This window comes from Lytechinus variegatus, chromosome 11 (assembly GCF_018143015.1).
Source record: "Lytechinus variegatus isolate NC3 chromosome 11, Lvar_3.0, whole genome shotgun sequence".
In the NCBI taxonomy this organism is placed as follows: domain Eukaryota; kingdom Metazoa; phylum Echinodermata; class Echinoidea; order Temnopleuroida; family Toxopneustidae; genus Lytechinus; species Lytechinus variegatus.
Window position 1 is genome coordinate 22,591,441 of NC_054750.1, and position 72,089 is coordinate 22,663,529.

General features: G+C 36.7%; 4 protein-coding genes across 6 annotated transcripts in view; 3 read left to right on the top strand and 1 right to left on the bottom strand.

Annotated features, from left to right (window-relative positions):
• Positions 1 to 10,746: 10,746 nt before the first annotated feature.
• On the top strand, positions 10,747 to 28,096 carry LOC121423811 (alpha-N-acetylgalactosaminide alpha-2,6-sialyltransferase 3-like). 3 transcript variants are annotated; one of them, XM_041619307.1, is made up of 6 exons: positions 10,747 to 10,806; positions 19,322 to 19,618; positions 23,099 to 23,270; positions 24,865 to 25,120; positions 26,261 to 26,368; positions 27,161 to 28,096. In XM_041619307.1, exons 1-6 carry the CDS (start codon positions 10,747 to 10,749, stop codon positions 27,798 to 27,800), a joined length of 1,533 nt encoding a protein of 510 aa, XP_041475241.1. In that variant the 3' UTR covers positions 27,801 to 28,096. The 3 variants fall into 3 exon arrangements, with proteins under 3 accessions (XP_041475241.1, XP_041475242.1, XP_041475243.1); XM_041619308.1 differs by lacking the exon at positions 10,747 to 10,806 and adding an exon at positions 13,940 to 14,081; XM_041619309.1 differs by lacking the exon at positions 10,747 to 10,806 and adding an exon at positions 19,119 to 19,226.
• Positions 28,097 to 37,362: 9,266 nt separating this feature from the next.
• LOC121424028 (growth arrest and DNA damage-inducible proteins-interacting protein 1-like) lies at positions 37,363 to 44,330 on the top strand. Its single transcript, XM_041619602.1, has 2 exons — positions 37,363 to 37,849; positions 40,304 to 44,330. The coding sequence occupies exons 1-2, from the start codon at positions 37,392 to 37,394 to the stop codon at positions 40,554 to 40,556; spliced, it is 711 nt and encodes a 236-aa protein (XP_041475536.1). The 5' UTR covers positions 37,363 to 37,391; the 3' UTR covers positions 40,557 to 44,330.
• Positions 44,331 to 46,631: 2,301 nt separating this feature from the next.
• On the bottom strand, positions 46,632 to 61,908 carry LOC121424030 (transmembrane protein 59-like). The gene is made up of 6 exons (XM_041619603.1): positions 61,674 to 61,908; positions 53,810 to 53,924; positions 51,289 to 51,383; positions 49,665 to 49,872; positions 48,590 to 48,837; positions 46,632 to 47,538 (listed from the first exon to the last, which is right to left on the bottom strand). The coding sequence occupies exons 1-6, from the start codon at positions 61,830 to 61,832 to the stop codon at positions 47,362 to 47,364; spliced, it is 1,002 nt and encodes a 333-aa protein (XP_041475537.1). The 5' UTR covers positions 61,833 to 61,908; the 3' UTR covers positions 46,632 to 47,361.
• A 2,581-nt stretch (positions 61,909 to 64,489) lies between these two features.
• Positions 64,490 to 72,089, top strand: part of LOC121424286 (coiled-coil domain-containing protein 152-like) — a 9,067-nt gene continuing 1,467 nt past the window's right edge. The window contains exons 1-7 of the mRNA XM_041619915.1: positions 64,490 to 64,713; positions 65,900 to 66,005; positions 66,821 to 66,889; positions 67,770 to 67,834; positions 68,493 to 68,595; positions 69,649 to 69,776; positions 71,912 to 72,007. Coding sequence (XP_041475849.1) covers positions 64,492 to 64,713; positions 65,900 to 66,005; positions 66,821 to 66,889; positions 67,770 to 67,834; positions 68,493 to 68,595; positions 69,649 to 69,776; positions 71,912 to 72,007 — 789 coding nt within the window. The 5' untranslated portion in view covers positions 64,490 to 64,491. The remainder of the gene's footprint in view (positions 64,714 to 65,899; positions 66,006 to 66,820; positions 66,890 to 67,769; positions 67,835 to 68,492; positions 68,596 to 69,648; positions 69,777 to 71,911; positions 72,008 to 72,089) is intronic.

The window sequence follows — 72,089 nt, forward strand, 5'->3', positions numbered from 1 at the left end:
TGCCTTCGTCGTCCTTCTCTTCCTTTTCTCCTCTCTTTTCCTCCCTTTTCCTTCTTTCTTTCCTTTTTTTTTCTTTTTTTGCTCCGCCAAGAGGGGGGAGGGGGAGCTCGGCCCCCTGGATCCGCCTATGGGGACAAGGGGCGGGAAAATATGACAAGCAAAAAAAAAAGTTATCATCGCCAAAGTAAGGTCATCTCGTCCCAAAATACATGTTTTATTTCGATTTAGAATGATGTATTTCTATGATTATCAAAGACCAAAATAGTAGGGGGACATTTGATATTGTGCCCCCCCTACTATTTTGAGTAGGTGGGACACGTCCCCCCGTCCCCCCTGGGATTTCCGCCCATGATGTAATATCAATTGGAGCGCGAAGCACGAGTGATTTTGGGGGGTTTCAATTTGGTTTAACTTCTCACCAGAGTAGGCCCTACTAGAATATTGTGAACGGGAGCTGTAGTTTCTGTACTGTTGTTTTAGTATACCCTTCAATATTATTAATAATAACCTCTAGGAAATATGCAATCTCGACTAATTATCCTCATCAGTGGCGTATTAATTCAACATGGGTGCAGGGGGGGGGGCGAGGGCACCAAGAAAAAAATAAATGAAATGGTGGGGGGTAGACGTTAAAGAAAATCTGAGATTTTATTCTTGAAAAATACATTGAGGTATCTCACAAGGCCTAAATAAATAATGAGAACGCGAAGCGTGATCTTATTTTTATTCTTTTTTAGAATTTTCCTGTATTTTATCCTGAAAGCCTAAGTCAGGGGTGGACCCAGCTTCCGCCAATAGGGGAGGGGCCATTTATTTCACCCATATTTTCCCCGATCGGCCGCTCAAAGTTGATTTGTCCAAGTGCTGTAATGAGCCAACAATTTCGAGGGGCTCGATATGGCGTATCGCATGAAATTAATAAGAAGTTGGCAGTGAGCGAAGCGAGCAAGCAATATGTTGACACTTTTATTACAAAAATACAAGGTTGTGATAGATTTTGACATAATATATGGAAAATAATAGTATATTACATCCTAATCCCTTTCCCTTTCTCTCTATTTTTTCTTAGCCTTGATTCTCTCTTTTTTGTTGGGGGGGGGGCAAACGCCCATGTCCTGACAGTCATTTCCTAGATTTACTTTATAATCAACATAAATGTGTTAAAATCTCATAAGCCATATGCAAGCTAAAAATTAAATTTCATGTATGTTGTCCTGAAAATTTAACATTCTGGGCAATGTTTGTGAACCTGAACAGGACGCGTATGTAACTAGATAATTACCACGAGCGCGAAGCGCGAGAAGAAATGTTAAATATTATGGACTGGTCGAAAAGTTAGTCATTAAGACGATACATATTTCAACGATTAAACTGAAAATTTTTGATATTCCAACCTAAAAAGATGAGATTTCAATTCCCCTAATGGGACATTCGACATTCATTTCCATCTTTCTTTTTCTTATCTTTCTTCCCATCTTTCTCTCTTTTTAATATTATTCTCTTCCTATTTTTTCTTCTTCTTTCCTTTCTTTTCTTTTCTTTCTCTTCCCTCTTCCTCTTTTTTTTCTCTTTTCCCCATTACTTATCCCTCTTTTTTTTTCTTTCCTTTCCCTTTTTTCTCTTTTATTTTTTTTTCTTCTCGCCCTCCCCCTTCCACTCTCTCTCTTTTTATTCTCTTCTTTTCCCCTCTTCCTCTATCTCTCTTTTTTCTTATCTTTCTTCCCATCTTCCTCTCTATTTAAATATTCTTCTCTTCCTTCCTCTTTTTTTCCTTCTTCTTTTCCTCATTTTCCTTTCTCCTAGCTTTCTTTTCTTCTCTTCCTTTTCCCCTCCTCTCTTTTTTTCTCTATTTTCCCTGTTCTTTCTCCCTTTTTCTTTGTCTTTCTTTCCCCCTCTTATACTCTCTTTTCTATTATCTTCTTTTCCCATCTTCCTCTCTCTTTTTATTCGGGGGGGGGTGGGTGAGGCAGTTCCCCCTCGCCTTCCAGGGATCCGCACCTGATAGAACCCCATGGTCTCGTATCATTTGACCTTTGGACCTGTCGATGACATAAGATATATCTGATCATAATTTTACACGCACTGCAGTCTAACGGACCCGCGGTCTATCGGTCCCGCGGTCTAACGGACCCGCGGTCTATCGGACCCGCGGTCTAACGGACCCGCGGTCTATCGGACCCGCGGTCTATCGGACCCGCGGTCTAACGGACCCGCGGTCTATCGGACCCGCGGACTATCGGACCCGCGGTCTATCGGGATGTCCCCCACTGAACATCTTGTGCGAGTTATAGTTTTCAAAGTCAGCACTGCTGCTATATTAAATCGCGTGATGCAGGTGAGACCGCCAGAGGCATTCCACTTATTAATGTACCTTCAATATATCAATAGATATTACACACCCGTTCCTCAAAAATAAACACAAATAAGTCATCACGAACCATTACAAAATTAATTCATGCGTTTTATAATTTACAAAATATTGGGCAGCTGCTCGTCTATGAAAATCAAAAACTTAAAATTCTAATAAATGTCTTAACCCTTTGCGCGATGATGTTGCAAAATTTGCACATTCATACAATTAAATTCAACAATCGTAATAATAAGTTTCCTCCCCTACCTTCATTTAAGAGAAACTAAAAAATGGCAGGAGTTCTTGGATAACATCTGTATGACAATTATAAGTATCAATGGTGCATATGGAAATCTTGTCTTAAAGAAAGTAACACAGAAAGAGCGCTCATTATTATCCTCCAAAAATAAATTCAGCATGCAAGAGTTAATCTTTCCTCAAACCTTCATTAATAACTGTTTTCTGCTATTTTTACAATAAACTTTTTTTCTGGGTTAAGTTCTCTTGAAACTCTTGTTTGTTGGAATGCTCCCCGGGGAGTGGAGAAAGTTATACATTGTGTGCGGTCGTGCCAGGATCCGAACACCGGGATAATGATAATTACAATGTAAAGCGCTTGAAAACACAAGGTATAAGCGCTACTGTGTATTAGAAGGATGCTACCATGCATCCTGGGTGATATAAAAGTTTTTCGTAAAGTTACGCACTACTTTACGGACGACTGGAACCTGTTCCTATGCACTAAATCAGTTGCATAGGGATATCATAGAACAAGCATATTATGGAACAAGAAATGGTCACCAGTCGTGCGTTAAGTCATTCGTAATAACTTACGAACAGCCTTATGAAACGGGCCCCAGATGCTGTCTTCTGAATTGAATGTCAGGAATTCTGAATTAGAACATGGGGAAGAAATGAGGTTTGATTTACCTCTTCTGAATTTATATTGAAAGACTACTGTAATATTATCAATAAAGTGTTTTGACTTTTATATCTCGTACCATTCCACCTTATCTCCTGCGAAAGATAAATTATTTTTAATTTCAGATTCCGTCACAATGATATCATGATACGCTGCGCTCTTTGTCATGATATCTGATGTTAAACAAATCGTAACAATCTGGAGAACATTTGCAGTATAGAGATATGGTATGCTGTCCGTGCGTGGTACAGGAAGCCTGCGGGCGTGCACTGCAGAAATACCGGTGTTGATTAAACACCATCCCGGTATCTATAACCGAAAACACCAGGGAAGTGTTGAAACAGTACCAGTTAAGAATCAAATCGATATTGGTTGAACACTGATTAGTGATGTCTAAATGCCTGTCTGGTTTTAGCCTAAAGCCGAAGTGGTGCTGTTTAAACGCCTCTCTGGTTTTTCCGATATACAGTGCGTATCAAAAAAAAGTTTACACTTTGAAAAAGCCCTGGGAATTTAAAAATATACAACATATGGGTATTTTTCCACATACAATCCTGAGTTTGGGTCTCATGTATCCAATGAAAGTAAAAGTTTTGACAGAATGTTACACTTGAGTGAGCACTGTCCATTTTTGTAAAGCTCGCAGAAATCTGTTTGCGCAGAAATGCCCGTTTGTACGCTGTGTCAAGGGGAAAGGGTGAAATCAAACTTACTCTGCGAAACATTTCTCATACATTTCCCTTGCACTTTTAGTCAATTGAAATAAAACGGATACATTCAAACATTGTCTAACAATCCTGCCACCCAAATTGAAATCTTAACACTTAGTATACACAAGTTTTACCCTTTTTGTGCCTGCTGGATCTGAGGACATAATTGAATCTGAACCAAAGTTTATATCAGACATCTCTAGCATTTTTTCACTAAGTTTTTATCATTTAAAGTGGGTTTGCATTTCATTTTTTATTTAATACTTGTTTCTCCACACTTTTCCCTAGCTTGACAGTGATAAACAAAATGAAAATCAAGCCTAAGCCATTTCATGTAAATCACAGCTCAGTGTAAAGCAAATGTCGTCCCGATGGCCTCGGTGTGTAGGGGAGTGGGGTGGGGCGCAATGCACTCCTCGAAGTGGTTTGGGCAGACAAACAAGTTAAATAGGTAAAAGATATCTTCAAATCAATTTTACTAGCTAAATTCCACGTAGTATTCATGATTAAGGTCTACTTTCATTCGCATAAATATTTCAAAGTTCTGCGCAAATCATTTTTCAATAAATTTTCATAAGTGGTGCTCACTCAAGCGGAAATATTTTTCGACAGTTTTATCGTCATTTGCTTAAATGGACCTGTACCAGTGTTAAAATGTGGAAAAATCTTCAGGATATTACAAATGTATAATTTTACAGGATTTTTTCTAAGTGTAAACTTTTTTTTGATACGCACTGTATAGAGCTGGTGTTAAATCAACACCGGTATTTTTGCAGTGTGGGTAGGACAACAAATAGTGGCTCAACTAATGAACTACGGATCCTAAAGAAAATGGCAACAAACATTCATTTTTTATTGCTTGATCTAATTCACACTTTCAGCAAACTGTTTTTTATATACTGTATATTTTAAAGGAACTTCATTCAGAATCCAAAATAACCTTTGTATGGGACTCTTACACCGAACGCTGGGATCTTAAAATAAACACCATTTTGTATCGATTTAACAAGAATTTAAACGGTAAACAACAATGTGTAACTCTTTAAAGATGGATTTCATTAAGGTTTCAAACACTTATTTATGGTGTTAAACAACTGTGAAGTTCATTTAGTAAATAGCGTTGTAAAAAAATCATACACTGTTTTTACGGTATGCAGGGATGATTAATCATTGGTTTAATTAATCATTAATAAGTGTTAGACCTGTCGTGATAAAGATAACATTGTCTATATTATCAACGGTTACTAATACACAGGGGTATAGAATCTTATATTGTGGTAGAACCGTGATTCTTGCTAAGATGAAACAAGATTTCCGTATGTCATATATGCATTTCATCATACAACAAATAAGCATTGTCTCGTTTTGAAAAAAAAAGTTGACATGAAATCAAACAAAAGAACAAGAACATGTCGACATCACCCTTGAAAACATTAGTGCCAGAAATTGTATAAAGGTATGTTGCCAATTCGTTTGTTTCGTCCACTCATCATATGGTCTGTGTATGCCTTCATTTTAGTCTAATGCCATTCCGTCCATCAACATTTTGTCTGACAACCATTTGGTCCAATAATCCCTTTGTTTAATCACCAGTTCATCTATAAACATTTCGTCTCAGCTTGTCCATTAGCCATTTTTTTCTCACTCCGCCCAATGAACACTCAGATTAGACCAAATGGTATATGGTCTAAATGGATATTGGACAAACTGGTTATTACAGGAAATGGTGAGTGGACGAAATGGCATATAGACCCTGTAGATAGTGGACGAACTGATGGTAGACCAAATGAAAGACGAAAGGGTAATTGGGCATATTGGCATTAGACCAATTAAAATATGACGTAAACCCCGACATCATCATTGACGAGCGTATGCAGCCCTTCGGATTTGTTTATAGTCATATCAAATCCACAATGATTCGGGGTATACCGATAACGCAAAGTAACAAACTAAACATATCAATCCCTTTTTATTTGTTAATTTTCTTCAATTTCCAGTGTCCCTTTTGTGGCTTTTTTGACACAACCCCGTATATCGCGCCGCAAGCAGCAAAACCTACCCTTTTTTTTCTTGTAATGCGTCTTTCTGTGCATGGCTCGTGTGAACAGTGGTGTGATTGATCGCCCCATTTTCATTTAACAAAAGAAGAAAAATCAAAATGCAATTTAAAAATGATTATAAGGTGAGCACTTAGAGAAAACAATTGTTTGTTTAGGTACGCTTTTGTTCCGGGAGAAATATTTGTGCATATTTACACGACAGATTTCGTCTTTATTTGCATTTCTAACTAGGGCAAATTTACGCAAGTCAAGTGGTCTCCGCGTTAGCAGGAATGAACCCTCCCAATTACAATGGACCAAGTTGAACTTGACAAAAAGCAGGTCGAAAATCGGAAAATGAGGGCAACTTGCATCACGATCCAGATATCGCAAAAATCAACCTTATCAAAATATTGATTTACAAAATTGCAACCCTTTAAATTCTTTCCAAAAAAATAAGCTTTTAAGTAACCACACCCTCTTTAAAAAAGAATGACCATTCTAATACAAAATCGCCCTTCCTACGATGTCTCTGTAATCCTTCTCCATTAAATAAAATGTGAAAAGGAGAAAATTAATAGAAAGTTAATAGAAAATAATTTGCAACCAATTGCAAATATCATGTTGCAATTTTACATGTTATAGATCAATATCAGTCGTAAAAAGTCAGATTACACTCTTGTCTAAAAACTAATCAGTTAAAAAAATGAATATTTAATAGGGTCAGCTGAGTGCAGTTGTTATTCTAGTCATTGTTGACTATTTTCTAGTCGTATTTTACTAGAAAGCAGTTATTTCTGACTAGAATATATGTCAGAAATGTGGTTGTCAGTGATTGCCATATTAGTTGCACCCAGCTGACTACTTGTCTAGTCACTTTGACCCTTTTTCAAGAAGCAGATTCACAATCAATCACAATTTGCAATTAGTTGCAAGACATGTGATTGATTTCGTGACCGAAAATAGACTTGTAATTGATCGCAAGTTTCTTGCAACACACCCAGTAGTCATGTTAGTGTGAAATTTGGACTTCATCTGTTCATGAAATATGGCACCAAGACCCTAACGATGCATTTTGCCCGCTTACAGGTTGCGAATACAGTAGTACTGCTTTGTGATAACATACAAGCATTCTAAACCATTCTTAAAGGGTTATATTCCGGTATTTTATATCTAAATAAATAGAGTAAAATTCACAAAGCAAAATGCTGAAATATCATCATAATTGGACATCAAACAACAAAGTTATTAAAATTCAAATTTCATCCATATTTTGTGAAAACAGTTGTAATTGTGCATATCGTCATGCAGGGGCGGAAATCTTTCTCAAAAGGTAAGGGGGACAAGGGTCTGGAAAATTTGACAAGCAAAAAAAAGGTCCTCTCGTCCCAAAACGTACGTTTTATTTCCATTTTTATTCCCAAAGACCCAAAATAGTATAGGGGGACATTTGTATTGTGTCCCCTACTATTCAGTAGGGGGCACGTCCCCCCTGTCCTCCCTGGGATTTCCGCCCATGTCGTCATGAATGTTCATTAGACATGCCTAGAACCGAATAATGCGAATCTTTAAAATTCAATAACTTCACTCTTTGTGCGCACAAGAATTCTGCACCATAGTTCCGTCTAAACGTGCGCGGCACTAGGAAAACACGTGCACCTGTTTGAATATTCTCATCTGTTCATTTATCAATATTCGACCAGACTGCTAACAAATACTTGCCAATAACCCACCTCCAAATTATATATGCATCTACAGATCATTCAGTTGTTAGAAATGTCACGAGCTCTGAAAATTAACGAGGACCTTGGGCAAATTGATTCGCCCCTGTTGTTTGTGTTAGCTGTACAAGTAGTTGCAAAAGATACATTTTGCCGCGCTTATAAAATGTTGGGTCTCAAGTTTCTTTTCTCATAGGCATATTTAATAAATAATGCATAACTTATTATTACTTTCGAAAAAACAACATTCCTAAACATGGTGCTTGTGTCATTGATCTGTGTATGTTCTTGACATCAAAACGAACATTTTTGCTAAGGCCACCACACTAGACGACTGGTTCACATCCGATTTTGGAACAAATCACATTTTGCTCATTTTCTGAAAATATGAATTGAAAGCATATCTTTATTTATCGTAGCCAATCGTACGATTGCTATGACGTCATTGCGACTAGATATCAAATCACTTTCATTCTAATTAGGATTATAGCATACACATGATACAGTAAATTGTCACAGATTTGAACATGGGTATCCGGGCGAGGATTTAGAACACTGCATAATGCAGTGAAATATTCCATATCTCAACATTAGCACCAAATTCTACGATATTTTATTCAAAAATCGGGTCTCAGACCAATCAATGGTAAGACATACACTGTAAAAACTGTGGTGTTAAAACTTACACCTATTGGTGTTAATAGAGGAACACACCCTGAGGTGTTAAAATTACACCCTAAAGATTGAACATAACACCAAAGAGTGTGAATGTAACGACCAGAGGTGCTGTAATAACACCTAAAGGTGTAAATATAACACCGCCAATTTAACACCGGTGTAAATTAACTGGTGTGGTCCGCTTTTTTGCTGTGTAGTGTGCGGTGGCCTTTCGTGAACGACCAGCAGACCAGGGGACATACAGCTCCGGGGACTCTGATACAGTATGTGGAACACGATTGGCGTATAATCTTACAATGTCAAAGAGTGGGCGGAATAATATTTAGATGTATTAAAATTCATGTGAAGTTGACGTGTTGGCGGGTGATTATCTAAAATATAAAAGAACACACTCAAAGAAGACGGCGTGCATCCATGCACCAATTAACTTTGATCAACAACATATATTCATTGTAGGTCCATGATAGAATAGAATATATATAGGTATATATGATTCGATGGTCTATATAGCTAGCTGCCTGTCCAGACTGGCCCCGAAATTGCGAAACCTCGATAATGGACCAATGAATATTTTAATGCGTATTCAAACATCAAAGTGGTATTGAACCCGATATCCTTGGCTTCGTGACACGAAAAATTAAGGTAACACAACTCGTACATCACCATTACTATCATTATTATTATTTTTATTTTATTTTATTATTTTTTTTTTTTTTGGGGGTCCTTCGAATGTCTGAAGATCAGACGTGCTAACAAATTACAGCATTTATTATAGGCATATTTGAGCTTGTGGATTATGGCCCTCTGTTTGCATATTAGAGATTGACCTTCGAGATTGAAGGTCGCCGTCTTTCATCATCGTGCAATCATCCAAACGCAAATGGTGAAGGTCTTGGAGTAGTGGTAAACTCACTTGACTCTGAAACCAAGGGTCGAGGGTCTGAATCCCAATCGGCGCCACTGTCGTTTGGCACTCCCCACATAACCGTTAACCTGCTAACCTTGGCGTTTGGTGATGTTTGAAGATTGAAGCATCCAAACCAACAAGCAGGCGATATTTTTGTCAACAAGTGTATATTTAGTTATTGGAAATTTATAATTACAAGAAAAGAGGAAATGGGGGAGGTGTGTGTCTTCTGAATCTATACTACTACTACTACTACTACTACTACTACTACTACTACTACTACTACTATACTACTGCTGATATTCAAAAGAAGCCAGATTAAAAATAAAGTTCCAACAACCAGTCATAACTGTATCCAAAATGATCTCCCATACGTTCATTTTCCTTGAATGTGACATTGGAAAATCAATCATTGGACAGTACATCAAGGTTTAACCATCTCTGTTAGCTCCATGGTTTAACTGAAATGATGGGCGTGGGGTGGACAGCCCATACAATGCAATGGTCTATGCCTATAACTGCCTGATGCGTGGATGTTAAAGGTTAGATGCAAAGTTCGGAAAATGAACCATAAAACAAAGCGAAATGTTATGCATAGACAAATCGGCTTAGCATAATTCCAGTAAATGTCCCAGGTGTTGTCAATAACTGACAGTTCATCATGGATTTTGCAGCCTCCTACATTGTCGAAGTATTACTAGTATGTCCATTTTGAGTTAAGTCATTTGACAAACTTATCGTCCCATCTGCAGTTCATATTTAGTTCGCGTTCGTTTCAAGAACTTTACAATAAAACTTGAATCGTGGGTATATGATGAAGAAAAACACATATCATAATTTCTGTACATTAAGAGAGAGGGAGAGAGAGTGTGTATAAACTCTTTTGCTATCGTGGTTCGGGCATAGAGCTCGGGTCTATAATTTCAGGGAATATTTGCCCTTATTCACGACGTCGAGGTTACTGATTTTACAGTGACATGTAAATGTACAAATTTAAATAGCACATTACGATTTGATACTGATGCACATGTAAAATTATTATCCAGCACAATTCAGTGTGCGATCCTTATTTGAAAAAAAACAGTCTAAATATTGCATGTGGTAATGTATTGTCGTGGGAACCTGCGTTTAGTGTGCTACCCCCCCCCCCCCAAGAAAAAAAAATCACAATGAAAAAAAGTATATTATTTTCAAATAATTTCAAAATCTATCCAAAGAAGACTTTCAAATGTGTCACTCGCTTTGCCCTCTCGATTTTTTAAAGAACTAATGTTGCTCCATCTATCTGCCATTATCTGGCCCTCATTTTTGGCTCTTATCGTGAAGTTCTATTTCAAAGAGAATAAACTTGGTTATCCCTTCTCAGGTTCTAAGACTATTTATTATTTCAAAGGCGAAAGTCCCATCAAGAATATAAGGATGTTTGGGAACAGAATGGATAGATTGTATGAAACCAAGTACACAGATCGAAAAAAAAATGTAAGTATAAAATGTACACAATTCCGTTCTCATGACGAAATGTATCTGTTACTGTTTGCAAAAATATAACAAATGTTTATAAAGTTAGATAAGAATTGATCGAATGATGTTCTCACCATAAGAGAATGGAATTATATTCAATGATTGGCAGTCGTGTCACGGGAGGGGGATGAAATAATTTGCCTTACTTCGAACCACCCCCAACAAAAATATTTAAACACAATTGTAGAGTGATCCTCCGTTGCCCCCCCCAACACTTTATTTTGTCTGCCACTTCACCCACCCAATTTAAAAATTCAGGTGTAGCCTTATATGTTGAGAAAGATTATATATTATATAGGCTCTATAAATTATTTTAGTTGTATATATTTCGTTCTATGAATGACCGTGCACTAGATGCTGAACTATTAATGATAGCTGCATTTATAAAGCGCCTTTTGCCTGAGGATACAAAGCGCTGCTATTATTACCCAGGCTTTAGCTCGAGCTACCATCACCGGCGCTCAGTGCATGCAAGGAATTAATCCTGCTGGGTACCCATTCACCTCACCTGGGTCGAGTGCAGCACAGTGCGGATAAATTTCTTGCTGAAGGAAACACGCCATGGTTAGGACTCGAACCCACGACCCTCTGTCTGAAAGGCGAGAGTCAGAACCACTAGACCACGACGCACCCTTATATCAAACTGACACAGCCCTCTACAATGACAATGCAGCTATCATTATTATTAATGACTATGGAGGATGACGAATCCATGGACTGACCAGGGTCCATGGACTGACCAAACAACTCGACCATGGGAATCAAAGTCCGAAAGATAAGATCGCCACGAGAGGCAAGATAGCAAATACAGGTCCCGCACCCTAATATCAAACTGACACAGCCCTGTACAATGACAAAAACGTAATAGTTTGAATCATTGATATCACTAATTCGCCAAGTGTGATATTCTTTAGGGTCACGATGATTCTTGGTCATATTTCATGCGCAAGCGCCCATCCTGTTAATGATACGTCTGGCAAGCCATCGTGGTATGTCATCGACGTCGATCAGAGCTGGTAAATGGTAGCTTTTTCAATCGTTAACACGTATGTTAACCTTTGTCACTTGCTCCCAATTCTGCCTTTTGGGGGTCAGTATGTAGCGTGGCGGGCGGCATGGGGACAGGCGATTGGCCGTACTCTCTTGATTACCCCCCCCCCCAAAAAAAAAAACACATACAACTATAAAACAGTCACCCCCCTACCCCACCATCGCCCTTCGCAAATTATCACAAAATCGGCGAGCCTGAGTGGTCTAGAGCCACAAAACTCGTATTTGTCGTCAGCATCGAGTTCACGTCGATATAGGCCTAGAATGAAATATTGTCCTCAAAGTCGTTTCTGAATAGGAGAGCCTTCAGCCTTTGCCTTCGTGGCGTTTTCCACTCTTGAAAATAATGTTGAAGAGGGTGAACGTCCAACTCGGGCGTCCAACCATTGACCTCCATCATGTCCATGGCATGAAACGTCATAAAACTATCTGAATGAACATGATGAATGCGGAATGTGGTAGGCCGAAATAGCGCTCCCGCATGCGCAGTATGTCCCCCGTGCATTCATGTTCGTCAAGTCACTTGTACAGTAAAAAATAAAATAAAGAAGAAGAATAACGAAAAAAACAACACGTTGTTTCAATTCAATTCAATTCAATTTTTCATTCCATTTCCATTCAAAACATAACACAAAGTAATATAAATCAAGTACAATTTTACAGACGAGCATTCTTACTTCGTAAATTAAAACGGCCAAAATTGACCATAAATGGAAATGGTTTAAGCCCGTCACTCTAATAAAAAGTTGTTGATACTTTTTACACAATTGTTTAAAGTGTTTATTATATTGTTTAACTTTTTAACAACTTCTTTGAAACTGAATAACTTGTTTAAGACTTTGAACAATATTTGTTAGGGCGACAGGCTATTTTCAGGGGTTTTTTTTACAATTTGTCCAAATAATAAAAAATAAAACTTTACAGAACTCGTTTCAAACATTGTACAAAATAGATGACAGGTTTAAACGTCGTGCTTAAAAGTTTAAACAGCGTTTATTCGAGTGAGTCGTGGCGGACTGCCAAAATAGTTGGCCAATTGCGCCATATACGATTGATCATTCTCTGGTTAAGTATACCAGCACATTATATCAGGCACAAACAAGGACGAATTCCCTGTCTGCAATTTGCATTTACATTTCGAATGATTCTTGGAAATACGGATGTAAAGGGACACTGATATTGTGGCTACAAAATCCCCACCCGATCAAAGGTTTATTAAACGCATTGGGAAGGGAAATATAAGTATTATCTTTCATAGTTTATTATAGAGCAAAAAACAGGAATCGTGATTTAATGTAGAAGCTACTGGTATATTAAAGGTCTAGTTCGGGTTCTTTTTACCCTGATCTATAAGTTAAATGTGTCAAACGCACACTGTAAAAACTGTGGTGTTAAAACTGACACAAATTGGTGTTAAAAGAGGACCACACCCTGAGGTGTTAAAATAACAACCTAGAGATTGAACATAACACCAAAGAGTGTAAATGTAACAACCATAGGTGTTCTAATAACACCTATAGGTGTAAAACTAACACCACCAATTTAACACCGGTGTAAAATAATTGGTGTGGTCCTCTATGTACACGGTTAACACCACAGTTTTTGGTCTGCATAGATTGTAGAAACAGTGATTGGTCCAGTGGTTGTGTTATTCCCTTTGATTTGTAGCGGCCACAAGAAATAAGTATAAAAAATGGGGATAGAATGAAATAAAATGAAATAGATAATAGTGAAAAAGTTAAGAATAAATAAAAAAATGAAATTAACAGACAATTAAAACAAAAACAAAATAAGTGACGGTTTTATTAAATTAAAAGAAACCCACAAGAAAAATATTCTAATGAAAAGTCGGTATTAAATTACAATAGTATTATTTTCAACATAATACCAAAGCTAGTAAAGAAATTCATAGCTTACAATATTCCGGTCATACTGTAATATTATCGATGGAATCGAACTAATTAAGGCGATTGTGTGCATCGTGACGTCATTAAAGAACAAACATTACTCCTGCCTCACTATGGGCACACTACAGCACCGTGCATTGCTTTAGCTGATACTGTAAGAACGCGTCGCGCTTCTCCGTCATGAAAATCTCGCCTATCAGGGTGGTATATTGAATATAACACTGAATAGGAATATCATTATAATACCGATAGAGGTACATTGGAATTAATATGGAGGTAAGTGAATGTGATATAACGATAATATTCTCAAATCAATTATTGTTTGTTTGGATTTTATAGTTAAGATTGATTGATGCGTTCAGCATCATGATAGGATATGCATATTGCGTAACTGTATCCCATCATTGCCATTATAATGTAGAGTGCTCAGTGGAAACAAAATCAAACTAAATACTAGTACCGTATTACATTTTATTATTACTTTTTTTAAGATTAATCATGAACCAATAGGATTCGGCAAATTCTATCTGTTCTATTACATTTATGGCAAAAGAAGCTACTGAAAACTGCTTATCTAAAAAAAAGAGCCAATGGAGTAAATTAGAGAGTCAAAAGGGGCCTAAGCTTTCGATCCTAGCAGAATCTTCTTCGGAGGCAAAATCAAAATCTATTACATTTATGCGAACATTTTTTTTATTGATTCATTGACACGTGCCCTTATGAGCAAATATGCTTGTTTATAATGCAATAACTATTTTGATATCTTCGTACTATTTTATGTGTAAAATAAAATATGAAAGTATTGTAGCAGCATTGTTGGGGTAATAGAGATCGTTGGAGTTTGAAACTAGAAAATTGTGGTTTATTTATGACTGTCAATTTTCCCTATACTGCGTATTTTATCATGATTTTATTCGTTTTATTGCCGAATATGCGTGGTGATAAATTTTTTATTTCAGACATAAATAGCTTGCTGACTCCAGAATCCTGATAGAAATTATGGAAATACACGTTGAAGCTAATATAAAGCAAGTACTATAAATTCATTTTGACGTAATGTATTTTATTCGATAAGACTTTCTTATTAGACCTACAGTAGTATTCCTACATGAAATGTGTATATCTTCTGAACTCGGTGTTTCCTTTAAGTTTGCCTCCTACTAAACATTTATTTAAAAAATTTTATAAAATAAAACTTTTATATTCTATATACATACATATATATATATATATATATATATATATTGTGTAATAATTCTAGATATGTAGGCGTTGATTATTTGGTGTTATATATTATGCTCTCATGCATATACCCACCACGCAGATTTTATCATGGTTTTATCATTCGCTTCCATTTGTTTTAAGTTGTGGCGTAATGTAAATAAAGTGACTCGGAGCAAATGAAATTAATCAATATGGCATGAACTGTGATATTAAAAAGAGTTACGATTGATCCGATCAACCTCAGGTACAGGGAAATCCACAAATGCCATAGTTTGTTTTTTAAAAGGAAATTTGCGCAATGTCGTTTGAAAACAAGGAGAAGCATTCTGAATTGTCAAGTAAACAGTGAATGACATGAAATATCGAAAAAATATTTTGAACAAACATGTATTTTAGATATTGACGTTATTGGCTTTTCATTGTTATGGTTGATTTGAACAGTCGTAACTCTTTATTATCATATTGGTCCTAACATGCGAAAAAAGAATGGTTAATCTTTACCGGCTTTACGTTTTGCACTGTGAAGTGTGAACAATATGAAAGACATATTGTTCTTTCTAGAATGGATTTTGAAAATAAATATAAAGAAGAAAAAACGCCAGTGAATCTGCTCTAATGACTACTGATATGGAAATCATTATTGAAATTTAATCGTTTACTTAAGAAAGCACAGTGAAATTTATTTTTACTTAGTTTTATTTAACGTGGTGGTTTGATTCCATGTAACATTCAATAATATTTCTCACCGTAATTTCCTTTCATGTTCTGGTAAATCTTATCCATCTCAATTGATCATAATCAACTAAAATAAATATATGTATGATAAAGTGACCATATGAAGGTTTATGCAACTTGCTTTATGTCCTAAAATGAAAAATATGGATTTATATTGATTTTGGTTTAGTAGACAATAAAATGTACAGTGTCTTTATTATTCTACGTTTATTATCTGTTTTTCCCGCATGGATGATAAATCTTTAGATTATAAATCCATAAAATATAGCTGCGTCGGTGAACTGATTTATTCTGACTAGGTCGATAATTACGTACCGCCCTTATACGTGCTTAACGTCTTAAGAGTTTGCACGAGATGATGGTTTTATCTTTTATTATTAAAAAAAATAGATCTATGCATTTTTAACTCTTCTTTAATCTCCCTCCTATATATATAATCCCTTCTTCTGTTTTTATTTTTACATAAAGTATTTCTTATGGGGTAAAGCGATACAATATCTAAAGATATTTCTGCTCCCATGATGCTGAACTGAAAAGGTAATTTCATTCATTCATAGGTTAATTCTATTTTGGTTTTTTCTGATTATGTTTTAATACACGAATTAATTTACATCTATTCGTTTTTCTGCTTATTCAGCTTTATGTTTAAAATTTTCAGCATTAGAAGAAGTATAAAGAAATAATCATGCCATCCAAAAGAGTGCACTTATCAAGTAGAAAATTTCAAATTGTGCAGTTTGTATACATAAGTTATGCTATAAATACCTACTTGAAATTTAAGACCAGTTGTTTAATAGTTGCACCTGGGTTTGACATGTTTGGAGTGTGAATGTGTGTGTTTGTGTGAGTGTGGGTATGTTTGCGTGTGGGTAATGTTCCTGTTGTGATCTTTAAATATCTTGTAATTTTTTTCCCTCATAGTTATTCCATGTTTGAGTAGAATACCATATGCAGGGGCCCCTGCCCCTGCAACTTAGGTCCTTCCATTTTTCACTGATTTAAATTCTTATTGCGTATAATTTCTGTCTCAAGAACCATTTATTTCAACTGAAGATAATTATGTTATACTCATGTCAAGCATGTAAATGTCTGTGTATGAATAATGGAAATAAACTGAAACTGATTACAAGCTGTGCTTCTTTGGGGTCCCAAACCTGTCATTTTTTTCATTTCTTTATAATGTCACCATTTATTTTGTTTGTACTTTGTCCTCCTTTTGACTGTTCTTGACTGGGTTTACTTCTAATAAATTCAATTCAATTCAATAAGCCTTTAAGTCCACCTTATATGCGACTGGTCCACGATCCGATTTTGGAACAAGTCGCATTTTGCTTCTTAATATGAAAATTTGAATGAAGATTATTTATTTTCGGTACAAATTGACTGTAAGAATACAATTTTGGAAAATAGATTATTCAAAACATTTGTTTTTCTAGTCAATGCCGAATTGGTTTCAGAGCGTAGCCGGTCGTGGGATTGCTATGACGTCATAATGACTACATATTCAATTCGCTTTTATCCCAAAAACAATGGTAGCATAGTTACAGATTTCAACATAAACCTCCATACGATGATTAAGAACTTTGCACAGTAAGATGTTCCATGTCCCATTAGCATCACATTTTACAACGTTTTATTCAAAAATCGGGTCGCAGACCAGTCGTAAGGTACGCGATGACCTATATAAGAATATCACTCTTTTTAACTTATGAATTTCACTCTTTTTGTAACCTATACGCTGCATTTGAAAAGTGAAGTATACATCCATACGGCCTTAGATCAGGTTCCACTGTAAGAGCAGTTAGGTACACGGATGTATAGAGAGAGCGTTGGAAGTTTTTTTTAATCAGAAAGGGTCAAAAGAAGGACCCTAGAGTCTAGAGTGTATCAAGATGAAGATAAAAAGCATCAGAATTGTTTCTTCGATTTCGTATATTTCATGACTTTCTTTTTTTATAATTGGAAATTCAGTTGCTATATGACTGGCCACACTGATATACATGTACGGATGGGAGGAGGACTGGGGGGCCATGGCCTCCTAAAGTTTCATGACCAAGAGAAAAAAAAATGAAAAAAGGAAATGAAAAGCACTGGCGTACAGATGGGGGCTGGGGGCTCTTGCTCACCCCCCCCCCCCTAAAAAATCACGACCAAGGAAAAAAAAAGAAAAGTGAGAAGTGGAATTAGGATATAATATCTGAATATTACATCAATATCTATCCCAAAATTGGATCTGTATGATAAAAATGCCGAAACTTTTGCTCACTTGCTTCGTTTGCTTACACGATATACCATTACGCCACTGAGGAAAATGATGATTATTATCTTCTGAACACTGATGTATAATTGTCTAAAGCAATTTTGGAAAAAAAATCGATTATTGTATTGTTAGCTCTTTTCATCAAGAAAGAATAACAAACAGTCCTTTTCAGGACTACATACATGGTGTTTACCGTAAAAACCTCCATTATTGTCACCACGATGCAAACCTTCAAAGATCATCTTAGATCAAAAATTGTGGGCCTACTATTTTTCACACGACCCTGAAAAATTAGCATTGAGTCCTGCTCTGCTGCTCATATAAGCAGACCGTTAAAAGCAAAAAATTGATGTGGATTTCTTTTGAGGAATACCATACTATTTCTCAAGGCGGCATAAATATGGTCTGGAAGGCTTTCCATTGGCCGTCCGACACGCCATGGTCTCAGCCTATATTGTCTGTCAGCAAGTTCATCTAATTCGCTCAAATGCATCTTCATCCAATCTTAAGTTCGTCGAATCGTCGAATTACACTACATGGGTTGCCCGATCCCATCTAACATTACTTAGTCTACGGATAATACATCTAAGACAAAATTACAATTTGATAAGTTCGTTATTCTTTGAAATCAAGATAAAACCAAATAGTACGATTGGAGCTAACACCATTTAAACCGAAATTGAGATGAACGGCGGGATGGGTGGGGGGGGGGGGGGGAAGGGGTGTCCCTCCCCCTTTGGATAATGATAATAATACATAAGATTCAAATAGCGCACTTTCCATCTTGATTAGATGCTTAAGGCGCTTCAGAGCAGATCAACAAGAACTATTTACATATAATAAATGTCTGAACAATAAGTCAATGTCTATCAAGAAACACTTTTATACAGGTATGTTTTCAGGTTGCCCTTGAAGGTGGTCACTTAAGTCTGGGTTTTCATTTTCCATTTAATGCATTTTGTACAGCAACCTGAGGGTCGGCTCATCGTCAACCCCTCCCCCCCCCCCGTAACCACTGTGAAAAACTAAAAACCGCACGAGCGCGGCGGGTACGGATATTTACTAAAAAGCCCGAACGCCTCCTTGTTTGTGGGCTATATATCCGAGAATTAGACCAACAGACCAACATGGAGCTCTAAACGGGGATATTGGGTCCCAGGAACAACAACAACAAAATCTTATTGGACTACGTACTTTTAAATGTAATTTGCAAGATAACAAAAAGTTCACTGCCAATGCTCACGAGACTTTCCTTGATTTAACAGAATTATCTTACTTTATTTTTGTTTCTTGATAGATCCGAGATGCCACGCTCCTCGTCATCTGTTGGTACTCTTTAGTTGTATCCCTCTGCATGCTCTACGTCCTCCACACACACTCCGACGTCATCATCGGCAACGGGGTGTCGAACCATGTGGCCAAGGCACGCTCCGACAACTCCTACCCACAGGACCACTCGGGCTGGATCCGGGCAGGCTCCAATGCGAAGACGACGACGACGACGGCAGGACCGGAAGTCGTCATCGTCACAACGGCGAACGGGACAGAGAAGCCTTCGGGACATCCTGGTTATACCCTCTTGGATAAAGACACGGTAAGCGGATACGTAGTCTTTTGATTTGTACAGAAAAAATGTCATCAGTTGGGGATGATGAATGAAATAATGTTTAAGCTTCTACCAACCATAACATTTATTTGGGGTGCGCTTTCATCCACTCCTGTGTAATTTATCAAACCAAGTGATCAGTCGTGCTAGTCACACACCATGCTACCTGCGGTCTGTAACTATGTAGTCCTTCCTTTTGTTAGTCCTCTTCTTTGAAAGGACTCCAAGACAAGGATAATATACTGTTTATTTCAAAAGCCCTAACACTTTCAGAAGCAGGCTCGTCCATTCAAAGGACCAAGTTCCCAAAGGAAAAAAAGTTCAGGACGGTATTGTCTACAAGATCACCTGCACAGATTGTGGTAATTGTTATGTTGGAGAAACAGGAGGAACGACTTAACAAAACAAAAAAAGGTCCTCATATTGAACAATCCATGCAGCACCCCATTCATAGCTGTAGCAGAACACACCCTCAATACAGGTCATAACATTGGATGGAATGATGCCCAAGTAAATGCCTTTGAAAGTAACTTCTGGAAAAGAAAGGTGAAATAATCACTGGACATGGAGAAAAAGGATTAATCCAGTACTGAATAGAGACTCTGGATATCTATTGTCATCCATTTAAGAGACACAAAGTCACAGACCTAAAGGCATGGTCACACCGCCCGAGCGTTGTTAGAGCGGTCGTAGAGCGGAGGGAAAAAAATCATCACCGCTCGCTACCGTTTACCATTTTCGATTTTGATTGTTGTTTTTTTTGTTTTCGATTTTTCCCCCAATTTTGAGAGCGAAATTCTACCCTATTTCCCTACCGCTCCACGACCGCTCCAACAACGCTCGGACGGTGTGACCATGCCTTAAGGCAGCATGGTGAGGCTTGAGAAAGTCCACAGGAGTGAATGGAAGTTCGCCCTAATCAATTGTTAAGGTTGGTAGAATTGAAATAGTCTTTTGGTTGCCCGGGAAACTGGAGTTTCCTCCCGTATATCTTCATTTTTTATGTTGCAGACAATCATACCGACATACAGATAGGGGTCGCTTGAGGGCCATGGACCTCCAAAAGTTCCACGGCAAAGAATGTCAAAATAATAATAATATGAACATTAGTAATGCACCGGTATCCATCATAAAAAGATGCTCATGGCGCAATAAAGAAAAGAAAAGAAAAGAAAAGGAAAAAGAAAGGAAGGAAGAAAGAAAAACTTACTAAAAAGAGGGGTAGAATAACAATTACAAAATCTATAGTATTTGTATGAAAACGGTAAAAAAAAATTGCTCGCTCTCTTCGCTCGCTCGAAGTTTTTTTTATTAGAAATTTTACTCCATGCGCTATGTCTGCTCCCTTCAAAATGTTCTACTCATTACGCCACTGGCCATGTTAGTTGGAAAAAAATAATAGATCATTGTTCAGTTCATATTCTTTTAATTATAGGCAAGGCAATTTGAATCAACTTCCAAAACATCCTACAATAATAACACAGTAGACCTACCTGAATAATGAAACGAATAACCGCATAAAATCTCAATTCTCCCGATAAAGAATCAGACTCAACACTGGTATGTTATGTGAACGACAAAACAGCAGGCATAAGGACTATTTTTATTCTAACCATTTTTTAATACTTCTTTGGAACGAATAAAACTGAAACAATGTCAAATGATATCATCTTACGAGGAATTATCATTATATTTTATTGTCTCGCATTTGTACATTCTACAGTGTAAAACAAATTTACAGATATTGGCAACAAAATACTGAATAACAGTTGTCGAGTTTGAATAAAATTGAATTTCACTATCGTACCTAACGAGCGCCATTTTCTCTCATGTAATCTAACCTACCTGCGTGATCAAAGAAGTCCTCATCTATCTGATGTGAGCTTCGTCTTCGTTAAGACGAATTTTGCATGTTAAATTATGTCAAAATCACAAATGCTATCTCCTTGGCATTTCTGTTCATAATATTAGTAATGTGATATTTTTAATCATAAGTTTATTAAATCATGTTTTCAATTTTGAACTTATTTAAAAAAAAAAAAAAAGCTTCGCACTGAATGGAAAAGAGCATTTTTTTTAATTATGTAACTATACGAATGCCCATGGTCGACAGAAGAGTATTAACTCCCCCTCCCACTCATCCCCCTATCTATCCCGCTCCTCACTATATCCTCTTTCTCTTTACCCCCCCCCCCCCCTCTCTCTCTCTCTCTTAAATATGCTACAAAATTATGTTCGACAACATCAGCTTCTGTATTATAGTTTGACAAACCCATCGACTTATGTTATCAGATAATTTGATATCATGGTTTTCCCCATAACGTCCCCGACTATAGACGTTCGATATAGCTCATATAATTACCAACGCAATTGTCTGGAGTGATAAACGATCGTGACGATCAAGGCATTTTTACTCTACTTACTCAACCAAACTTCATATTGTACGGATGATAATGAAAGCACTTGACTTCGATAAGCGTATGCATATATAGCTTAGATAATTTTGATAACGGGAAGGATTTTTTAAATATTATATTCATGTTATTTAACAGCACATACTTTGAATTAAGTTCAAACTTAATAGACAAATTTTATACTGGCTTACATATCTCACATTTCGATCGTATTTGAAATTAGGACAACATAATCTCATAGAATTTAAGATCCTATTTTTTTAGAATAATTTGATTTTCCAAAATTTTATTGTTGTAGAATTATATATAAGGAATCTTTGAATTATGCATGGCGATGTAGTATGAACTCCGTGAGTCTTGCGTTCTAAAGGTCACCGACAAAGAGAAGGTATTTTATGGTGGAGTACTTGAAGCAAAGTATCAAGGAACATTACCAAGCTATTACCTCGGCTATTACTGATACTACACTTAAAATATAACATTTAAACCAATATTGTGGAGCACCCGAAGAAGTTACACTTGACATTATTCTCCTTGGAATAACGAGGATAGTATTTCCTTATAATGGTTGGACTTGCCGCTGGCAGTTTCGATATAAAACGTGTTGGCGTTTATCAATACGACTTTGGCTGGGTTGAAAGCCAAGTGGGGTGGGTAAGAAGATCGAAGGTGACGAAGAGAAGAAAAGAAGATGTAGAAAAGGGAAAAGAGAGGAAAAAAGGAGGAGGAGGAGGAGGAGAAGAAGAAGAAGAAGATGACGATGATGATGATGATGATGATCAAGAATTAGACCCAGAAGACCCCACTCATGCAGGGGGGGGCAACAAAGAAAGAGAGAATGAAAAGAAGTGGAAAGGAAATGAAATAAGCAGATGAATGAACAGGGAAAAGGAAGACAATCATGCCATGGAAAAGTTCGTGCAAAAAACGACACACATCATTATTATTCTTATCATTATCATTATTTTTATATTATCATTATTATTATCATCATCGTTGTTGTTGCTGTTAAAATCATTATTATTATTATCATTATTATACATCATTTTTGCAGCCTCTTGATCTCCATTGCGACCGGTGTTCGCTCGTATCAAGCTCGGGTCAACTTCTCAATAGCGGGGCCGGAGCGGACATCGACAACGCCGATTGCGTCCTTCGAATGAACAGCGCCACGGTCAGAGGGTACGAGGAGGACGTCGGCATCCGAACCGACGTCCGTGTCATAGGTAAGATGATAAGGTGTCCTCGTAACCAGGGAAATATATGGTAATTATAGTCTACCAACCATGCAGCGTAATATAATTATTTAATATTTTAATAAATGAATGGTTATCTAATACTTCTGAGACGGGTCAAGATCATCCGAACAAAATGTTTTTACCTTTTCATGAACAGGTCATAAAAAAAAGATCTGGCTATGAGGGTAGGAGTCGACCGCCCCCATGAATTTCAAGTAGTAGAAAAAAGGGGAAAGAGGGATGAAATGAGGGGAGCTAAAAAGAAAGATATGGTAATAGGACATGTAGAACTCTAATACCTTTATTATTTTATAGAAAACAAATGACGTCTTTACCTTTAAATCGCCCATCCCCCATTGAAATATCCTGGCATCGCCCCGCCTCATCAGCTATTTAGATTGGATTACCAATAGGCCTGTATGTTGTATTCTGTAATTGTGTTTGATTTATATATGACACATTTTCTGTACATGGAAACATATTAAACATGTTTTGTTCGGTGGAGGTGACCTGTCTGAGAAATGCTATGTGTCCATATTAAATAATATATTAAATATATTAAACTTAGTATTTAAGCATTAATTACCATGTTTACGCTACGGTTAATGGTAAGTTTATGTTCACCAAACCTGTTACTTCTCTTAGATAATTAGAAAACCATCAACAAAATACAAGATCATGTAATGATAAACCAGTGAATCGTTATCAGTACATCAATGGATGAACTATGAGTTAATACGTTGAACACAAGTAAATGCATATATTACAATTAAGTGCTTGAAACAATACAAAGTTTTCTCTTGCCAGATGCGTTCTTTAAAAGAGCTTGGACGTGTCAGTATAGATGACACTACTGATCTGGATTTAGATAACGCATAATGTGATTATTGCAGTGGTTGCATAACCCATATCAAGATTTTTTTTCTCTAATCATGGACATTGTACACAGATGGGGACTAATAACTCCTAAATATTTTTAATCGTTAATTAATTGTCATCGCGAGTCATCAGTATTTGCTAGGGGTAGAGTACTATAAGTGTTGTCATGAATGGGGAGAATTATAAATCTTGCAGGATGGCTGGACAATTGCAGACTTTGGTCAAATCATGTATACTACATGGTCATATAGTGATTATGGTGGTGGTGATATATGACCATGGACCTGTATGCTATGGCAATGGTGATGATAGTGATGACGATGATGATGATGAAGATGATGACGATGATGATGATGGTGGTGGTGATGACGGTGATGATGATGGTGGTGGTGATGACGGTGATGATGATGATGATGATGATGATGATGATGAGGATAATGCTGATGATGATGGTGATGGTCATCATGATGATAATGATGGTGATAATGATGATGATGATGATGATTGTGAAGATGATGATGGTGGTGATGACGATGATGACGATGGTGATAGTGGTGTTGATGACAATGGTGCTGATGATGTTGGTAGTGGTGGTGATAAGGAGGAGGAGGTGGATGTTGATGATGACGACGGAAATCAATGACTATCATAAAAGACAATTCTATTTCATTCTACATGTGTTATTTTATCCGCTGTCTTCTAGGTCACGTAAATTTAGCTCGGGGGCTGGTGACAAGCCAAGATCTGATCGATGAAATCCTTGGCGACCCCGCAACCAGGACCGGCATCGTCGTAGTACCCTGGCTCTACCAAGAGAAGATCAACAAGGCCAACAATTCGGTCTATCAGGCCGCTAGGAACATGACAGCAATGTACCCAAACGTCAAATTCTATTTCCTCACACCGGAGAAGATAAATAAGACCGAGGATAGGTTTCAAATCGAGACAGGTGTCAGCTTGTAAGTTACACTGAATTGTTTAATTAAGTTCCAGGTGGGTTTTTCAAAAAGCTGTTCGTAAGTTAAGAGCGACTTTAAGAACGACTGGTGATCCTTTCTTGTGGGAAATTGTATATTCATTGGCGATGGTTAAGCGCGTAGAAAGGTTCACCCGTCAATCTTAAAGTCGCTCTTAACTTACAAACAACTTTATGAAACGGCCCCCAGGTCTAAGGGTTTTCCTTTGGTTATCAGCTTTAATATACGTCATTGATAATTTAATTACAACATTGAGATAAGACTAATGAGATTTGTTGAGTTTAATGTGATTAATTTTGATAAAAGGCCTACTCGCTGAAAACAATTGTTCTAAATTCGTAATGCTTTATTTATGTTTTCTTCTGAATAAAATCTTCAATATCTAATACCTAAAAATGTTTTAAAGAAAGATCTTGTCAAAATTTTGAGAGGGTGTTATGTTTTCTCTTCCCCCAAATTCCTTCACTAAAATCATCTGAAATTACATTTGCTAGATCCCGTACAATCAGAGCCGTACAAAGTAGGAGTTCGCGGTGTCGCCCTTTCCCCTTGGAAAAGTAAATGCCCCCAATATAGCAAAATGTCGGCTTTTGGGGTCTGATCATCCTTGTTTCCTCTGCTCAGAAAACTTTTTATAGGACCCTTGTCGTCCCATCCAACTTTCACAAACCACTTTCTTGGCAGAGTGATCCATCAGCTCCCTAATAAAACTATATTCATGCATACACTGTAAAACCTGCGGTGTTAAAACTGACACCAATTGGTGTTAATGAGAGGACCACACCCTGAGGTGTTAAAATTACACCCTAGAGATTAAAACATAACACCAAAGAGTGTAAATGTAACAACAAAAGGTGTTGTAATAACACCTATAGGTGTAAAACTAACACCACCAATTTAACACCGGTGTAAAATAACTGGTGTGGTCCTCTATCTACACCGGTTAACACCACAGTTTTTGTTGTGTGCCATACAGAGTACAGTATGATACACAATATCATAATATCATGCTATTTACTTATAAAATCAATTTTATGATCATTTCATTCGGTGTGCATTGGGTGGTAGGGGGTACCGATCTCTCCTTTCATTCATGACGTTTCCTAAAATTCGAATCCACAGAACTGACGCAAAGACGTGGTTAAGTACTGGTTTCGTGGCTATGCTCTTCGCGCTGGATGTCTGCAATAGAATAGATGTCTACGGCCTATCGAATGTCGATTATTGCAAGTAAGTTCTTGTTATAACCAATAATGACCATTTATACGTTGCATCTGAAATAATCTTTGATGACGTCAAATGGCAACCATTAAGCTGTGAGCACCGGAATCGGTTGTCGATCTTAGCCGGGGTAATATAGGAGAGCCCTTAGGGGCGCACCATTAGATATCCAGAGGGGCTGGAAGTTTTTTTAAAAAAAAACTTGACTTGGTATATGAGCAACAAAAAAAATTGTCTCGATAGAGTAAGGAAAAAACTTTTTGATTTGATCTGATCGGCATTTGAATTACATGTATTATGAAGCTGAGTTCCCGGTGTCGAATATTGCCAAAAGTTTAAGTTTTCAACCCGATCTAACGCGATTAATATGTTTTTATATTGGTTTCCACTGCGAATCTGATCAAATCAAGAAAGCTCGATCAGAATGTTCAAGACCACTGCTCGTCGGTAATGTTCAGCAAGGCATTCGAGGAAGTGCATTCGAGAAGGGAGCCAGGGCGTTTGCATCATCACAATTACTAATTGCCTAGCTGCTAGATCGACCAGGATGAAAAAAAATAATATCAGCTTGATCTAGTTCATTCAATCGGTTTAAATTTTTTGGCTCTATTAAGACAGGTTGTTGCTACTTTGGTTCAGATAATGTTCTTCATAACCTTTAACCCGGAAGGTATAGAAGTTCGATAACCAGTTCAAAGGAGAATGGATATTATTCTTCAATCTTCTTATATTAGTTGTGTAACGAAATAAATTCCATATTATTTTTACTCATCTATTTGTTTTTGTTATCCAACCATACAGGAGACATCCGAATTCCACATCCCCGTATCACTACTACGAGCCGGATATCAGGAAAGAATGCGACTACTACAAATGGAGCGAGACGCAGATGACGAAAGGGCATAAATTCATGACGGAAAAGGCGGTCTTTGCGCGTTGGTCGCTCGGCTACAACATTCACTTCCACTACCCTTCCTGGCGAGCAACCATCCGAAACGTCACGGCTGAACTGGACACGCCGTTTCTTCAACTCTACAAGGAAGCCCTCAAGAACGGCACGCTGGAACAAATACGAAAGGCAGCACCGCACGTACGAGTTATTCGCCGCGTCAAAGTCATACGGCGACGCGTGCGGAAACCGCGTCCGAAAGTCGTACCGGTGGACGAGCAAAAGAAGTCACTGGACGCGGATGGCGTCCTCAAACAACAAAATGTCGACGACGTCATGAACAAAACTAAAGATGTCGCTCATGAACATATCCCAGATTCAAAAGTTTCTGATTTGAATATTAAAGATATGAAATTAGCCGAAGGAGATGGACTGAACAAAGAAGAATTATCTGTTAATAAAAATCCTGGAATTCATCCGTTGGTTCAAAGAGACAATCGTTTTCTAGCTGCGAGGGGAGGACAAAGCGGAATTCATAAAAAGCATCATTAGTCATGTTAGTGCTGAAAGATATAATATTTTACAATATGTGGATGTGCTTATCTGGTATGTGCTGTTTAAAAGATGTTCCATTTAATGCTTGAAATGCTTAGAGGAACTCTTATACCATGTTGCCTTATTGTTTTATGGAGACATCATCGTCATCTCCGTCTCCTATTATTTATTTATTTCGTTTGCCAAAGTTTGGAATTTCAGGACTACAATTTGAATAGGCCTATTCTAATGTTGAGTGATATAATCGTCACTCATATGTTTCTGTTTGTGATGAAGGGGGAAGGGAGTGCGCGGGGGGGGGGTGTTAGGGAATGCTTGGCAACAGTGCTTGGGGTGGAAAGAGATGGGAGGTGTGGATCAAGGATGGGGGAGGGTGTCTTTTAACAAGATTGCTTGCTGAGCCGCTGCCAGAATTAACAAACGGTGCTGACTATTTTATGTTTGCTCAGTAGTGTTACGTGATGAATATATTATTTTATAAACATTATTGTGATGCCTTATCTGAATCTGTATGATCATGTTGATGAATTTACTATGAATTAATTAGTACTCTGTAATAGCTTGATCGAGTATTTTTTTTATGTATTGATCTAAAATGTGCGTTATTACACTAATTTCGTTGATGCTTACTTTAATTTTTTTGTCTTGATCCTTGTAACCTATTTCATATGAATCCATTCGTCTTGTTTGTCGCATTGTATTCCAACGCAAACCTATACCAACGAGTCGATTCAAATGAGAATAGGAAAAAAATGAACGAGCATAACATAATAGACCACAATGTCATCAAAATCAGGTATATAAAGGAAAAAAGAACCTATACCAACAAGTCGATTCAAATGAGAATAGGAAAAAAATGAACGAGCATAACATAATAGACCACAATGTCATCAAAATCAGGTATATAAAGGATAAAAGAACGTCACGTCCATTCCGAGCATTCTCTGCGTGTCAGTCAAACAAGGCGAAAGCTTTGTTTGACCATGACCGTAAGCAGGGGGGGGGGATGGTTGCCCCCAGAAAAATTTAACTTTAGAAAAGTTGAAAAATATCAAGCTTGCACGGTGTCCTTTAATTTCAAGTTCCCTTCAGAAAACTTTCAAAAAAGCTTTAGGTAAACGCAAACTTAAGGGAGAAACTTGAAAGCTCGGTCGTTTCGCTGCCTCGCTGTCAAGTTTCTTCATTTGTTCATGCGATTTCCCGCCCCCGGAAAACAAACCTGCGCATGGTCATTGTTATCTTTGAATGTACTTGAAATGCTTGCATGTTTGAAATGATTATGGTTAAAATATGGGTCCTAATATTAAAGGAAGTATTTGAAGTACAATTTGAGGAAATTATAACATATTTCATCATTTTCTTTTCCCCCTTTTTTCACTTTTTCTCTTTTTTTTCTATTGGACGTGAAAACTTTTAGAGGGGTCCATATCCATCAAGCCCCCCCCCACTGAAGTATTCACATTGCTCCTCTAAAAACAGTATTTCATTTGTGCTTTCATAATTAAATATCATTATTTTATCAAAACTTTGTTAGTTATATTTCATCCATGCATTTTAGTTATTAAAACTTTTAATTTATTTGTATTAATTCCTCTCGCACACAGCTCTTTTTGCAAGTTGTGTGAAATATATAGGATATATTTCTGCAAAAAAAGTGTTTATAAAAACAAATTCCAGATGACAGAAAAAAAAACTACGCAACTTAATTCAATGATTGTATTATGCGCGGATGATCTGTCACAGTCAAGAAAAGTGTAAATCTCTAGGAGTCATGATGTGGAATAAGCAAAAAAAGGGAATTTATTATCAGTGCTAATCCTATATAATAGTAGAGCAGGCAAATTGTTTATTTACCATATATCATAATATTTCTCATTTGGCAGGTCCAAATTTTTTTTTTTTTCTTCGACAGTCAGACACTGTTTATGATGATCATCTTACACAGCATAAACTGTGGTGTTAACCGGTGTACATAGAGGACCACACCAGTTATTTTACACCAGTGTTAAATTGGTGGTGTTAGTTTTACACCTTGTAAATGGTTGTTACATTTACACTCTTTGGTGTTATGTTCCATCTTTAGGGTGTAATTTTAACATCTCAGGGTGTGGTCCTCTATTAACACCGATTGGTGTCAGTTTTAACACCACAGTTTTTACAGTGTATTTTTTTCACATATCCAAAATTACGCAATACAATTTTTACGTCTATATTATTGCAGTAATAAGTCAAAATCATTAAAGTCGAGATGCATTTGAGAAGAGGTCGAAGTTTGCTATTAAGTTTGCTATCACTTTTTGTTGGCTAATATTTTCATGCTATAGTTTATGGCATATATCTATGTAAGTGCACGTTATTTCGAGTTCAATGGTTATTGCTGATGGGATGAGGGCATTGGCGGCGGAAGCCAAAACACCTTAAATTTTGAGATGGACACAGGTAAAAAAAATTGACAATCAAAAAAAAGAAAAAAATTAGGGGGGGGCGTCCCCCACCTAAAATTTTAGGGGAGGACAGGTCTCGTCCCCCTCCCCCCCCCCCCCCCCCCCGCTTCCGCCGCCTATGGATGAGGGAGGGGTATTCGCCTGTATAACTCGCTGCTATGTAGCATGGACCTGTATGTGGCTACATCATTAAATTGTGAACCCCGCAAAAATCCATAATGGTCATAATCATGATAATTATAGCTAAATTTATGGCACAAAATATCAGTCTCTCATTGGTCCATGCCTTTATGCCTACTGGATATTTTTTTTAAGTTTTCATTGTTGTGTCTGGTGCAGTAGCTCTTTTCAAGAAAAGATCGTCTTCAAAATGGTTACAGAATTTGTACAAGTTATTTCCTATCTCAACCAAATTGGTATTGTGCCTGACCCACCCCATTAAGATGAATGTGTCAAACGCTTAACGATATTCTTCCAGTATATACTGCGCGTCAGTAATGCATGGTCTTATAATTATATTTTTTCCTTGATTTACTTCAATGGTGTTTTTTTTTCGATATTAATGAGATCATCGCATACATAGTCCTGCCAATTATTGAACAAAAGTCATCTTATAAATTTTGTCAAGCAAACGTTTGATTTTCAACTTACGCAGTTGAAGGTTATTTCAAGATTATCCTAACTTCGCTGTAATATTGTTCCACCAACGGAATAATAAAAGAAAAATTGTTTTAAAATAAACTTAATTGTTGCAGCTTCTGCTGTTGTTGATGATGATGATGATGAATCAATGAATTACAGGTAAGAGAAAACAAAATGCTGAGGAGTGAAGGAAAGAAGGAAGGAGGGAAGGAAACTGAGAAAGAAAGAAAGAAAGAAAGAAAGAAAGAAAGAAGGAAAGAAGGGGGAAAGGAGAAAGAAAAGGAGGAAGGAAAAAGGAAGGAAGGAAGGAAAGAAGGAAGGAGAAAGAATTAAAGAAAGAAAGAAAGAAAGAAAAAGAAAGAAAATAAGAAAAGGAAGAAAGCATTAATTTAAAAAAAATTATTTGATTGAATCATAGCATGCACGTTTATACACTGCAAAAGCTCCGGTGTTGATCACACCAGCCCGGAATCTATATAATATACTGGTAGTCTAGAATGTCCACACCAGAGCCTGTGTTGAACAATACCAGTTTCGTTTATTCAACACCAATTTAGTATCAAAACAGCATCGGTTTGATTGATTGATTGATTTTATTCGTCAAGAATATCACAGGAGATTACAATGAAATTGAAGAATACCTTGACAGGATAGCCCATGAAAGCCAAAAGGCTTATTTCCAATGGGGTTTGATTCGAAACTGGTGTTGTTTCAATACTTTTCTGGTGTGTACATGTATAGATTCCGGGCTGGTGTTAAATCAACACCGGAGTTTTGCAGTGTAGATACACAAATTTAACTAGAGAATAGGCTAAAATTGGCTAAATATTAGCGAGCGCAAGCTAGCTAGCTAGCAAGAGAACACAGAGAGTACGATCTTACGTATACGTAAGCTCCCGAAGGGAGCTAGAGAGGCAACTCTTTTTGCGCGTTTTTGATTTTCCATAGGTTTTGTACATAACAAACATGGCTGCCATTTGTCCAATTTGAAGGTTGATTTTGGAAGGTCAATGTTTAATTCATGAGTAATGACGTCAAAATACGCACAATGCACTTGTATGATTGGATAAAACGCTAATGTTTTATTCATGTCCTCATGCATTAAACATTTTTTTCCGTCCCACAATTCCCTACGATATCTGTGCGAAGTGTCGTTCTTTTTGATTCTGCGAAATTCAAATTTTTGAAATACAATAGCAGGTCTAATTATCTGTTTTTAGAATTGACGTTCGAAATCATGATTTCTGAGTGAACTTCAAAGGAGCAGAAAATCTTGGAGGAAACATTAATATCAATCTAATGACATTCCATATGAATAAAAGTAAGTTAAGTTCAATTCCTTACTTTGATCTTAGTTGAAATTGTAGTGTGTTTGCTGGGGTTCGGCGTCGCATGCATGGCTTTATGTGCAGTTTACAACGCAAACCACAATTTCCATATTTCCATTTCTTTTTCCTGTCCTGATCCTAAATTAGTCTGAAATCTGACTGACATATTTTCTCAGAAAATAACATAGTTCTTCGTAGAACTAAGTTTGTTAATTGGGATGCTTCTTGTCCTTCCTTATTAAATCTGTATTTCAGTTCTTATTGTCAAATATCAGGGGTAGATGTGGACTTGTTTAACGGCAAAGCTGCATCAAAATTAATCCACATACCGTACCATATAGCCAGAGCGGGATGCGGACTTTGATATCGCCGGTGCCAGCCGGCTGCAGAATTGCCGATGTAGGCTAGGTCATTAGGTGTTGGAAATTAATTGTCAAACAAGCTTGAGTTGAAATTTGAAGTTATAGGCCATGGGCCTAGTACTGATTTTTCGACACCGCTATTTCAATATAATTATCTGCATTTAAAATGAAATGAAATTAAATCTAAATGAACTGAATCTGTTTGGAATGATATTGGTAGATTTTGCCATGCTCATGGAATGATTTGAGACAGATATTATCGTTTTTCTTTTTTTAAATAAAAGTAAGGCCCTAGGATAGGTCTAACTTGAACATAGATTTTAAAAAATAAAATTCTAGATCTGTCTGGTTTGACTTTTTTTCTACAAAGATTTAAGTTAACTTTATTTTAGTTCCTGGCTGGACCATTGGACTAAAACATAATTAGCCTAGCAACGGAGTTTAATGATTCTTTTTTTTCGGGGGGGGGGGCAACATTTATTTGTCAGGGTTCAAACTGCTCAATTGTTTTTTGGAAGGGTTGAGAAAATTTATAGTGCCCTATTTTGAATTGTTTAAGTATAAGGCTAAGCAGAGAGAGCAGCTGATCCAATTGATTTATCTTTATTGTCCTCACTTGATGTTATTTGTGGTGAAAGGCAAAGGGTCATTTAAACCTGCCAGCAAGTGAGCTAACCCTTTTTTAAAATAAAAATCAAACTTAAAGAGGAACTCACTTAACGGAGAGATTCAAATCAGACATGTACATAGATGAGTGCAAAAAATTTAATGATTGTCTCGCACTGATGAATGAGCGAGAGCCATATTATCACACAAATGATAATTATCCTACATCTGTCAAAGCTGGCTTGGTGTATATATATATATTGAAGATTGACAAAAGACCTCACTATAGTAGGCCGCGTATGCTTGAACCATTTAGTTTTTGGTCAAGACCTGCTTTTTTTGTGTGGGGAATTTTGAAAGCTGGAACTCTGAAAAAATTGTTTTAAGAGAGGAATTTTGTTTATCACTTTTGAAATGTTTAACTGTAAGGTATTGTATGTATATTGAATTGCAGATCCAATGGGATCCAGTTCTTAGCAGTCCAAGCCTAGTCAGAAGTACAAAGTCAAATACCATTTGCATATCACCAAGAGGTACAATCTGATGAGTAACAGGATATCTGATCTAAAAGCTTGCCAGGTATGCTTGTTTTCATAAAAATATAAAAAAAAACCTTTTTTTTCTGAATCATGTTATCCCATAAAGTAAAGCTCCATGATGAGATAATGTTCTTTTGGATTCAAATTCACCAGTATTTCCATTATCATCAATGCATACTTCTTGTCCATGTCTCTTAGCTATATTAATCATACATAAATTCACTTTAAAACTCAGTTACTCTGAAGACAGAAATAAAAGGACAAAATATTGAGATTAATCTTTCGATATATATTTGAATGGGTTTTCACACTTAATAAAAAAAAGTTGTATGAATAATGATCTATAATAGTGATCTATGATTTTTATCTGGCAACATAAGTTACTACATGTGCATTTTCTAAATAATATTGCATGGAAGAGTAGGGGGTCATAAAAAGTTTAAAACTTCTAAATAAACTGGACTTGATGAGTAAGAATAATTTATATCAGCAGCTCATTTTGTTCCTTTCTCTTTTTGTTTACTATGCAGGTTTCACAAGCAGTTTGAGTATCACCAGGGCAGATCAAGAAGAAATATGAAGGCCAGGTTCATAACAAGCAGTTTCTTCATTGCAATTACAGATTTAAAAACTTGAATGAATTTAAATAAATGTGTCAATACATATTGAATGCTGCTTAAACTACACATCTGTTGAAAAAAAAATTAATTGGAGTATAGATATTTAGGTTCATAGGTTTCACACAAGATCAAAATATTTTTCCAAAGGGCACACTTATCCCCCCCCCCTATTAATGTTCTAATCATCTACATGTAGTACTTATACTGGTAGTGAAAGCACTTTGAATAATATTAGTAGTTTGAAAGGGATAGGCTGTATTCTGGTTATCTAAACAATGCAGAATGGACCTTTACTGAGGTCTGGGCTATGTAACATACATGCCTACAGACATATAAAGGTGATAAGAAATAATGGATTTTCATTGAAAAAATGTGCATAATAAAAACAATGTGACAGAACAAAGGGCGAAGAAATCACTCTCAGTCCGGGACCCCAATTCATTAAAGGGGAAGTTCACCCTGAAGAAAACTTTGTTGTAAAAATAGCAGAAAAATTAGTAAAAAAATATTGGTGAAGGTTTGAGGAAAATCCGTTAAAAAGTAAGAAAGTTATTAGAGTTCAAAGTTTTGGATTTGTGACATCATAGTAGACGAGCAGCTGCCCCATGTGTTATGTAATATAACATGCATGAATTTCAAATTTTGTGTGGTTCCTGATGACTTAATTTTGTTTTCTATTCATGATCGGGTATGAAATGATTTGTCTATTGATACACAAAAGGTAGAGTGAAAACCATTTTCAATTTTCTGAGAAAATGACATTTATTTGATTTTTTACCATTCGCTATGTATGAATGCTGCTCGCATATGACGTCACAAATCAAATAATTGAAATTCTAATAACATTTAGTTATTTGATGAATTTTTCTCAAACCTTTGGCAATATTTTTTATTATTTTTTCTACTATTTTTACAATAAACTTTTTGTCAGGGTAAACTTCCCCTTTAAGACTAACTACTATTCTAACTTTGAAATTCTGGTAATTACTATGGAAACATTAAAGCAACAGATCAAAATTGGGGTTCCCATGCTAGTTGCTAGTTACATTTGGGGCCAAGAACCTCTATGTATTGCTGGACATTAAGCTGTTGAATTCATTTTCTGGGGGAAGTGAAAAGTTGTACTATTTTTTTTTTCGTTTTTAATCTCTTTGTTTTTGTAACACTGTATTGTCGATGTCCCATATAATGAACTAGATTAGCTCTGAAAATAAAAGAATTTGTTGGAAATAGAACACAGCTCTAGCAGCACTTCACAACAATAGACAATAAGCAACTTTGTTACTGATTTTCTAATGTGCAGATTTGGGAAGGCACTCTTTAGAGAAATGTGGCAATGTGCTCCCCTTTTTTTATGAAGTGTCCCCGATTAGATTAGCAGGCTATTTCTTGTCAGCAAATGCTAAAATAATGATTTGATATTTGAGTAACTGACTTTGAGAGAGGTATATCGATAATCTTTTTATTAATGGCATCCTTGATGCCCCCCTTATATTGACTATGTAAGGCTTATCAATAACTATGTAAGTGAATATACATACTTATTTTTTTTTCAATTTTTTTTCTCTAGATTTTGCCAAAAATATGCATCCCGTCTCTTGTAATATTCTTGCAATTTCTTTTGCACTCATTATAGGCATTTTGCTGATGTAATTTGATGCTTTGGTGAGTAAAAGAGAAAAAATATTTTTATCATGTATTCAAAAATTTATTAATTAATAAACATTTTAATTTGAAATATTACTTTCTAATCTTGATATTCGTGATTTAATTAATCCACCAATTTATATTCCGTGAAAGATATGTGATGATGATGTTATTGCTACCAAACTGTGTTGTGATGAAATAGCACTGAAGATTACTTCTATATGACTGGAATATGATAGTGCTACTGATTGATTGATTCTGTATGTCGGGTATCCATGGGTATAATACTAGTACAACAGGTATTTAGTATCAAAATAACATGCGTGGCAAGATAGCCCATAAAAGCCATTGCAACATGGCATACTGTGACATTCAGGTGCAGCCGAATTAAAGACATGAATGAGTTTGATTTAAAAGTGGGATAGGAATTAACATGAAATGAGAATAATTGTTTGCTCGCATGATTATGTGGAATGTGTGTGTGTGTGGAAGAGAGAGAGAGGGGAGGGGGGGGGGGGTGGAATCGATAGAGAAATATAGGGGGTGGGCAGGTACAAAATTTTTATTTTATTTGGAAGTGACCTTTAAGATAGCCTTGATGAGAGCAAATACATGGGGGGGGGGGTACTGGGCTCTCTTTTGCTCCCATCCCAAACTCATGAGACTTTAAAAAAAAAAAATCTTCATAAGATTTGCACCAGATTGTTCATTTCAATTTCAAAATAAAGACAAAATGACCTGATTGCTCTCTTGCTCAGATTTTTCTCATCATTTTAAGTATTTACCCCACCCCCCCCCCAAAAAAAAAAATAACCAAATATTTGTGGCTATTCATGATGTGTATATGAAAAAAATGGGCAGTGATGAACACCAATAGAGCAAGCAGATCCCTAAGTTCAATCCTACTAATGAATCTCTTGTAAGCTTCCAAAATGTCTTCCAGGGAAATATCTAGCAAATAAATGAGGGAATTAATTGATGTAGTAATAAACGCGAAAGAATAAAAAATATGTAAACAAGAAAAGATGAATAAACAACTGAATACCTTGAGGGGGTGAACGGGGGAATGATCAATGACATGAATTTACCAAAGACGCAGCTCTATGAATAAATTTCATATTCAATCACGTCGCGTAGTATGCTAATTTGTGACAATTTGCTTATTTGCATATTTTTACGCTGTGCGCGCAGGCCAATTTATGACCACGCCTCTGTTTCGCTGGTGTGCCATGAAATTGTGGTGTCCATAGCCTTGTACGCGAAAAATGGGAGCAGTGTGCACTTTTGACCTTCCAAAATTTCCCCATGTCTGACCGGATGCAGAAGCGGAGTTTCCACCCCCTGCAAGAGAAATGAAAGAGTGCCATCTGTAGTTCCAGAAAGAAAATACGGTAATAAAGATGGCGACTCCCATGGCTGCCATCAGGCAATTCTTGCCACGGACTTTTGAGAGACTTACAGTGTTACCTGCACTGGGAATTAGACATGGAGAGAGCAATGTACCCAGGAGGATGTGCGGCGTTACACAGCTTCCCTGTCGACAATATTCTGATAAGGTTCTAGAAGGAATGGGCGAGTTTGTTGAAGAAGAAGAGCAGCTGGATTTGGACCTCCTCGATCAGCCAGCGGTTCGAACGCGCCCCATAGATCGCCCGTGGGAGAAGACGAGGCGTTGGCATGCGAAGCAGTACGCCAGAATGGGAAAGGCTTCTGGTGTTGATCCCGCAATCATGTGGCCTACAAAATCAGAACTAAGTAAACTTATTGAAGAGGAGAAAGAATATTTTCCAAGTCTTCAGGAAATGCAAACCGAACTTGCAGCTGAGAAACAAGCAGCAGATTTGGAAAGACTCAAAAGGTAGACTCCAGAATCACAGTAGATGATTGACATGATCATGATTGGGGCTAACCCAGGGGGCTCCCGGCCGCGTAGCGGTCGGGAGCCCAGAGCCCAGGATCGTACGTGCAATTTGGCATACTCACCTGACAAGCGTGAAGTATGGTCAAAATAATTCTCTGAATAAAGTTAAATCAGAAATCAAGCACTTACCAGGTTATATGGATGATAGTCTAACGAGTGGCAGTTTTTCTGACATCTGGGCACAGACTGGAACCTCAAAAAACAAAAAGTTCTCTCCTTCTACCCCGTCTCGATCGGCCATTTTGTTACAATTCATAACAAAAATGGCCGATCGAGACGGGGGTAGGAGAATTTTTCGTTTTTTGAGGTTCCAGTCTGCGCCCAGATGTCAGAAAAACTGCCACTCGTTAGACCATCATCCATTATCGTGGTAAGTGCTTGATTTCTGTTTTAACTATTTATCTATTTTGACCATACTTCACGCTTGTCAGGTGAGTATGCCAAATTGCACATACGATCCTGGGCTCCCGACCGCTACGCAGCCGCGAGCCCCCTGGGTTAGATTGGGGCAAATGCACAATCACATCCATTCCAAAATAATAATAATTTCAGTCAGAATTTGGCAAGTCAATCCCAACCTTCAAGTAGGCCCGTTTCGGGTACACGTGTACACGCACGGTCAAGTCAGTGCACGTGTACTAAATTCCATCACCGTGTACACGGTAGCATCTGCATAAACAAGCTCACAGCCTCACATTAAATCTTAGTTCTCAGACACTGCACATGTTTTAATTACTAATATGTCAACATATTTCAATTAATCCAGAGTGAGTTCACTTCCAAAATCGCCAATTTAATCCACATTCTTTCTGGAGACTCACGTTTTTGTACCACGAAATCGGCACGAAATGGGTCTGCTCCGGTCTCAAAAGCTCGAAAGCGTTGCTCAATCACACTCAGAGTCAATTTGAGAATCACCAATTGCGATAGCGATCATCGCTACAACTTACGTGTTATACGCTCGCACACAAGCCTACAAACAAACGCTCTTCAAATTGGCAACATAATAATGAAAATTAATCGATAACTTCAGTTACACTTATTCTGCAGCGATCTGTGCATGCATGTACGGTACAGTATACAAAATGCGCATCCACCGAGCGTCGGCGATAGCTAGGGCCCTGCACTGATTTTCTTTTGCATTCTTTATTAATTTAATGTGCTGCTAAGCCGAATAAACTTTTAATTTGCACCAATTTTTGTGGATTGATACTTCAAACTTCTCAGGTAAGCTTTAAAACCGTGACTTAGGCTATATAGACCCCTTTTAATGACATATTGATGCGGGTCCGTGTCGACATGAAAACAGAACTCGCTCTCACAGTGTTTACAACGTGTACACGACCGAAAAACATGCCGTGTACACGTGCATCGAAAAAATTGACTTTCAAAACGGGCCTACCTTCAAGGGAAAACAGAGTTTGAACTTTGATGACTTTTTGATCAATCATATATTTATTTTGGCAATTCCATCACAAAAACATTGATGTAAAAAGTATTCAAACTCAATCAAACCAAAAGCAAAACACTGAAAAAATCATCAAAGTTAGACTCAGGGATAGGCTGTGGTTATGTTAAAAAAATAAACATAGTGATATGCAAGTAAGAGTCAAAGTTGAAATGTATTCTGTATTTTAATGTCAGAACTTTTACAATTTAATATTTGCTGATTTACTATTAAGCCAAGGAAACTCTAATATATATTGCAACAATGGCAATTTCATACTTGAAACATTGAAATGAGGATTAAAATGTATTTCATGTTAAAATGAAATAGGGAATGGGTGATGTCATATGTTCATTCATTTCCATATTCACATACTCTATATCTATATACAATGGGCCAACTTTCTCTTTAATAAGTTAACTTTATTTTGTCATAACTTTTTATTTTACATCAAATTTCATTGAAATAACATGATTATCAAATGGGAGTAGTATTGAAATAAGATCATCAGGGAGGAGGCTTGCAGGACTTCTCCAAAATATGTAACCAAACCATATTGGTGAAATTTGTTTTGCAATGTTCAGGCATTGCTTATTTTCTTCATTCATTCATCATATTCCTTAGACCAAAAGTTGTGTTCCTTCACTTAGTGTATTTTTTTTGTTGATAGAAAACAAGTTAGTGTGTTTGATTTCTAAGTTTTCACCAACAGATGTCATCACAAGGAAGTGCTCAAAATGACAGATTTTGAGCACTCCAGCGAAAAAAAATAACCGTAAGTTAGATGACTTTTATTAGTTGCATACATGTACATGTGAACTTGCATGGACTTCTCAGAAAAGGGTAGTTGCAGAGGTTGCAGACTGAAAATAAAATCGCACTTTTTGTAGACTTTCTTTACAAGGCAGTTTTTTCAGACCCTAATTCTTTTGTTTATTTTTCAGGGAGAAGCTTATTGCCGCCAATATGGCTAAGATGCCGAAGATGATAGAGGATTATTGGAAACAAGTGGAAGAGGAAAGAGCCAAGAGAAGAGAGCAGAAAGAAAAGAGAAATCGTCTTCTTGCCCTTGCCAAGGAGAAGCTTGGCTATGCCGTCGACCCTCGCAGTCCTCGCTTTAAACAGATGGTAGAAGAAATGGAAGCGGAGGAGAAAAAGAGAAGGAAAGAACTCAAGAAGAAAGGAATCAAAATATGATCTAAAGAAGTTCTGCAATATGATGGTATCATTACTCAGGCAAAGACTATTTTGATTTTGACTCTTTCTCTTCAGAGGAACATGTATTTCAAGGAAATAAGATATTCTTGATTTGTTTGGATGAGTCCAATTATTTGACGAATGTCAATAATACCTATTAAAATGAATGGTTTTACTAGTACACAGTGCATAATAGTGCTCAACATCAGTGGTATAGCATGCTGGCTAATGTTTGAAGGTTACAGTACATCTGCAATTTACATGCAAGTACATTACTAATATATAGATGTTAATGAGCTATTCTCATTCTCACTTGTGAAAATCAGGAAAATCTAAAAAGGAAAAACTGCAAAATCAATGTATTGTAACTGCATTTACCAAATACCATGTGAGGTGGAAGGAACTACAGAAAATGCGAAAAGAATATTATTGATAAAATCGTGTGAAAAATCGAGGAAATACATGATGTACAAAATGATGTTTATTGATCACAACTAGGATAAGTTTGCATTTAGGTTGACTGATAAGCTGCTGAGCTATTACTATATCAACAGTGATTTTCATACCTTTCAATATGAAAAGAGGCCTAATCTTTATCAAAATGCAATGTCACTTTTTCTACCAGTTCTTTTGAGATAAAATGGTACCCACTGAATAAATCAATAAACAGTTTAATTCTGAAATCGAGATGTAAACTAGTTCTACTACCAACCCAACAAACCAATTCACATCAGTTTATATTTTTTTGTTATCTGAAATTTTTTTCAAAAGCTCCATTTTTCTAAAAGAAATTCCCTTTACAACTAGTGGCATAAATGTAATCAGTCAGGGATTTTTTTTCTGTTACACTGGTAATAACTACAGTTCCCAGTACTGATTTTCAGAAACTGATGTTATACACTTGTGTCTAATAGCGCCTTACTCTCCTGTACCAGCCGCACAGAAACGTTAGCACTAATAATGCGGTAACAGTCAGAGGCCCTGTTACAAATGGTAATGTCGCAGTGTTGCCTGATACCACGCCTTGATACATATTGGATCAACGCTTGGCATCACAATCCAAATGACTGGGCCTACTCTTAGTGCTCTGTTAGCACTAACATTTGTGTGCAGCCCGTACAGGTCTCTCACCATTTTTGCCACAAACGTAAAGCAAATTATCCTGCATTTCAAGACATATGTATTGAAGCAGTGTCCTTTAAAGTACACGATGTATGTAAATGACTTGCGTCGATCCAAGTCGTAATTATTTGCTGGAGAAATGTATTCTGTATATTGAATAAATTTCATAAAAACATGCTCCCTTCTATCCCAAATCTTTAAATGGTCCCAAAAATTTCGACTTGGGCAACGTTACCTATATGTATTATTGGAAGCAGAGACGGAGAAGGGTAGAGTTAACGAGAGGGAGAGAGAGAGGGGGTGGAGAGAGAAAAGCAGAGAAGAGAGAGGGAAGATGGGTGTGGAGTTGAATGCGAGTCACAGAGAGAGTAAAGATATGAAGTATAAATGGTTTATATTGTACCACACACATTTAAAGAATGATAATTCACGATTTTGTTTCTTACGCTACAAAGTCAAAGTTTTTATTTATTCCAAGTAAATAGATAAGCGATCCATCGATTATTGTCAAACTCTGGATAGAGAGCTTATAAGAAGGAACATATAAGTTTACTGTACAAACCCATTTACATTTAAATACATTTATTAAGACAGACACTAGCCTTAACCACAGCAAAATATAATCAGACTTCATATTTCTTTTTAAATGCTGTTGCATTCCTCTCTTTTTTCATCCCCACTGCTCAAACAGTATACTTTGCCAAAGGTATAAATGTATTCAATATGTGTGATCTTGCACATTTAAATAATACTGCCAAATATTCAAATAATTTTTGAGCACATGCAGATAGACATGATCTTGCAGCTATTTAATTTTTATGACTTTTGAAAGCAAAGGTTCTTATTTTGCCATATGTTGAGACTTGAGAGAAAGAAAGGAAACAGAATGTGAAAAAGTTCATTGCCCCCCTCCACATTGTCTTATGGTTCATTAACTATACAGCCATTTTGAAATTTAAAATATCAAATTAATTTATAGTACAGATCCATGATTTTACTTTCCTTCTGCGACCATTCCTTTTTGTCATTTACTGTAAAGTAGATGAAGAAAATATGACAAAAATAATTAAACCCCCAATTCTAGATCAATCTTTCCATTATGCATATCTACAAAACCATTTCCTTGTCCAAAGAGGGCTTCACAGCATCTTTCAATAATATACACTACATATATCATATTTCTTCATCCTCATCAGTAATGGAGTTGAGGCCAAATTTTATAAGCATTGGGCCAAGCCCCAATATAGAAAGGTTTCTCTGGAATTCCCAGTCTCAACTCCATTCCTGGGGGGTGTTTCACAAAGATTCAGGTAAAACTTTAGAGAGACACACTAACATTTCCAGTTGCGTACGGTGAAGAAGACATCACCGCATTTACCAAACCATGCTAAGAGGACACAGGCTACTATGAATTAATCAATAATTTTGCCTGTTATGTAACATGTGCATCAGCATTTAAGCATGACTCTCAAGTCACACTTTACCTCTTTGTGAAACCCTCCCCGTGGGTGTTTCATAAAGCTATTCGTAAGTTAAGAGCCGCTTTAAGAACGACTGGTGATCCTGTCTTGTTGTAAATGGTATATTCAATGGCGATGGTTTAGTGCATAAGAAAAATATCACCTGTCGTTCTTAAAGTCGCTCTAACTTATGAACAGCTTTATGAAATGGCCCGTTTCTTTTAGATACATGTTATCCAAGGATCAAAACAACTCTAATGCTCAGCATTGGCTAAGTCTACATCTTCTCCTTCACCATCTTCCCTGTCTAAAATAACATTCGAGAATAATTATAACATACTGTAATAATCACTTTTAACACTGATAAACTCACATGACTCCATTAAGAAAAATAAATTGTTTTTAAAAATCATTCATGGCTTAACTAAAGATGAATATGCCAACAATGAAACTTTGCTAAAAGCTGAACATTAAAAAGGCAGAATAATAATACTTCTACAAATGACAAAAGGAATATAAAGTAGCAAATGAATGCCCTAAACATTTCATTTAGTTTATATCAAATTTTTAGATTTTTGTGATGTGCCATTGGAGGCTTCATCAAGTGTGTATCTTGTTTCTATGAAATCATCAGACTGCGCCAGAACCTAGTACCATAAAGCTTAGCAATCGATTGTGGGGCTGGTTTTTAAGATTGATCATACACAACAATCAATGCAACCAATCATAGAAATCAGTCCTAATCTCAAATTGCTAAACTTTTAGTTACAGAGACCTCATGGATGATTCTTAATATCAAATCCTGGGCTTCGTAACACAAAGATTAACGATCAATCCATAATTGACTGGCCAATCAAGATTAACGTAACACGCACATTCGGTTTAAAATACTGACCAGGGGGCCGTTTCATAAAGCCGTTCGTAAATTAAGAGTGACTGGTGAACCTTTCTTATGCGCTAAACCATCGCCAATGAATATACCATTTGCCACTAGAAAGGATCACCAGTCGTTCTAAAAGTCGCTCTTAGCTTACAAACATCTTTATGAACCACCCACCCAGAACCAATCAGTGCTGTTCTTTCATATTTGCATTTCATCGCAAACATTTGTGTTACAAAGCCCAGAACACAAAATAGAGAGAGGATTGGGATGGTAAATGGCTTTAACATGATCACTAAATCGTTAAAAAGAGCTTTTGACCCCTGAATTTTAGACGTTTCATACTGACCTCAAACTATGATGAGTAGCAAGTCATCGTATCAAAGATGGTCTACAGAATTATTTTATGGCAACGGAAAATGGTGTGTAAACTGTAGACATATAATTTTTTTTTAACTGAAAATTAAGGCACATCTACAACACAAAAAAGATATATAAAAAAACAAAGCCAATGCAAAAACAAACCCAACAAAATATAAAAAATACTGAATAACTGATAATTAATAATAAGCTCTTTAAAAAACAGTTCTGCAACATAGGTCTAATTGAAAGTTATTCACTCTTATGCAGAACATGTATTCAAAATACAGGTGAGAAATCTAGTCCCGGAATTGCCCAGCACACACTGCATGATACGATGCTATCCAATTTTCAAAGTATGTACTTGTAATAGCATCTTATATGAGCATTCCAACCTAAAAAATCTTTACAATCAAAGTTCTGAACATTGGTATGAATACTAAAATCAAAATAATTCCAGTGTATTTCAAGCCTTCCTGTAGGAATATGAGCAAATTCAATTCCAAATCATGATGTCGTCAAAAGATGCAAATTGAACACAGTTCGGACTATACTCTGACCAAGCAGACCTGCCAACCTCTGGAAATGAAAAAGTGTATTCTGTGATTAAAAAAAAAGTGTAATTTTCCCCCCAAAGTAAATTTCATAATAAAATGCGTGGCGCACTTGCTCATCGCGGCGCTCAAGCTGCATGCAAGCTAAAATGCGAACTGCTCATGCAGATGAAAAAAAAAACATTTAAACATGTGTATTTCTCACCCTGGTTTTTAACAAAATGATTGAAAAAAAAAAAAAACAAGTTACCTCAAATTACATTGATCTAATAACCATATTTGTGTAAGTTTGATGAAATAGAGTCATATAGAGATGAATTTTCTAAATAAATTACGATTTAAAAAAAAAACATTCTTTTAAGAAAAAACGTGCTGCCGTATTTTGGGTGCAAAAACGTACTAAATACACCCAAAATGTACTGGTTGGCACAGAAGGCTTGCAGCAAAGGAGAATTTTTATTTTAATATTCATAGCATTACACCGAACTTGAAAAAAAATCACTGTTCATCTTGGAACTTTCATATCTAATGCAAAATGCGATATGTCTGTAAATAGTGTCAGAGCATGTGGTGTGTGGCAGGCTTGACATAAAACGTACAATCAAATTTATATTCAATTAATTGTAATTTGATGAATAGATGGCAAACCACGTAAATAATCATCATCAATTGTAAAGAATGATTGTATGTTTTTGTGTTGGAGGGTACTGGGATATCAAAATAATCAAACTGTTGTAGTAATAATTCCAAATGTTAAATGTAAAGAATGCAACCACGACCCTGTTTTATAATCAACAAATCACACTATTGCAATTGAAACATATATATATTTTTTCTGTTGGAAAATAATATTCCACAGCAGGATAAAATGCCACGAATCAATCTAAGAATTTATAGGAAATAAAGTGCAAATAACAGGGAATACAGATTAAAAAGAAAAATTATAAACTTGTACAAATTACACATAACCGTCACAAAGAATGGAAATCCAAACCTACATGTATATCAAGTGAATAAAATATAAATAGAAATCCCTACTTTACATCTGTATAATACATTTTCAGTTATACTTCCAATTATATAATTCTACAGAAACATGCAACCTCTAATTAAAATTAAAAGAGCAATAAACATGTACATCGTATACCATAGTGATCCAAGAATGCTAGTTATGCTATTCATCAGTATACAAACAATATACCAAAAATTGAAAAAAAAATGGATCTTGATAATATTGCATTGAGGAGAACCAGAATCCAAATGGTTTGAAGTTGAATGATGATATGGCTATACATGAAAGCGTGATAGTGCCAGTACAACATGGGTTGAAAACTTGGCAGATATTTTCATCTAAATTCTTCACTGAAAACCATGCAAAAAATGTGATATTTAAATGCACACCGCTCTACGTGTGATAATGGTATCTATTATTAAAACAACATACCGACAATGAAAATACAACATATCAAGGTCCAAACTATGTTTGAAGATCCATTTTAAAACTTATTTCTTTCAGCCCCTAATAATACCTTGGTCACATTTGCTCTATGGCGGCCGTACGGCGAGTCGAAAACAGCCGTATTATCAATTTTAATTCAAGCCACCTATATGTAGTTGGTACAAAAAATGTTAAAAACGGCTTTTTCGACTCGCAGTGGATCAAATGTGACCAAGGTATAAGTACCACACTTTTGAACAAAATTGCTACATGACGTGTAATTCATCCTACCTGTGAATATTACACACGAATCTACAGGCGTATGAAGATTATCTACACAAATATCAAATCGGATAGATTGAAAGATATGATACTTTTTGCCTAGAGTTCCTTCTGATACGTAGAATGAAATAGTAGTGTATACCTGTACATGAAAGTGGCACACCCACCTACATACAAGGCGTATGCAGCATTAAAAAGTTAATACAATGTAGTGTAGTTGTTTCAGTATAGAACTACGTGTACCGAGTACAATGAGAATGAAAGAGCGTACAATGAATTATGAAACGCATGTATCCAATATTATTCGTTTCAGAGATAAGAGCAGCAAAATACATGTACACGGATGTCTCATTTCTGACAGCCAGGGCACTCGACAAAGGAATTTGAATAGATGGGGTAACATAAATTCATGAATTGATTTGAGGTCCCTTGTGTCTCAATTCTTAAAAGCTTCTTGGCTAAACTGATTCTAACCATCAGACAGAATCAGAGTTTGAATATAGAACTATAAATATATATTGTTTGTAAATTGAAAATATATCAGTATATACCTCCATACATGTACAGTCGCTGTGCAATACCACCATGATTTGATTATCAATTTCATTTGAGATGATGATACAACTGGTAAACTGAATATTCTATGTAAGAAAAACAGGGTATCCAAACGACTCCTTTCTATTATGAAAGGGTCTTTCTGGCATGCAGACTATATCTTAGATTGGGTAGGGATTATATCGATGTTGAGTGGCAGCGGCTCGACATCGTCATCGGTATCATTGGTGCTTGGCTTGGTCGTGTAGGTTGAGATATAAATGGGAATGTGTCCATCGGGGCATTTCTTATTCTGCTTCAGGTATTCCAAGTCTCCATTGATACTTAATTTCTGTGTATATCAAATAAAAATGTAAAAATATGTACATTTACAGAGCACATATAGCAGAAATTAGCACAGTTTTGCCAGGAAAATGTCAATTTTCTTTTGGTTACAGACACTGACCACCATTTGCAAAAAAAAAAGAAAAAAAAATCTTGCAGGTCCGTGCACATCCATTTCAGGCTCTCATGTACTTTTTAACAATAAAATTATATAGGTAAAATTGGCATTGTACATGTACTATTGTCAATGAGATATTGTTGCTATTTCTTTAAAATAGTTTTAATGTTTAAGATAATGTATACACATTGTAGAATATGCAGTGGCGTACGCAGGGGGGGTTCAGGGGTTTTTAAAAACACATTATGTATGCAGGGAGGTCACAGGGGTTGCAACCCCCTCCCCCTCCAATGAATTTTTTGGTACAAAACAATCTCAAATTTTTGGTAAGACTTTATTTTGTTTGTCAACTTTTCATTCAGCTTGAGACTTCCTCCTTTCAGAAACCCTGCGTACGCTACTGACAATGTCTACATGTACAAAAAAATGACTAGTACTGAATGGAAATGGGGCATGTGAAAAAGGCTTGTCATTTCATTCTAGTGCAGTTTTGTTTGCACTGTGCATGTAATTCATGATTGGATTTCCAGTGCAACTTGCCCAGCTTTTTTTTTTTGCCATACCTCATTGCTTTTCTTGTACTTCATGAAAGACGTCGATTAATGGTACCATACATCAAATTACCCATTGCTTGACAAAGTCTAATGAATAAATCATGTGTAAACTTGTTTCTACCAATCTTTTAATCCATAAATTAGCAAAATTCATCATACATGCATCTATTTAATCTTCACTTCAATATGGCACAGGCTTTCCCTACAATTCTTACCATTATATGATTGTGCCATATCAAATTCTTTAAGATTATAGAATGAACTCAAAACTCTTGTATAAAAAACACTTAATCTACAAATATTGTACGAAAAAAATAATGTCAACATGCATGTACTTTTTATAAGGTGGGGGGGTATTGGTGGACAAATAGTGAACTTGAACTTACAGGTGCTCTAACTCTCCTTTCTGGAGCGGTAACCATGGTTGCACAGCACAGCCACAAGAGGGCGACAGAGGAGAGGAGGATGGTGATTGAGAGCAGCCAACGAGGGAGCCCTGATCGTTTGGCCACGCAGTCCAACCAGCTAGATGTATCAAGGTGAGTGGCGTAAGGTCGGGTTGGATCAGAGGTCGGGTCGTGATCATTAAGTACTTCTAGGTTAGTCTCGAAACCGTTGAACTGCTTGCCAAAATCTGATAACCGAACATACAAAACAAATAACATTATTCAGTATTAATGTACAGCTGAACATAAATTGATTACTTATAACTGTATTCAAAGTTTGATAAATTCACCAAATTTCATAGTTTAGTTTACTCCAACGATGTTGTAGGACTAAAGCCTGTTCATCGATCACAGTAGAATGTCTATTGCTGCTCTTCTTCAGACAAAATTAGATGCGCTACTTATGTTTCTTTGATGTTTCATCCAAGCCACAATGGAAAACAAGTTCTATTTTCATTGCTATTCCATTTTAATCATTATTCATGTATACATTTCCTTTTGGTGCCATGATCACCTAAAAGTGGACCAGTGTGCTATTTAGCCACTACTATCATCATCAACCCCATTCTAACTGGGCTATTTCAGACCAGATTTTTAAGGGGGGGGGGGGTCCATTTGAAAAAAAAAATGTGGCTTCTTTATGAGCTCATCAGCTGACATTTTCTATATTGTAGTACAGTTACGGTTGGACTCTATGGGGATCTCAGAGGCTTTTCAGTTTCCCTGGGCTTTTGGGGGGGGGGGGGAATTTCGGGGGAAATTACCTTGGGCCCCTCATAATTTTTTCCCCCAAATAATCACCGAGATGGTAAAGATATCAATCAATACTCAACAAGAAAAAAGAAGAAGATATTTTCCCTCTTTTATTGAATTTAATTGAAAGAGCTCAATAGCCAAAATTTGCATTGTCTTACAGCTTCCTTTGTACGATATGAAAATTTAAGGGGTATTTTGTTTTTTTAGTTTTTAAGGGCCCACAGCCCCTATCCCCCACCCCTTTTACCCAGATACTCACTGAAGGGATCCTGTGGGTCAGGATCTACAGTGAAGATATCAATCTCTGGCTGGGTCTCAAAGATGTACAGCTGATTATTATCGCCCTGCCAGTAGAACATCGCCTGGGAGAAGGAGACCCCTCGTACACTGGACGTCAGCTGCTGAAAGATGCTATGCACTGAGAAGAGAGGGACGAGGACGTGCATGCTTGCTTCCTGGCTGGCATACTGGGGGTAAAAATAACAACACAAAAAATATAAAACAGTGAAGATTCTATTTGGTGATCATGATGATTGATTTTGACAAGATTTACAAATATTGAGCACATTCACAATGATCTCAAGATTCATTCTAATGTGACATTGGGTATCATCTATAAAGGGAGCAAGCTCACTTGACAGAGCCATTGCTACATTACATGTATTTGCCAGGAAAGACAAATGTGTACGGGACTGAGCTACTGTTCCATCTTAATGAGCCCAATCACTTGGATTGACAAAATGAGTACAGATTTCAATGTGGTACACAATGATGGGAAGTTGAAGTTTATGGGACATACATGTACAAGCACGCCTCCAGATAGAAGCTTGTTCTACAGAAGGAGTATTACATGTAGGCCTAGGTAGGGACAGTGATTTTCCGTTTTTCATTAAAATGAAAAATTAATGTTGGTTCTTTACTTTTTATATGAGACTCATTGAATTTACCTTTGCAAATTGCATGATGAAAATTTTGCTGAGCATATTTTCAATCACAAAACAGAATTTCCATAATAGTGTAGATCAAGTTTGTAACAAAATTACAGTTTCTCTATAAATAAATTACAGATTGTCTGAGATTATAGAAAAGACAATTTTTTTAATGGAAAATAATTGTTCCAAAGTAGGGGAGAAGAGGGATACTTTGGATAGAGATAGTTTTTAGGGAGATGGGTGAAAGAACTGGGAGTGGTGCTTTAAGAAAGGGCCATGGGTTGAGGGCTGCAGTTCAGCATGAATTCCATTGAAGTCGATCAATATCAACCCATCCCCCCAACTATTCTGTGTTTTTTTGACGGAGCACTTTACTTCAGTTTTCACAACCTTCTTCCTAAATCTGCAACATGACAAGCTTTAATATTGAAGTAAGTAAGTGGGGATTTTTCAGGGCTCTATTAAGCATATTGGGGGAGAAATTGCTCAGAAGCTGATAATACACTGAATAATGATTAGCCACCACAGGCATGACATGGTGCATACATGTACATATAAAATGAGCATTGTTAAATGGCAGATCTCCTGGATGGGAATAATTACGAAAAGATACGATCAGGGCCCGTCTTACGCAGAGATACGATTGATCCAATTAGTCGTAACTCTATGGAAATCCAACAAGGACTACAAGGTCAATACTATCTATAGGAAATTTGTAAACAAAGGAGAACACAGCACATTGTAAAGAAATTGATTTATATATTTAATATCTAAATTTTTTTTAAAAAATAAACATGCATTTTATGTGTTGATGTTGCTGGCCATCAATAATTGCGATTGATCAGATCAATCGCAGCTCTTTGTAAGAGTAGTTCTTTTCAATGCATGAAAAATATACCTGGTACATGAACATCTATTAAAACAATGTCATTAATCTACTGTTAACTATACCTGTCTCCTCATCTGTTTAGCAAATGGAACTTGCTCTGTACATCCGAGACAGCAGGCAAACAACCGCTCTTCATTGCTATATGCTTCATGGCAAGCTGACAGAAAACAAAGAAATCAAGCAAATATCGAGAGAGTAATTGTACAAATAACTCTGTTTACACACACAGAACATTAGTTGGATAGCTGTTATGGAACATAAATGTAATTGCATGTGATGATGAATACTAACAATAACAGAAGTTCCAATGCTATGAATCAGTGACTCAAACTTGGTAAAATGCAATTAGCTAAGTTTATACTATATAGCTATTATTATTAATTGTGAATATAAACAAAATGTTAACTACATGTAGACCATCCATATTAAGTTAAATGACAAGTACATACAAATGCACATGACTGTAGACTAGCATTTAATTCAACTACATGTAAGAGATTATTACATCAACTATTGAAAACTGGAAATATAGAACACTCCCAACATGAAGTTCATAAAGATCGTAGATTGTCAAAGGGAGAAAAAAACATTTTTGTATTTTCAGGGGCCACTGACTATGACGCATGGCTCGATCACATAAGATCGACGCCGAGTGTAACACGCTGTTTGACACGAGAACAAAATGACACACGAGGAGAAATAATGGCGTCTGTGGGAATGTATTCGCGCATCCGGGTTGGCTGGCTCGCCGCGTGTCCGAGTATGCTCAGATTGCTGACTGGTACTGTACATGTACATGTAGTACTTTTCACAGCTTACATTACTGCCTATTTCTGCAATGTTTGATAAGCTTTAACACTGCAATGAATGAGGATTTTCTGGCACAGCTCTTTTTCTTGTTTCCAGGATCCACCCCAGTCCCCGCATGATTTTTTCCCTGGATTATCATCAATGGAAACCATATACGTACAAGGCAGGAATTATCCTTGTATAGCCCAAGATATAAAGTACATGTGTACACTGTACATGTAGAGCAGTGTGCTGTGGTCAACACCCTAAAAATTTACACACTGTACATTTTGTGTGCAATGTACACATGAAGATTTCTACCAAAATGCAATGCTGAAGACCTAGGGATTTATTGGGCAGTGATATACACCATAATGCATATTGTTATTACATAGTATGTATTGTACAGCAAAACCAGAGTGAAAATGGTCCAATATTCCTACTGTGCATGTAACCCTATCTACAATGTATGCACATACTGTACAGTGAAGACTAGTGTGCAAACAACAAAAAGCAATAAAACAATCCAGAGAAAATTTACGTTATTGATCAAAACAACAGATGTTAATTCACATACATGTACATGTAGACATTAGGGCTTTACGCTTGACAAATTTGATACATACATGTATAAGTACATGTACATATTTGTAAAATAGTGATTACTCTTCATTTGGCATGCAAGAATTTATAGGCAAATATAGATTGCTGGACCAATAAATGACTTACTGGTAAAAGCTTATTTTACATTTTTGTACATGTAATTCCCAAAAAAGTGAATGTCACTATAAATTCAAAAGTAAATGAATGTGTGCACAGTACACCCTAAAAAAAGGTGAAGGATAAGAAATGAAAATAATAGAATACTGTATGTTCTGTTTTTTGTGAATGGGTTGGAAATTTCAAGACAAAGAAAATGTTTGAAACTTTATACACCAGTACTATTAAATTTAAAGGTTTCCTCAAAAATCTATTCTAATACCAAAATAAAAGCATCGTTAAGGAGTGGGTTCCCCAAAAATCAACATCTCTCTCAAAGAATCGATGAAGAAAAGATTCAATGGCCACTAAGACTTTATATTGTTGGAATTTTATATGAAGAGATGAAGTGTACGTGTAATACACTGCAAAAATACTGGTGGTGTTGACTCAACATCAGCCTGGTATAGATACATTATAGGAAAACACCAGAGAGATGTTGAAACAGCACCACTTCAGCTTTAGGCTAACACCAGATATGCATTTTGTGTTAAACCAATATTGGCTTGATTCTTAAACAGGTGTTGTTATCAACTCTTCCCTGGTGTTTTCCGATATAAAGATACTGGCCTGGTATTATATCAACACCAGTTATTTTGCAGTGTACACTTGACCCTTATTACTGAAGCTGTAGACAGCCTTCAACATCATTGCTTGATTGCAAATACAGTTTACATGCAAACTGTATTAAATGAAAGTAATTAATTCCTGCATTAAAGAGGATTTTACAATTAGCTATTGGACCGATTTCGACAGTTTGGTTAGGTATTTGCATAATCAATTCTTACAGCCACTTTTTTCTACAGTGAGTGAACTGCCAATTCTAATTTCTTTCTCTCTTTCTTCTGTTATCAATTCTTTCTTATACCAGTATTCCAAAATTTTGTTAAATATTCAATCAAAATAGAAATCGAAATGGTGTGCAATATTTCCATTAATCTCTTTAATCATTATTATCATTACATGTACCATCATTTGGCAAGTACATGTACCCTCACTTTACCCTGCCCCCTTAACCCATATCTAAAATCTCACCTCCTTTGCAAGCCTGTTTGGTACTATTAAAATCTGTTGTTTCATAATCCACTTCACCAAATTCGAGCATAGAAAAAAGACGACATCCTCGTTGACATGCTCGCAAATCCTCCATCTGAATATGAAAAAAATCAGAAAGAATTGTGAGTACATAAGCAGCTGCTATATTTTTGTAAGCACTGTTTCATAATATTTGCTGCAGGAAAATTGCTCTGATGGAAAATCTACATGTTAAGCCAAACATAAAACCTAACCACCAAAGCTAAATAAACCCTAATCCTAATCTTTTCATAATTCTGAACCAAAAAATCTTTTACAATCCTAAATCTAGCCCGATGCCCTCTGAGAATTTTAAGATCATTATTTTCAAATTATTTAGAATCCTTTCTTTTATTTTGTATAAAGGTCACCAAGATTGAACGCGACCTCGCTCCTGAATCAAACCCATTCTGATGCATCTACCCATCTAATCTTGCAAGATAGACACCGACACAGTAAGCCATTTGACAAAGGATGCTGTTTCTTATATTTTTCCCCTTCTTTTTTCATTTCTTTTTGTCTATCCAAGCTCTGTCTTTGGCCATTTACCGTATTATATTCAGTCTTATAGCCACACCAGGAAGTGCAGGGTTTGGCATTAAAACAGACTAATGTTGGGCGTTGTGGCGTGCGCCTGTAATCCAAGCTGTGGGGAAGTTACAAATTGATGCAGAGGTTCGAGCCCTGGTCACGTCTTTCGGATGGTGACGTTAAAGGTCGGTCCCAGACGTAAATAATCATATCTGATTGATACACGTCTGACAAAACTCAAACACACACACACAGTAGCAATCGGAAAACAAACATTGATGGCATCATAATACTTAACACCCTCTTCATAATAATCTGTATTCCTGTTTTGAATGAATTGATTGAATTGAATATACAGTTTTAAGTTTGTGAACCCTACCACAATGCCCAGCTTCATGCTGAGTGTTGAATGTAGACAGCAACACTACAAAATTTGGCATATGATGGTTGGCCCCAAGTCTGCGCACCTAACAATTTGAATTAAGATTTAACATGATTTTTTTTCTCATTTCACAAAATCTTTCAGTTAATAAATAATGTTCCTTATAATATTATTATAAGTGTACCAAATTTCTCATTGAAAAATGAAAGAAAATATAGGATTTCCTTGAAAAAACCTCGAGCAGTCATTTTCAGTTTGAAAAAAAAGATGGTACCCCATGTCTGCACACTCATTCACTTCCACACGATTCAGGGATTTTGATGAGAAAGGCTGCATTTTTGAGGCCGTCACATGAAATGCCTTAGATTCATTATTTTTCCACCATTTTGAGTCGGATTTTTTTTAATGAATACCTGTCTATGTATTGCATGCACATAAAGTCTGTGTTCGTTGCGTATCTTCTTTGACTAGAATCACGCAGATACGCGTGTGCGCAGACAAGGGGGAACTTGCCATACTTTATTTTTTATCACCTGAATTCACAATTGAATATTTGCAATGTCATGCAAAATGCTGTAGAAATTTAAAACTCTACATGTAAGTTCCTTTTCTGGTGGAGTTCAAGAAAACTTTTGAGCACCACTGTGACAAAAACAGTTTGTAGTCTCAAATCCTGATTTTGATCTACTAGCTAGGAACACAAAGAGGTGGAGGGAGGGGGTTGACACAAACAATATTTTAACTCCAGTTTTGCATTTTTGCACCCAGTCTCTGCGCACTTGACTTATGCATTAAGTAATGTTTTTGCGATAATACTTCTGTGACAGAGATTTTGGTTATTAATTTTGCTTTGCAAGCAAATGTGTGTGAATTCCATAAATTCTGCTTTTGGGCCCTTCTTCTTGAATTAGAGATATATCTAGATCTACATGCGATTGCTGTTTTCCATGCCACAGAAAACTGGGTACTGGGGAAAGTGTGCAATACACGATTGATGGGAAGAATAAAAAAAAACACATCAACATAAAACATTTAACAAACATCAACAAACTGAACAGGAGGGGGGAGAAAAAAAAAAGCACTCAAGAGGTTAGAATGAAGAGAAACTAAAAATTGTTAGAAAATAACAAAGAAAAAATGACAATTAGTAGGGACACTAGGTCCAACGAAAAATTATAAGAAAAAACAAATTTATGTTAGGCTATGGTAAACTAACACATTCGATGGGCCTCGACAGGGGGGATTTTGCATTGTTAACCCCTAATGGTGGCTGCACGATAGCGAGCCGTCTGTGTACGAGGAGAAATAAAAAAAAATAAAATGTGAAAAAAAATCCTCGAAACAGACTGCTGCCAGCTGTCTACTGTTTCAGATGTTTAACTTTATAAATCTTCATAGTAGTTTGTAGTCCATTTTTTAGATATGGTAAGCCAATGCAAAAGGAAACAACAAATACTGAAATAGGCCTATCAATATTTGTTGTTTCCTTTTTTGCATTGGCATAACTTGATCTTGGTGACTTGGTCTGGAGACATGTTTTTTTTTTTTAGTTTGTGACTGCCAATATTCATCATTCATTAGGCTGCCTTGGCATGCTTGGCCATGGGGACGGGACAACTCGGACCACGGGACATCTCGGACCGCGGGCCGAGTTGTCCCACCCATTACGAGATTTTTTTTCCAAAAAATTTGCGTCTATTTTTCAGTCATTTCGAAATTTCTTGTAAAGATTTTCTAGAGATAAGGTCTGATGGTAATGTTCTTCACTTTTTATTACTTTTTTTTCAATGAAATTAAAAAAAAGTGTAATTTTAGGCGTTTTTTCAACAGCTCGCGATTCCCATAGGCACGCGTGTATTAACTGTGTCGGTGCTCGGCTCGGCCCCGCTCAACAACTGACTTGATTTTGTGATCATTTCTCCTCAAAGTACCACTTTTATCGCAGAAGATGGACTTTGTTGTATTCCATTACCTCCATTTTCTCATCACAAGGATACAATTTGGTGTATTTGCACGATTTTGTTCAAGTTTTTCACCTTTTTCTCTCTGGTCGCAAGAAGCGAACAACCGATGAACGGTCCGCTGCTCTTCATCGTAATTCTCTGTAGCTCGGCCGCCTAAACTGGCGGGGTGGGATTCAGCCCGAATCCACAATGGAAGTGGGCGTGCACAGTCAAAGAGCTGAGCTTGACTGAGTGAGAGTGAACTAGAGTTTGAAGCTAGGCAGTGTCGTATAGTCATAGAGGCTCTGCCTTTTTTTTTGTAAATATATATTTTTTAATTTTTTCTATATTGATTTTCCCTGGTTTCGAGCTCTAAGATTGTAATGATATAATATGCTTCAATTTCTTTGACTGAGTGTGACTGTGGTGTGGATGTTTGAGTCGCTCAAAAATATTTTTACGTGGGTGGGGGCTCGGGGCGATTTCACTCCTGCCCCCGAAATGCGAAAAAAATATATTCAGGGTTTAGCTGTGTGGGCATGCCGGGCTGAGGCTAGCCATTAATAAAAAAATGCTTTGTTTTTTGGGGGGGTTTTGGCTTAATTTTTCAATTTAAATTGATTATTTTTAGGCCTATTTTTTTTTACATTTTATTTTTTATATTAAATTTGCGTGGTGTAGAGTTGAGTTTTAAGTTGCAATAATCAATATGCTTTAATTTCTTTGACTTTGAGTGTGACTGTGGTGTGGATGTTTCAGTCGAACAAAATATACTTTTACATGGGTGGGGGCTCGGGGCGATTTCACTCCTGCCCCTGAAATGCGAATTAAAATATTCGGGTGTAGCTGTGTGGGCATGCCAGGCTGAGGGTAGCCCTCAATAAAAAATGTTTGGTTTTTTTTTTTTGGGGGGGGGCTTAATTTTTCACTTTAAATTTATTATTTTTAGGCCTATTTTTGTACAATTTATTTTTCATATTGAGTTTCCCTGGTGTAGAGAGTTGAATTTAAGTTGCAATAATTAATATGCTTCAATCAAGTTTTAGGCCACTGAGTCTTATTCCCATTTGAAATATAATCAGTGGCGGATCCAAAATTTCCCTACAGGGCCAGGGGGCATTTTGTCTAGGAATTTTTGACAAAAGGTCTTTACTGCCAAATCACAGTAATTTTTTCTCAGGAAAAATTTGACAAGCAAAGAGAAAAATGTTCTAAGTTGCCTTTGGGTACTTTTTAAGGGGACGAATGTGCCCCCTCCCTCGATTCGCCACTGGAGCTTATGTCCATTTCATTTAGTTTTAATTTTTACAGGAGGAAAGATGTTAAGGATTCAACCTTCTTCCCCTATGCTATCCCCTATTGTTATGCTCAATTAAGTCCTGGACTGAATAAACCGTTGTTAGGCTCCAGTGCACTCTCCCTGGCTTAACAGGTGTAACATTTTTGCATTGGGTGTGTTTCCTTACCAAGCACTCAGGCCTCACTATCTGCTCAGAAGTCAAACAGGGAGGACCTGTGGGTCATTGGTTCAGAAATGCTATTAGAAAATTGAAGTTTTAGACTTGGATTTAGGGCAGATAGCGCTGCATTTTCAATTTTAAAGCTTGTGTATAGTATTGGTAAATCCACCAAAATGCACCTACCACTATTCGAATTCATTGCTAGCTAATATGAATGGATATGCCCTGTAACAGTTATGATGTGGAGGATATGAAATGAAAATGTGTTTTACAGGATAAATTTTGCGATTTTACATGGAAATTTAACTTGATCGGGTCACCCGATCAAATTAAAATATCTGTGTGTTTTTGTCTTTCAATTAAATCCTATTTCAAATCATGGAATGGGTTGAAACTTTCAAGATATGTTCTTTGTTTGTAACTTTTGGATATCTAATCTCTAAATTTATGAGAAAGTGCTTGAATGCCCATTTCTTAAATTTAAAACAAGCATCGCCGAGAGAGGGCGCTATATATCCAAGATTTGAATATTTGAAATTTTCTCAGAGAAGTGCCGTTTTGAAAAATATCTAACGGTCTCTACGCTTCAGTAAGACTGTCATATTAGATGATATTCGATTATCAATCACATTATTGACCCTTTACCAAAGCTATACACAGGCTTTAAGCATCAAGAACATGACTGCTGAGAATTGAGGCCTTCCTGATGATTTCCTGCCTTTAGTCACGGACGTCAAACTGTAAGTGAAAAATTTGATCAAAATCGGATAAGGAATAACAATATTATCGCTGCATTTTAAAGAATGATTTGTATTTTTCTGGTGAAACAGGTCTGGCGTTTCTTCGTGGACATTCAATCAGCAACCTCATACATGATGTCATATCCTCACTTGTTCTTTGTATTTTATTATGTGAAATTAGATTGATTAATTTTTTAAACGTTGAATTCAATAACCCCGCTATTTGTTATCAGATTTTTATGAAATAAGCACTTTGATATGTGAATGTTACTATGTCTACATTATTTATATATAAATATTTTCATCCCGGAGCATCCCTTTAAATGATTTATTTATTATTTCTTTTTTCTCGAGAAATAGTCTCTACAATAAAACAAGTGGAATGCCTCTGGCGGTCTCACCTGCATCACGTGATTCGATATAGCAGTAGTGCTGACTTTGAAAACTACTATAACTCGCACAAGATGTTCAGTGATACTGGGTTACTCTTATTTCCATGTCTTATGAAATATACCAATACACTTAAAGAGATATGATGGTAATTCAACAAATACCCCCAATGTGGCCAAAGTTCATTGACCTTACACGACCCTTGACCTTGATAATGTGACCTGGAACTCGCTGCAGGATGTTCAGTGATACTTGATTAATCTTATGTACAAGTTTTATGAACTACATGTATGTCCAAATACTTTCTAAGTTATGCTGTCATTTAATAACCTTCGGTTAAGATTTGATGTTGATGCTGCCGTCGGAAAAGCGGCGCCTATAGTCTGACTCTGCTATCCAGGTGAGACAAAAATCATGACACAGTCATGAAAAATAACGCAATAAAAAGAATTCAATCAAAAAGAAAAACAACATGCTATGTAAAACAAATGAAATTTAAAATCATAAATTTGTCATTTTTATTGAATGAAGAATTTTTTACCCTATCCACTCTGCTCTCTACACAAGGGAAACTCAATATAAAAATTAAAAATGAAATTGGCATGCCCACACAGATACACCTAGAACATTTTCACATTTCGGGGGCAGGGTTGAAAATGCTCCGAGCCTCCATCCACATATTTTTTGTTTGGCTCAAACATCCACACCACAGTCACACTCAAAATCAAAGAAATTGAAGCATATTAATTATTGCAACTTAAAATTCAACTCTCTACACCAGGGAAACTCAGTATGAAAAATAAAATACACAAAAAACAGGCCTAAAAATAATAAATTTAAAGTGAAAAATTAAGCCCCCCCCAAATTTTTTTTTATTGAGGGCTACCCTCAATAAATAAAACAAGTGGAATGCCTCTGGCGGTGCTACCGTCATGCCCACACAGCTACACCCCGAATATTTTTTCGCATTTCGGGGGCAGGAGTGAAATCGCCCCGAGCCCCCACCCACGTAAAAGTATTTTTTGTTCTGACTCAAACATCCACACCACAGTCACACTCAAAGTCAAAGAAATTAAAGCATATTGATTATTGCAACTTAAAACTCAACTCTACACCACGCAAATTTAATATAAAAAATAAAATGTAAAAAATAGGCCTAAAAATAATCAATTTAAAGTGAAAAATTAAGCCCCCCCCAAAAAAAAAAATATTGAGGGCTAGCCTCAGCCCGGCATGCCCACACAGCTAAACCCTGAATATATATTTTTTGCATTTCGGGGGCAAGAGTGAAATCGCCCCGAGCCCCCACCCACGTAAAAATATTTTTGAGCGACTCAAACATCCACACCACAGTCACACTCAGTCAAAGAAATTGAAGCATATTATATCATTACAATCTTAGAGCTCGAAACCAGGGAAAATCAATATAGAAAAAATTGAAAAATATATATTTACAAAAAAAAAGGCAGAGCCTCTATGACTATACGACACTGCCTAGCTTCAAACTCTAGTTCACTCTCACTCAGTCAAGCTCAGCTCTTTGACTGTGCACGCCCACTTCCATTGTGGATTCGGGCTGAATCCCACCCCGTCAGTTTAGGCGGCCGAGCTACAGAGAATTACGATGAAGAGCAGCGGACCGTTCATCGGTTGTTCGCTTCTTGCGACCAGAGAGAAAAAGGTGAAAAACTTGAACAAAATCGTGCAAATACACCAAATTGTATCCTTGTGATGAGAAAATGGAGGTAATGGAATACAACAAAGTCCATCTTCTGCGATAAAAGTGGTACTTTGAGGAGAAATTATCACAAAATCAAGTCAGTTGTTGAGCGGGGCCGAGCCGAGCACCGACACAGTTAATACACGTGCGCCTACATGTATGGGAATCGCGAGCTGTCGAAAAAACGCCTAAAATTACACTTTTTTTTTATTTCATTGAAAAAAAGTAATAAAAAGTGAAGAACATTACCATCAGACCTTATCTCTAGAAAATCTTTACAAGAAATTTCGAAATGACGGAAAAATAGACGCAAATTTGTGGAAAAAAAATCTCGTAATGGGTGGGACAACTCGGCCCGCGGTCCAAGATGTCCCGTGGTCCGAGTTGTCCCTGATTCTTGGCCATGGCCCATGCCATGGCATGTCGTGTGCTACAAAACTAAACACTGAATAAAGTTGAGCCTACAACAATACCGTAGGCCTATAGCTGAGCACAGTCACAAACTTCACACTCACTCCTCTCATCTCACACTGAGACTGTATTTACAATACAACAAGTACCAGTACCATTACCAATTCGGGCATTTATTGATTTTTGCACTATGCACAGTCTCGCATCACCTGCATTCGATCGTCCCACGAAATCAGCACTTTTTTTACCTTTGGATATGTGTGTAGGGGATATGTCCTTTCACATGATGAACTACAGGATGCTACATCTTCAAAAACATCGTCGAAAGGAGTCTTTGCCTCATCAGCAGCAAGTGAAATCTTGAGAATCAATCCCAAACATATAACAAATTGAGTGAAGCTCGCCATTGTTATTGTATTTTCAGCTCGATCACGTAATTTCGGAAGTGCAATTGCTCAGCGCTGAGTTGCACGAGCCAGCGCCAGTGAACTAAATAAAACGAATATTTAAAGTGACAACTTTCTTCTCCCGTTTGGGCGGGGGCCATGGTCAAATTAATTTGAGACATGATATACAACCATTGATATACAACCATTAAAGGATCCAGGGGGATCTACTGATCATGCCCCCCCCCGTTTAGAGCAATAATCAACATTTTGATGTAGATATGGATATCAATTTTTTACCCAAGTGTACGTCCCCCCCTTAAAGCGATCGAGGACATTTTTATTTTAGGTGAAAACTTTTTTTTTGGTCACATTTGCATCGGAAAAATGCCCCCCGCCTCCCTCATGGTAAATCCTGGATCCGGGCGCCCCTGTATACAACAAACAAGTAAGATACATGACTTAACAAACATACCGTACATCTCCCAATAAAGATCGCGCTCTTTCGGGAAGGGGTGGTCAAATTAATATGAGAAACTAATTTCAATGAAGAACTTTAAAAGACCATACACCCAATTGACATTTAACAGATGGGGTTGTAAATCATAAACCTATATACAAAAACTAAATATTGTTATTCAGGATTTAGATATATAACATTTATTGCACCCCGTCTCCTTTCCTGTTCATTCTTTTTATTATTCCCCTTTTTCTTGGTTATGAAACTTCTCAGAGGGACTCGCGAGCCATCTGTAAAATATGTAGGCGGGACACTTAAACAGTTCTTGACAAAAAGTTTTGGGGGGACTTAATTGTTTGGTTTAGTAGTGGGCAGCAGCCAGCAGGCCATGCTAGTACCCCCACCCGAGTAGGCCAAAACATTTTTTTTCTTCAAAATTATGCAAATAGTGGAGAATGCAAAACAATCCCGATGGCATTCAATTCAATCATTCAATTCATTTATTCTTTTCCATTAAAAAACAACAGCAAAATATGTACATTTGAAATACACATGTTCATACAAAAATAGATCAAGTACATAAGCATAGTAAATTAATATTGTAATATAAATAAATGGAAAATGGAACACCTGTCGAAAGCTTTTAAAAAAGAATGTGAATGGCAGAAGTCCAAAAGGGCATTATGTACATCCATCATGCCCATGTTATTCTATTTCATCCTTGCCTTTTACTCCATCCATCATTTCTAACAAGTTCTAAAAGGAAAAGTTTCATTTAAAACGAAAATTATTTACGAGGGAAAAAATCCATTGTCATCATGCAGATATAAAATACGATAACCATGCACCATCATCATAGGCCTATGATGTTCGGCCTTATATGGCGGAACACATGCATAGCATATGCACTGGCTAGCCACGCACCCACCTATCACAAATAATTTGGAGAGGGGGGGGGGGGGGGCAGAGTCGACTCCAATTGTCTGAAGCAGGGGCGGATCCAGAATTTTCAAAAAAGGGTTTTCGTTCCGAAGTACTTTGACAATAAAAAAAAAGAAAAACGGTCACAAAACTTCTGTTTTAAAGAACGACACATTCCCATCGGACTCTCACGTTTGTGTATTCATTGGCTTGACTATGGCTCTCAAGGGGGAGCAGGGGCCGGATGTGCCCCCCTATCCACCACTGGTCTGAAGTGACACAATTATGAATCATAGGGTCCATGTATGAATTAAGCAAATAGTCAGTCACCGTTTTATCAATCTCTCAAACTCGACCAATATTAATCGCAAGCATTTGTTGTTTCATTTTGGGTTGTCCTATAGGCCATCTAAGCTTAGCTTACTTGCGTAGGGGAGGAGGGGCTTAATTGTGATGACCAGTTTCACCATCAAGGGCATGGGCCTGGGAAGCGGGGGCGCTTGGGTGCTGAAAGCACCCCAAATATTCCTTCACCCCCAGGTATTCTCAAAGATGTGTAAAGAAAAAAAAATGTAACAAAATGACATTCATTTTGGAGTGAAACCTGTTTTTCTTATTATTTTGTAGTCACCCCCTTTTTTTCCCTTTTAAATCTACATCAGCTGCAGCGCCCGGCCTCAGGCCCATAAAAAAAAAATCGTTCCCAGGGTTCTGATCAAGGGTTAGGGGGGGGGGGTGGATAATATTAATAAGAAAGTCTAGGCTAGGGGAGCAAAGTTAATTAATACCGGTACCGTATATTCAAAGTTTACTGTCAAAATTTCTCGCAAAATTAACTTTTGTATGTAATGATTTTATATCTACGGTAGATCTAGGCTAGGGGATCTCAGAGCCCGCATTTGCCGCGCCGCACCGATCCCTGGGGTACTTTTTACGTCATGCGGCGCCGGCAATTCGCAAACAGCGAATAATTTACATACCATGTACCACCGGCAGCAGCGTCAGGCCCGAACGTGTTTCGACGTGCAGTTAACGGATCAATTACGTTCCGTCTGGACAAAATAAATAGTAAGTGAATGCCATTTGTGGGGGTACCGTACCTTTTCTAAGTAGATCTAATAGTCATAAACGAACTTTAAAATGCAGGGACTGATCAATGGCGACAGCTAACGTAGGCGGAGTTCTGCCTCCGTAGTCCGAGTCTGACGCTTCTGCGGCCCCGTTGCCGCCGCGCCCCCGATGGGGCCGGGGTAGAAATAGTAGGCCTAACATATGTTTGTTACTAGAACTTAGAAGGGTATGCAATGGGAGGTTTGGCGGCAGTACTACTACAGACTAACGTTACAGATCTTTCTTAGCTTCTGCCAGGCATGCCATGGGTTCAGAGTGAACCCCCTCCCCACGTCAATTTTAATTTGTCTTTTATTATCTCTCTACTCTCTAGATCCCATCGTGATGGAGTCGTCAGCAAGGGGCATTGACTTGGACAAAGTGGTTGAGGAGTTTAATTCTTGGCAGAGGGTACGTTGAGTAAAAAAACTGAAAATTACCATCTAGCTGTCTTTAATATTGCAGTACTTCATTCAGATCCACTCTAACGTTAGGCTTACTTCATTTTGGAAATTAATATTTTAAGATTATTCAAGAATTATAACATATAAATCATTTGAATTTCATTACAATTCATCATTTTAACTGGAATTGGGATGTTGAGAGTAGACAAAAGGCAACAGCCTTTAATAGTTGGGTGAATCATTGAAGGAATTTTAAATTTAAAGTTTACAAATTTTGAATCTATTTGGCATAGACTAAGAGTAAGACAGGTGTTTTATATCTTCTGACTTTTAGGTGTAATTAGAAATTTACAAGCTACAGATATCCTGGGCTACACTCATTTTAGATTATCTAGATTTACATGTTTATGATGACAGGCACATTTCTATAAAAAAGGAAAAGAAATGGTTATACCAGGGAGCCATGTCATAAAGCTGTTTGTTAGTTAAGAGCCACTTTGTTTCATAAGCTGTTCGTAATTACCGGTAAAGAACGACTGGTGATCCTTTCTCGTAGTAAATGATATATTCATTGGCAATGCATAAGAAAGGTTCACCAGTCGTTCTTAACTTACAAACAGCTTTATGAAACGGCCCCCAGTACCAACACTGAATATCTAGATCTACGTGAAATCAGCCTAAGGCATTACCTGTTAGCAAATGTAGCTCATCTCTCCAAATTTGTGATGAATATTCTGGTGTCATTGGGCACCAGGAAATAAAAATGGGCCAGAAACCTAGGGTATAATGTCAATTTACAACAAGGAGAATTGAAGGTTCTAAGTCTTAAATTCTTTTTCTGTTTCATTTCAATTATTGTTAATGCATATTTTCTTTAAGCACTATGATCATAGAAAGATGGACATGTGTGTTATAGTAGCCACTATCATTAGTAGTAGTAGTAGATCTGAAAATTGTTTGGTTGGATCTATTTATATACAAATAGCTTCTATAGTCTTGTAGACTATAGAAGCCAGTATAATTCTTTCATGTAGACTCGTAATGTAGAAATCATTATTTTGGCGGATATAGCACAGGAATGGGATTTAAATTCTTGTAAAATTTTTCTTTGGTTTTTTTTCATCATAATTTTCAAGTGTAAACCAGCATTGGTAATAAATGTATGATATTTGTATAAAATTGTTTCATATCAGCTGCATGAAAGGCTTGTCCAAGAAAAAGAAGGCCTTCAGAATGAAGTCAGTCTGCTGCAAAGAGAGTATGAAGCATCAAAAGAGAGACATACACAGACAATGAAAGGTATTTTAAGCAGGGAAGGGGAGGGGTTCTCATCTTGATATGGAATTTTCATGAAATATGTATCACCAAATTATAGTATGAGGGCCAGATTTCATCGAGTGTCAACTGTTGTAACTTTGCCATTGTGGCAACTTGCATGGTAACCTTGATTTTGATCGGCTGCTGAGCTCTGTTGCCAAAATGGCAAAGTTACAACAGTTGAAACTCTTTATGAAACAGGCCCCTGGTAATTCAATATCAATTATGAAATTTTCAATTTGAATATGTACCCCCAGATGCCCTTACTTTCTTCAGCCCAGCATCTATCACTTATTTTCTTTTACATTTTATAGACTCTTACCCCATACCCCCCCCCCCTCCCCTGGAAAAATATTTATTTTGTAGTTTCACTACCTTTTGTAGACAAATATGCAGAAAAAAATTGCATACCCGGTAATATTCTTCCAAAAAGCCCTTCATTTCTATTCCCATTTTCTTTTTCCTCTTTACAATTACAAGGCCTGGATTTTCCTGAAAATACCATAGGCAGAATAAACCCTCCTTTTGAACACTTGTCATTATACATTGTTCGTAAACTAAAATAATTTTAGCGGCTATGATTTGAAAGCTAACCTATGCATATCAATACTGTAGTCTTTATAACCACATACATATCCCTTTTCAGGAATTATCAGTGAAGATAATGGAAATCAAAGAGAAATAGACAATTACTCTGTTATAGATTGAAAAAAAATTATATATCATTAATATATTTCAACATGGTTGACAAAGTCTTGCTGACATTTTTCATTGCCATTATTTTTTTTTCATTTCAGATTTCAAGCAAACACAAGAGATGGTTACAAAGCTTCAAAACATGCTCAAACTGAAGTGCAATCTTGAAGGTATTATTCTGAATTCCTTTAAAAGTATTAAACTTGGTTGCAGGTTCAAATATAAAGTAGCCCACATTTCATTTTGGGTTCTCAGAAAAGTCATCTCAATGAATGAGCATAACTGTAAGGCCTTTTTTTTATTAAAAGTGCAATACCTTTCTATTGGATATTTAGAGTACACTTCCAAGAAACCTTTGAAAAAGAAGAGGTATATAGGTCTGCTTATCAAATTTTATGTGAGTCTGATTGTTTGCTGACTTTATTTTGTATGTAATAAGATATTGCAGTTATCCTATGTTTGAATTGCCACTCTTGTATTAATCTTTTTGTACTGGAATTTATCAAGTTTACAAGTAGATGATAACATTGATAATTAATAGAATATGGTATTTGTATAGCATACACCTTGTCAGGTGCTCAAGGCGCTCTGGCTAAGCTATGTTGCCACAGCTCTAACAGCTTTTAGAGGAATTACTTCCTGCTGGTACCCATTTATGTATTGTGGATCAATTTCATGCTGAAGGAAATTACGCTATGTCTCTGAGACTAATCCACTGGGCCACAACGCCTCAATGTTATACAGTGACAGTTTCATATCTAATTGAGATAGTAATTAGATACAAACTATAAATTATTTCAGAGTTTGAACCTTGAATAGGGAAAGTTATTTTGATTTTATGATAATTGAAAGAATCCACCTTCTCTATAGATCTAGATATCTCTCCCTCTCATTCATTTTATTTTTCTCTGCCTCAGTCTTGCATTTTTTTTGTTTTACTTTTCTTCATATGATAAATTATGTATGGATGTCAACCTAGACACAATTGGAAGTCCTCTTGACAAACTACTATTAATTTACTTTGATATGTTTTGTTTTTGCTAATTTTAGATGAGAACCAAGAACTGAAGGACAAAGTGACAAATGTTATTGATGAGCTTGCCATTACAAGAGAGGTACAATTTTAAGAAATGATGTAGAGACCTATTATAGAACCTGGTGGGTGTAGCTGTTTGTGGGTTACAGTGTACAAGTGATTTTATGAATGACTGGTGAGCTTTGGAGGTACATGAACAGTAACACAAATGAAAATCTGGTATATCATTTAATACAGGAAAGGATCACCAGTCCTTTGTAAAGTTGGTCATCACTTACAAACAGCTTTAAGAAACACCCACCATGAGATTAAGCAACAGAAAATAATGGCATATGGTTTTTCATCCACATTGGTCAACAACTATTCTTAGCTTTTATTGGTTAAAGAAGCATAGGTTTGTGACTGTTACAGTTACTACATGTATGTTAACTGCTGGATAATGACAACTGGTCAGCACTGGTAACTTTGATGAAATGAGCCCTGATATGTTCACATAATGCTCCATAAGATTTCTTTGGTATAAACATATTACTCTTATACTGTGTCAAGTTTGTTTTTATGCTACCTCGGGCACAGCTAATACACAAATTATGAGTCAAGTATTAGGGACAGTGATTTTTCAGTTCTGCAGTAACAACACAAGAGGCCCATTGCACGAGATTTGCAATCAAATGCAACTTCGAAAATCAAATGCAACTTAATAGCTTCCATCATTTCATCCCTTCATATGTTATCAGGAACACAAACTAGCCATGAGCCAGTCTCAGGACAAGATGGATGAACTGCATAAAACTCACAGGCAGGAAATGGATGATCTCTTGGAAACTACTAAAGCGGAGAGTATGTGACATTGAGTTCAGATTTAATTTAATAATTGGCTTAATGAATTCAGTAATAGGAATAAATTTCGGTGCCTTTGAATGTTTTTTTTTTTTTTTTAAAGAGAAATGGTGCTACACAAATGCTGTGCATCATCACCATAAATACATGTATTATACACTGAATCTGCCTGGGGGGTATTGCAAGAAACTTATTTGCAATCGATGCAAGTGTTAATACTGAATGTTCAATTGGAACACTCAATTTTTTTGTAGAAAGCAAATCAATTGATTTATTTATGTTGTATGAAGTAGACCTGCAGTCACTCGCAATACTCAGACTCATGATTGGCTCCAAAACTTAGAACATTGACAATCAAAAGCATCTTAATGCCATACCCTTTCTAATTTACTTGAAGAGAAAGAGCGTTGTAGCCCAGTGGATTAGTCTTCTGACTTTGAAACAGAGGGTCGTGGGTTCAAATCCCAGCCATGGCGTAATTTCCTTCAGCAAGAAACTCATCCACATTGTGCTGCACTCAACCCAGGTGAGGTGAATGGGTACCCGGTAGGAAGAAAATTCCTTGAATGCTGAGCGCCTAGGCAGCTCAGCTAAAGCCGGGGTAATAATAGCAGGGCCCGCTGGTAGAACAGTTTTCGAAACTGAAGTGGCTACCCTGGGTAAACATACCTATATTATTAGCGAAAATGCAAAGTACATTTCTGCTTTGATTGAAAACTGAAAATAAATATCTGTTCTCTTCGCTATTTTACCACAGTGCTTGGTACTAGTAATTCAGTTCTTTTAGAGACAAGATATGATTTTCTCGTAATTTAGGGAATCGCACTATGATAGATTAGAAAATTGAGGAGTCTGCCTTCAAATAAAACCTAGAACTACAGAAATGGGGTTGATTTGGGCAGAATAACCATTTGCATAATCTGACATTGCTTTAATAGAAAAGATCAACTGGAATGTAAATGCACTGATCAGCTTTGCCTTTCTTTAAACAATAAATAGAATCTAATTCTGATTCCATTAAGAAGTTCAGTCAACTAATAAATTGTATTTCAGGAGAGAAGGAGGTTGGGATATTAAAGGAGAGTTTACATGCTAAGATGAATGAGGTTGGCAAGCTTCACAAGCAGTTAGCTGAACTGGAGAGAGAGAAACATACTGAAGTTACAAGAGTTAGGCTTGAGGTGAGTAAGGACCCTTTTGGTGAATATCGCTAAAAAGTATGAATTTACATAATTTTGCTAAGCACAATCATGCCGGAGAAACTTGAATATGTTGCATGTGTAACTGATAGAATTTAGGCTTTTAACCCTAATCCACCAACTCGCCCATTTCCCTGACTTCTATGAAGATGTAATATACCTTAAAGCAAGTACAATCCAACAGCATTGTAAAGTAAGCCCTCAACTTCTAAAATCAGGCCAGGTCCCCAACCCATAATGCAGCATGTATGAAAAAAATGAAACATTCATGATTTCATGTAATAACATAAGAAAAAGGAAAGTGGGGATGTGACATCAGCAGCCCATCTAATGAATATATTTGTGACGATGTGCATTTTATTATCCTTTTTTATTCACAGAATATTGATAAACTTTAAAATTCAATAACTTTGTTTTTGTTATCCAATTTTGATGAAATTTTCACCATTTTGCTCTGTGAATTTTACTCTATTTACTTTATTTGAAAGATACATACATTTTCTTGGTATTCATTTACCATAAATGACTGCCATTCCAACCTGCTTGTACCATTCAATCACCCCCATCTTTTGTGTAATATTAATAAAACATTGTATGAATGCATGAACATTCAATAAAATCTTATGATATCCTAAAGTATGCCAATATTATGTAGCATTATTTCCCTTTTCCATTCTTCATATTTGAATCGCCTCAATCTAAGGAAGATGTGAAGTTGTTAAAGATAATCCATAAAAAAAAATCATCTTTTTCTTAGCATTATACATTTATAGTTATTAGTATAACTGCAATTCCTTCTATTGCATCATTCAAATCCTTCAATGCATGTGTAAATCTGTTACAGTGCAATAATAATAAAAATATGGTATTCCTTTGTTTGGAATATTACTAATGATGGTTTTCATTTGTCTTGTGACCTTCTTATGTCTTACCCGGTATATAGATGTAAATGCAGGCGTAATTCATTTTTGTTCCAAATCTTACATTTTTATTTCTCAATCTAAGGAAATGTTAAAATGTTACATTACAATACATAAAAACACCTGGGGGCCGTTTCATAAAGCTGTTCGTAAGATAAGAACGACTGGTGAACCTTTCTTACGCGCGTAACCATCGCCAATGTATATACAATTTACCACAAGAAAGGATCACCAGTCGTTCTTAAAGTCACTCTTAACTTACGAACAGCTTTATGAAACACCCACCAGATAAAACTCTTCAATACAGAAAGGCACATCTGAAGAACATTTTCTGTCTATACATGTACATTCAACGTCCATCCCTACAACTGCCATGAATAAATGGCATTATTACTTTTCAAATCTATTGGTGAATAATTTGTTACAGTTATATTGATTGGAATATTGCATAGATATATACGTAAACCTGGGGGTGTTTCACTAAGTACCTTGTGACTTTAAAATGCAGACGCATATCTGAAATGCAACGTGCAATCTAATTGATCAGTACGCAGTAGTGCACGTCCTCTTGACATGATCTGACCAATGCGGTTATGCCTTTTATACTGCATGCAACTAAGAATTCAAAGGTAAATGCCAGTTGTGGTAATGAAATCAAAATGAGTTCCTACAGAATCCAATGAAATGACCACCAAAGTGTCTGTTTGTATGAATAAAACGCATGTGCCAAAGGATTCTGGAAGAAATTGTGTGATTGCTGATAAATTAGCAAATAAGCACAGGATTCGGGTCAAGCGTCAGGCCGACATTCAGAGCAATAATAATACACTGTCACACGTACGTGTGCTTATCTGTGTTGGTGATCTTCAGTGTGAACATTTTTAAGCGTAGATTTCACAAAGTTCAGTTTATGTAACTGTACCAGATCTAGATCCTCGATGGACAATTAAGCCTGGTTTTACAGAATTTCTCATGAAATCAGTGTTTACTGCAACTGATGGTTTTTCTCTTTAAGTACGACTCTAAGTCATACTTAAATCTTTGTGAAACACCCCCAGGAATGTTAGTAAGGATGTACATGTAGGGTACACATTGACATGTAGCTGTCATTATCATTTTTCAAGTGAATGCTTGTATGAGAGAGATACCTTTTTATCATGTGCTTTTAGACCCATCATATATTTCTTTCTATGGCAGTATGATGCTAAGCTGTTGAAACTGCAGAAAGAAATCACACGAGCCCAACAACAGAGCTCAAAGACTGCTAACAGGGGTAGTGATATATACAGACAGGTAATTAAATTCCTCTGATTTTTTTCTTCCGATTTATATAGCATCTCATGGGAATTTAAGAATTCAGTCACCATCTTGTAGC

What these genes read in the sequence shown, in the direction of transcription:
- LOC121423811 (XM_041619307.1), top strand. Translation starts at nt 10,747, where the DNA reads ATGTTTGGGAACAGAATGGATAGATTGTATGAAACCAAGTACACAGAT. An exon ending in CCCTCTTGGATAAAGACACG is followed by an intron (nt 19,619 to 23,098) that starts GTAAGCGGATAC and finishes TCATTTTTGCAG; the next exon opens with CCTCTTGATCTCCATTGCGA. An exon ending in AACCGACGTCCGTGTCATAG is followed by an intron (nt 23,271 to 24,864) that starts GTAAGATGATAA and finishes GCTGTCTTCTAG; the next exon opens with GTCACGTAAATTTAGCTCGG.
- LOC121424028 (XM_041619602.1), top strand. Translation starts at nt 37,392, where the DNA reads ATGGCGACTCCCATGGCTGCCATCAGGCAATTCTTGCCACGGACTTTT. An exon ending in GATTTGGAAAGACTCAAAAG is followed by an intron (nt 37,850 to 40,303) that starts GTAGACTCCAGA and finishes TTTATTTTTCAG; the next exon opens with GGAGAAGCTTATTGCCGCCA.
- LOC121424030 (XM_041619603.1), bottom strand. Translation starts at nt 61,832, where the DNA reads ATGGCGAGCTTCACTCAATTTGTTATATGTTTGGGATTGATTCTCAAG. An exon ending in CTAAACAGATGAGGAGACAG is followed by an intron (nt 49,873 to 51,288) that starts GTATAGTTAACA and finishes TTTTACCCCCAG; the next exon opens with TATGCCAGCCAGGAAGCAAG. An exon ending in TGACCCACAGGATCCCTTCA is followed by an intron (nt 48,838 to 49,664) that starts GTGAGTATCTGG and finishes TTCGGTTATCAG; the next exon opens with ATTTTGGCAAGCAGTTCAAC.